Genomic DNA, 72,089 nt, shown 5'->3' on the forward strand with positions numbered 1-72,089 from the left:
GCGCGTGCGTGAAAATGAAAATGGTACAAAACAGGTTATAACTTCCATGAAGACACCTCAACCCAGTTTTCTGTGTATCCAAGTCAAATGTGTAAAATATAGAACTAGAACTCCAAAGACCAGTTTATATTTCTAGTAAAAATTTGGCGGCATGCCCCTTGTGTTTTCCTATTTTCCAGCCATTCATGGCTTCAATATTTTCATCAAACAGTCCCAAAGTCACATACCAAATAATCTCATTTCAATAGCCGTTCAATAGGATCAAAGTCATACAAATACAAAATCAAGCTAATGACATGTGCGGAAATGAAGTTTAGCAAAAGACATATTTGACGTTGGTTTGTGTAACGGACACAACCGAGGTTACGTTTATCGGATTGGGGTACAAGTTATACCGTTTCGAAGCTAAGGCAGAGAGCTACAACTTTGATGAAGATCACCTAGTCCAGTTCGTAGTGTAGCTAGGTCAAAATTTCATTGTACAAAATCAGAATCTCACAAACGGGTTAGCTAACCGCACTATGGTTAAATGACAATAACTCAGGCTACCAAAGTCCAAACGAGGTGATTCTAGGGGCGTTGGAAAACTAAGATATAGCACTACAACTTTCGTGTTTTGGCTAAATGCTAATTCAGTACACCTCAGGGTGAACAGACACTATTGGTGTTATGAAATATCAAAACTGTCCATTGGACTAAACCTATGAGAGTTAGGGGTATTTTTATCTTTTCACAAGCTACATTGCTCCGATTAATCTGAAATTTTACAGGAAACGATAAACCATCATTCTCTACAACTTTCATATTTTATGCTAAATCTAATTCTGCCTCTAACATAATGAACTGGAACCGGGAAGAACTGAAACTACAATTTCCAGAAATCTGGAATTTTGTTATATTCAAGCTATAATTCACATTTTTACCTTAAAACTACCACTACTTTCTCCTTTACAAGATTATATACCATATATATACATCATATAACACCTAACCCACAAGAAATATAAGTGAATAAATCAAAACCCTAACTCAATATTCCTCCCTCCAATCATCAAAACCATTTGAAACAAGCATCACAAGCACAACTCTAACATTAATACCCAACTTAAGCATGATTAATGGAGAAAGAAAGAGTAATCAGCTATTATACCTCAAGACAAGACCTTGCAAGAGTGATCCTCCACTACTCCTTGAAATTTTTGGTTCCTTAAGCTTCCAAACTAATGATTAATCGATTTAGTTTTTCTTGTTTGCACTCAAAAGGTTGGATTCAAGGTTAAAAATTGAAAAACTCTCCTCACTCTCTTCCCTCTCCTTGCTCTCGGCAAAACCAGAAAAAAAATGAGGGAAAATGAAGCAAAATGGATGATAAGAAGGTAGGACTTTAGCTTGGTCAAGGAACCATAGGTGGCCAACACTTGTCACCACCAAAACCAACTAAAATTTTGTTTTCTTTTCCTTGCATTTTGGGTCAAATATTTCAGCTATAAGGGCTGAGGATGAGGGAGATATTTTGCAACAATATCAAGGATATGTGGTGGTAGGGAAGTGGTAGTCAAGTGGTGTGTTCAATCGGTAGTGATCGATACCCGTCGGTTTAACCTGTTTTTCCTTAAATTGCGTATACTAGGGTTTTAACTTATAATTCACTAACTTATTATTACCACTTCTAGTCACATACTTAATATCATCTAAAACTCACTTTTAATCACCAAATTTGATCCACACTTCGTACCGGATAGTCGCACTACGGATAGGCGTAAAACTCTAATTCGCGCTAACTTTAAAACGAAAAGGAAAAATCCTTACTTCTATATTCATTTGCACTTATTGTGGGGTGATTGGGTAGTAAGGCTATTATCAAATCATAAGTTCCAAATAAAAGGGGATGTTTAAGAAAAATGTAAGGGATTTTACAATTCCATAAATTGAATTTATGGTTTCGATTGAAATATGAGAAATTTGAGAAAGCGGTCAGTCACAATTGAAACTAGGGTTTTGATTAGACTTTAGGGTTTCTAGAATTTATGGTGTCTAGTCTGTAAAACAAAACAATAAAATAAAGAAACCGTAATAGTATCCTAAAAGTCGAGGTATCACACATTAAACGTTGGTAGAGACATTGGTTCTAAGCACAGGACTTCCCAAGAATTCATCGAAGCCAAATCATGTCATGAATTTATATGCAAACACACATGATATGCAATCGAGTAAACAATGCAAGAAACAGTTCATAAGTAGATTTGGAAATAGTTTGGAGTCACTCACCAACCACGGCTCAAGAACCATCAATCATATATCATTGCCTTGCTCAAATCCAAACCCTAGATCACAACTCAAAGCAATCAAACGCTCTCAAAGATCGGACAGCATTTCCCCTTACTTTCTTTATTTTTCACCCTACAATAAAACACCAAATTGCATCTTACCTACCACAATTACACATACAGTTCATAAGCAATAAAACACATCCAATTAGGGCCACAAGACCCTTCAATCAAAGTCAATTAAAAGCTTAAAAGCCCACCATTAGAAAACTCCCAAATTAAACCCTAGAAACCGGAATTTTCGTACAAATCAGAAATTTTTCGCAAACAATCGTATCCAACGTATACAAGCTCCATTTTATACCACAACAAGCTATCATTCCAAGACCAATGAACCATAATCATATAAAATCAGAAAAATTTCCAATAAATCAGAAATTGGCCCAACTCTTCTTAAAATCATAAAATCATCCACAATACAACATATCTAACCTCCATAAACCACCAATTAACCAAGATTAGAACCAAAAGAGAATTTCTTAACAACTCACCTTATGAGCTCAAGAAAGGTAGAAACTTAAGGCTTTCCTTCCAAAAACAACTCCACTATCACCTTTAATCCCCTTTAGCTAGCACTTATACGGAGTAGTTTAAAAATCCAACGGTGAAATCTCAAGATTTGAGTGAAAATTGAAGTTAGAAAATGAAGAGCTTTCTTGGTTTTTCTCTCAAGATGCACGGCTGAACAAGGGAAGGAAATGAAGATATTTTGGGCCAAAAGTAGGATAAGAAGGAAGAAAAACAGTTGGTCAAAACTGATGACCGACTGTGACACGTCACAATCCGGCCGGTTTCTGGCCGGATTCCTGACCTGATACAAGGCAGTAGCGAAACCAATTTTTTTTTTCAAAACCCTCAAACAATCCGGCCAACAATCAAGCCAAGAACTGGCTGGATTTCCGGCCGGATTTGGTACAAAACATTTTCAGGAAAAATTTTTCGTTTCTTTTCCTTTCAGACGTCACATCAGTGAAGTTCCAAAATATCATGCAGATCCAAATAGCAATTGGACCATGATTTAAAAACATAAGTGTCAAAATAGCGAGCATATGAAGTCAAGAAAATGAGCAAGCCAATTACTGGATATTTAACATATCAAGGAAAAAGATACAATCGCTATTGCAAAATAGTTCCACCATAGTTTGATCAAGGAGTAGTTGACACTCCATCAACTTTCAACTAAAGTAATCAGTCCAGTAGTGCTCTACTTACTTCCAATCTCTGTCCACCATTCAACTCCCTTACCGGCCCCGAACGCCAAGATAAACATGTGTGGTAATACTTGAACATACTGATTAGTCGAGAAGATAACACTCTACTCGACAAAACAAGAGATTCAGGGTTTGTTGCCTAATCGACCAGGCCCTTGCCGGCTAAACTCGAGTAACTAGCCACAGAGTTTCTGGAATTTCAGAGAGTGCTCACATCATACACAAGTATATCAAATCAATTGCAACAAATGAACAAGTATATATCACATTAGGGTAAGTGCGATAAAGTATACCATTGCCCGACCAAACCAAGCAAATATTATCCGATCACGTTGGTAAAGAGTTTAAATCAAGTATCAAGTTCAATCATGCACTTGGAAGCACTCACCAAAGACTTAGTACTTGTCAAAATCACGCTCAGGTACAACTCCTTGGTTGGAGTCCAAATCTGCGATAAAATATTATTTAAAAGTTTAAAATCCACTAGGGTTTGAAACAGAGGGGTTTCGCTTCAAGCAAATCAAATAAATGAAACTTGTTTAAATAGCAGTCATATGGCTTATCACACTAGCAAATTCATGCTCGCTTTTTTAGTTTCGATAAAGAAGCGATTAAAACTTTTCAATTCACTCTTGATATTAAAGATCGAGAAAATCGTATTTTTAAGGGTCGCTACTTTAACTTTTTAAAGGGTACCAGTTTCGGCAAAATTTCAACTTATGTACCTCTTACTAAAGAAAACTCGAATACCGTAGACAATCCAAGTTCACTTCTGTGATGCTCCCACTTCTCCCTAAGGTAAACCAAAGGGTATCAGCGAGACGCCTGCTTAACTCTCGCCAGGACTCGGTACAATTCAAATCCAAACTTAAAGATAATACTCGATAATACAAGTCCAAGTAGAGAAAGGTCACTTCCTTAAATAAACTTTCAAGTCTTACATCATAAGTTCTCAAGAGTACATCAACATTCCCAAAATATACAGTCATTATCATTCGATTAACCAATTACATCCCATGATTCTAACAAAAAGCGATCAAGTCGGCTTTTCTCCCCAACTTGCAATCCGACCTTGTTAAGGAAAATAAAACTAATGGGGTGAGCGGATGCTCGTGAGGCCAAGAAAATATGCAAAACACATAGTTCAGATAGTGATAGCATTTAAGCAAGAATTAAAGCTGTAACATTCAAGCAATTCAAAATTTTCAATTAAACACATTCAATGAGGGTACAGGAGCTCTCAAGAGCTAATTTTCACTTGTTTTGTCAAAATTCAATTCAATATCTCCTCGTGATGACACTCCGTCACCCGGGTAGGTAATTAAGTCCGTAGAACTTCACTTACTCCATTTATGATTTTGAGTAGACATAAGAGGTACCTCCCACCTGAATCGGTGTGGTACATGCTATCGCTCAGGGAATCGATTATACGTTTATGGTTCTGAGTAGATATGAGAGGTACCTCTCACCCGAATCAGTATGGTACATACTATCGCTCAGTGGTCGATGAGATATCCCTCCAATCGACTTATACTTTGTTTATGGTTCTGAGTTGACATGAGAGGTATCTCCCACCCGAATCAATGTACTACAATTAGAGTTCTAAACAAAGTTTCAAACACAATAAACGGAACTAAATTCGGAGTTTTGAGTGCCAAAATATAGCAGCTTAAAGTTGGCCCAAAAATGAAGACTGTTGGTCAATTTTCCAGATTTGAAGAACAACTTTGGAATATCATTTGTATATCGAAATAGTTTTAGAATGACACCAAAATTGATACAATTCAACTTCCATATGAGGGCTAATCTTCTATCAAATTTCATTCGAAAACTCGTACGGGAAGGTAGTTAACAAAACTACCAAAGTTCCAGAAATTTTCCAAAGCAAATCTGCCTTCTTGTTTTCTTTTCTCTTTTAAACGCTTTGTACCACGAAATCAGTCCCATTTTGGTCCATTTGTGAAACCAAGGTCCAAGAAACATTTCATAAGCAATTGATAGTTGGTTGACATCAAAATTTTAAAATAAAACCTCCCACAAGCAACTAACTCAGTCGGCCAACCAAAAAGAGGGTTTTTCAGTTTTGTCGCAGTTTGGAAATTGGACCATATCTCACTCCATACAACTTGGAATTGAGAGAAGTCAGTAGTGTTGGAAACTAGAATCAAAAGGCTACATTTCATCAGAACAAATCATTTTGAAATTCAGTTTGCAAATGAGAGAAAACTGAGCCACAAATTGCAGCTTTTACCTTTCTCTCGGATAGGCTAACAGAACAAGGCAGCCGACTTTGATCAATCACTACAGATGACTCAATTCGAATTAGAAGGTACATTATACACCATTAGAATACTACAGATGTTCAGTTTTGAATGCCACTGACGGCACTCAATTCCGATGTTTGGACAGAGAGATATGTTCGTTGAAAGAACACTGCCAGTGGACCATTGTTACACGAATTTCCAGATTTATTCTTGTCAAAATTCAATTTTTATCCAACCAATTCAAATAATTTTTGGTAGAAACTTTCAACACACCATACACAACATATATACATCAGTTTCAAGGTCATTTGAGCATCAAAATTCTAGCTAAAGCCATGGCAAGAACAGGACAAATTTCGGTCAGCTTTCCTACGAAATTTTCCTTCAACTTTCCTTCGATTCTATAACCGTAATCATCTTAACTAACACTTAAACAACTCAAATCAAGCATCATCTCATCATATCAGCCCATACAACCAAGGTGAAAATTCATAGAGCCCACATCAACCATTCCAATCTAATTAACAACAACCATAAGGAAGCTACAACCTTCAAGGCCAAGATCGAACTTTTTAAAGCTAAGAATGAAATATTGGGTAGTATAAATGGTTACCTCCTTAGCTTTGAATGAAACCTGAAATTTTTTATAACTAAAACCCCAAGAAAACTGCCAAGATGAAGTCTTTCTTCTAGTTTAAGTGAATTCCCAAGTGATTTTGAGGTTGGATGGTGATTTGTGAAGGATTTTGTGCAAGAATAGAGGTGAAATGTTGAAGAGCTTTCCTTCTTCTTCTTCCTTGGAGGTTCAGCCAGCCTTGGGTGAGAGGAGAGAGAGAAAGAGCTGATGAGTGAGGCTTCTTGGAGAAACTTGAAGATTTCTGGCCAAAATTTCTCCAAAAGTCAACTAGGAATAGTGCACGCACGAGCGCATTTCGTATCCATTTTCTCTCGAGTTTGTTTCACTTGTGCACTAAATCTCTAATGTACTTCCTTTAACATTATAATTATTCACTCTTAGTAGTCTAGTATTAGTTTCTTAAATCTCCACTTAGCCGTTCCGCCTCGATATACGCGAATAATATAAGTAACTAATACTAGGGTAATTAATCATAAAATTAACTATTTTAAGACTAACGCATGAGTCCTCAAATCTCCCAGGTCACTGCACTCTTAGATCAAACACTACCTCAAAAAACGTATTTTCGCTATTTCTCACTAAACGAGTTTCCGAAAATTAAATTTGCTAACGGAACGTTTTAAAAATATATGTAAGGCATAGTTCCATGTAAATGGTTTTAAAAGGGTTGAAATAAATTATTCGCAAAAAAAAGGTGAATAAATATTTAAATAAGCCAGTAATATGATATTAAAATAATTAAATTTTTGGGTCCTCATATCCTTCCTCCCTTAAAAGAATTTCGTTCTTGAAATTCATATCATGATCTATGAATAACCCTGAATACTTCTTTCGGTCTCCTCTTCAACTTCTCAAATTGCTTCCTCGATTCCATAATCTCTCCATAAAATCTTCATTAGAGGGATTTGCTTGCGTTTTAACTCCTTCACTTTTCGATTAAGATCTTTACCAGCCCTTTCCTCATGTGACCAATTTTCATCACTCCTACTTCTCCCATTTAAAACTCACACTTATTGAATTTAACTATTCTCAAGTGCTATTCATGATTTTATCACAGGTCTAGAGGTGTGGAGCAATAGATTAAATATACATATTAACCATAAAATCAATTAAATGCAAAGTAAATTTTCTTATGTCATAAAAGATCATAATAGTTAGACTAAATTATAATAAGTTCATCAAATCATTTCAAAAGAAAAGGAGAACAACGAGACAAAATGGGCTAAGTCGCAATATATAACAAAAGGATGTCATCTCCTATACAAAAGATTACAACCTTTAAAAGTGTCAGTCTATGTTAGGGTAAAACTACAATCCCTATTTGTCGAGTGGAGTCAAATTCACCCTTACTCGCAGAGTTTCTTCTACTAGGATTTCTCTTACAATCATTAACATTAATCACTCCTTCTGACATTCGACTGATTTGCAGTGGATTTAGCAAGTTGTTAAGAATTTCCTTCTCCCTTAGAAGCTCTAGGGCAATTCAAAAACTTATGTTCGGCACTACCGCACCTTAGACATTTTCCTTACTTTCTCCAGCACTCGGCCTCAGTATGGTTAATCTTGCCACAGTATCCACAAGTTATGTGAGGAGTCACGACTTGACCAATTTGAGATTTTCCCTTTTGTTGACCTCGCCTACTCTGATTTTCTTTTGGCGGAGCTTCGCTTGATGGAGTTTCTCCGAATTTTTCAGATATTTTCACTTCTCCAGTCCCTTTTCCCATTTTAAGGGGTTGGATAGACCTCTCGGACTGTTTAGGAGTATCACTTGGGTTACCCCTCTTTCTAGCATGAAAAGTTTTAGATTGAGATTTAGCATTCTCTACCCTCTGTACCTTATCCAAGACATCTGTAAAAGTGGTAATCTAGGCAGCTGCTAAGGATTCTTGAATTTCTACATTTAACCCCGAATAAACCTCCTTGTCCTTTTCCGTTCGGTGACCACCAGCTCAGGGGCAAATTTGAAAAGTTTGGTGAACCGCTCCTCATACTCGGCCACACTTAGTAACCCTTGTTTCAACTTAATAAAGTCGTCCTCTCTTTTTCTTGTATAATTGGTCGGAGGAACTTGACATTAAATTCCCTCTCAAAGTTTACTCAAGTTCAAGGGGTTTGTTCTCTTTCCCACTTTGTACTAACAACATTTCACCACAAGCGTGCTGCACCCTCAAATTGAAAAATGAAAAAATTCACTTGCCTTTTTTCGGTATAATCTAAAGTAGCAAAAATATCAACCATCCTTTCAAATCAATTTTTCGCTACCTCAAGATCAAACCCTCTATGAAACTTAGGTGGAGCGAACTTCAAGAATCGCTCTAGGGCTCTATTCTCAGACCCTCGAGATCAGACCCTCTCTTCGTTCCTAGGTTGGTTGACTAGTTCAGGTCCTTGGCGCTCAGCTAAGCGCTCGAGAATATCGGTCATGCGGTTAATGGCCGTAGCCACTTGGTCACCCTCTTCGTTTCTAGAATTTTGGTTTGGTCTAGTCGCAGATCCCTCACCTCTCTCGGGAGTGCGGGGTTGTCGAAACCCACGCCCACGCCTCGGTCCAAGTCTTCGTCGATCCATTTTATAAGGTTCTAAACACATAATAAAAGTGGAAAGTATAAACGCATGAATTGAAAAACATGCACACATTGCAAGAACACTTTAAATCACGGTATAGATATTTGCATAAGCCAGAGGTCATGTCACATGTCAATGTGCATACAACTAATTAATAGTATTATCAAATACAGGTCATAGGCAACTAAGTGCGAAAAATATAGGAGTACATGCAGGCAAAATACAAAATGCCTCACGGCGAGCACCACCCCTACTATCCTAGGCAGAATAAAAAAAATCATAAGCCTAGTTAGGGACAGAACTAGAAGAATCCACGATACCAAATCATATCATTTGAATGATGCTAAATTTCAAAATTTCATTCAAAAGCCTAAACTACTTTCTAAATTCTTAGCCTAAAACTTCCAATGAATACAAGTTTTCTCACTAAACTCAAGGTAAAAGTGCTTATACAGGTTAGGGTAATAAGTCAAACCAAAAGAAGTGCAAAAGATGTCTCATTTTTAAGTTCAAAGTGAGTCAAAATTGTTCAAATGATTCAACTTTTCTTCCGAAATTTCGGCAAGCAAAATAATGGGGAAAGCAAGGTTTCTAACCCTTAAACTCACCAGATGGCCATTTAGATTTTCCAATTTTGACTCACCTCCAACCTAACTTGAAGATTGAAGTCTTATAGTATTTTGTGAGCAAAAATGGTGCTACAACCTCAAGCACCAAGATCATGTTGCACTTAATACAAAATCAAATCCCACAGTCCGGCATCCTAAACTTTTATGCCTAAGATACACTACAAAGATCTGAAACCTAAACTTTGATACCAACTGTGACGCCCCCACTTCTCCCTAAGACGAACCAAAGGGTATTAGCGGGACGCTTGTCTATTTCTCGCCAGGACTCGGTACAATTTAAATCCAAACTTAAAGATAATACCCAATAATACAAGTCCAAGTAGAGCAAGGTCACTTCCTTAGATAAACTTTCAAGTCTTACATCACAAGTTCTCAAGAGTACATCAACATTTCCAAAATATACTGTCATTATCATTCGACTAGCCAATTACATCCCATGATTCTAACCCAAAGCAATCAAGTCGGCTTTTCTCCCCAACTTGCAATCCGACCTAGTTAAGGAAAACAAACTTAATGGGGTAAGTGGATGCTCGTGAGGTCAAGAAAATATGCAAAACACATAGTTTAGATAGTGATAGCATTTAAGCAAGAATTAAAGCTGTAACATTCAAGCAATTCAAAATTTTCAATTAAACACATTCAATGAGGGTACAGGAGCTCTCAAGAGCTAATTTTCACTTGTTTTGCCAAAGTTCAATCCAATATCTCCTCGTGATAACACTCCGTCACCCGGGTAAATAATTAAGTCCGTAGAATTTCACTTACTCCATTTATGGTTTTGAGTAGACATGAGAGGTACCTCCCACCCGAATCGATGTAGTACATGCTATCGCTCAAGGAATCAATTATACGTTTATGGTTCTGAGTAGATATGAGAGGTACCTCCCACCCGAATCGGTGTGGTACATACTATCGCTCAATAGTCGATGAGATATCGCTCCAATCGACTTATACTTTGTTTAAGGTTCTGAGTCGACATGAGAGGTATCTCCCACCCGAATCAGTGTAATACGTACTATCACTTAGGGAACCGATTACAATTGTTTATGGTGCTCAGTCGACATGAGAGGTACCTCCCACTCGAATCGGTGTGGTATATACTATCGCTCAGAGAACTGATTATTTGTTTAGGATTTTGAGTCGACATGAGAGGTACCTCCTACCCAAATTGGTGTGGTACATGCTATCACTCAGGGAATCGATTATAACACTGAGACGGTATGAAAGGCACCTCCCATCCAAATTGGTGTGGTACATGCATCCGCTTAGGGCTTATGAGTTAGACATGTTTATGAACAATTACCGATCATATGTATTCCAGTAACAAGTATCGTATAATTAAAAGAAAGAGAGAACGAGGGCATCCCCACGAGTATACACATTAGTCGAGGAGGTTCACGCCACTCGACATCACAACACAAATATGATTTACGATAGCAACACTTCATTTAATTCACATAGCAATTCACTTCACACAATTCGAATATCAATTCACATAGCACAATTCAATTGTAGCATCACTTAAGGGAGAGTGAGTACGGTAAAGTACACACTCGTCTCAACAATTCCATAATACTCAATTAACAATTAAAGCATTTATCAACAATTTATGTACTTGACACTCACTAATCAAAATAAGGAGTAAGTGCTCAAATAACTCTTAGGCGTCCGCTTCGAGATCCTCTTGAAGGTCCCCTTGAGCGCCTGAGTAAATAATACTTGACTATCACATACTATCACTTATAACCCCTTATTAACAAGAAAGATTGTACACTTGTATAATATTAAGAAAATATCATGAAAAAGAGTCTTAATTACTCGTAAATCGAGGCTCAAAAGTGGGGTTTAATAATACAAGAAAAAACTGATTTCCTTCATGAAATCAAGTTTAAAATGGTCAATCAATCTCAAAGGATAGGGAAGAGTTTCCAAAAACTCATTTTCCATCGGATCGAAAAATTTCAATTTTGCACACCTCACCTAGAAAAATCAGAACTTGCACTTAATAGGTCCAAAATTGGAAAACTTTATATCGTGAGAATCTTGGTTCAAAGTACTAAAAGTTTCCAGAAGACACCTTTCCAAGATTCTAAACGGAAGACATTCAAATTTCAGCTCAAATTGGCTGATATAAGCACACAATACAGTTTCAATCATATTTTTCGGTAAAATTTGGAAATTCGTTAAAATTCATAGAAAGTGAACTAACCTCTGAAATTCATACTACAATAAGAGTTCTAAACAAAGTTTCAAATACAACAAACGGAACTAAATTCGGAGTTTTGAGTGCCAAAATATAGCAGCTCAAAGTTGGCCCAAAAATGAAGACTGTTGGTCAATTTTCTAGATTTGAAGAACAACTTTGGCATATCATTTGTATATCAAAACAATCTTAGAATGACACCAAATTGGTATAATTCAACTTCCATATGAGGGCTAATCTTCTACCAAATTTCATTTGAAAACTCGTACGGGAAGGTAGTTAACAAAACTACCAAAGTTCAAGAAATTTTCCAAAGTAAATCTGCCTTCTTGTTTTCTTTTCTTTTTAAACACTTTGTACCATGAAATTAGTCCCATTTTGGTCCATTTGTGAAAACAAGGTCCAAAAAACATTTCATAAGCAATTGTTAGTTGGTTGACATCAAAATTTCAAAATAAAACCTCCCATAAGCAACCAACTCAGTCGGCCAGCCAAAAAGAGGGTTTTCCAGTTTTGTTGCAGTTTAGAAATTGGACCATATCTCACTCCATACAACTTGGAATTGAGAACAGTCAGTGGCGTTGAAAACTAAACTCATAGGGCTACATTGCATCAGAACAAATCATTCTGAAATTTGGTTTGTAAATTTGACAAAACAGAGCCACAAATTGCAGCTTCTACCTTTCTCTTGGATAGGCTAACAGAACAGGGCAGCCGACTTTGATCAATCACTAAAGATGACTCAGTTCGAATTAGAAGGTACATTATACACGTTAGAAAACTACGGATATTTACTTTTAAATACTGCTGACGTACTCAATTTCGACGTTCGGACAGAGAGATATGTTCGTTCAAAGAACACTGCCAGTGGACAACTGTTACACGAATTTCCAGATTTGTTCTTGCCAAAATTCAATTTTTATCCAACCAATTCAAATAATTTTTGGTAGAAACTTTCAACACACCATACACAACATATATACATCAGTTTCAAGGTCATTTGAGCATCAAAATTCTAGCTAAAGCCATGGCAAGAACATGACAGATTTCGGTCAGCTTTCCTATGAAATTTTCCTTCAACTTTCCTTCGATTCTATAACCGTAATCATCTTAACTAACACTTAAACAACTCAAATCAAGTATCATCTTATCATATCAGCCCATACAACCAAGGTAAAAATTCATAGAGCCCACATCAACCATTCCAATCTAACTAACAACAACCATAAGGAAGCTACAAGCTTCAAGGCCAAGATCGAACTTTTTAAAGCTAAGAATGAAAGATTGGGTAGTATAAATGGTTACCTCCTTAGCTTTGAATGAAACCAGAAATTTTTGATCACTAAAGCCCCAAGAAAGCTGCCAAGATGAAGTCCTTCTTCTAATTTAAGTGAATTCCCAAGTGATTTTGAGGTTGGATGGTGATTTGTGAAGGATTTTGTGCAAGAATGGAGGTGAAATGGTGAAGAGCTTTCCTTCTTCTTCTTCCTTGGAGGTTCGGCCAGCCTTGGGTGAGAGGAGAGAGAGAAAGAGCTAATGAGTGAGGCTTCTTGGAGAAACTTGAGGGTTTGTGGCCAAAATTTCTCCAAAAGTCAACTAGGAATAGTGCGCGCACACGCACGTTTCGTGTCCGTTTTCTCTCGGATTTGTTTCACTTGTGCACTAAACCTATGTACTTCCTTTAACATTATAATTATTCACTCTTAGTAGTCTAATATTAGTTTTTTGAATCTCTACTTAGCCGTTCCGGCTCGATATACGCGAACTTCTAATTTGTGCGCGATAAAGCGAAATTTAAAAGAAATTCTTGTAACGATAATATAAGTAACTAATATTATGGTAATTAATCATAAAAATAACTATTTTAAGACTAATGCATGAGTCCTCAAATCTCAGGGTCATTGCACTCATAGATCAAATACTATCTTGAAAAATGTATTTTCGCTATGTCTCACTAAACGAGCTTCCGAAAATTAAATTTGCTAACGGAACATTTCAAAAATATATGTAAGGCATAGTTCCATGTAAATGGCTTTAAAAGGGTTGAAATAAATTATTCGAAAAAAAGGGGTGAATAAATATTTAAATAAGCCAGTAATATGAGATTAAAATAATTAAATTTTTGGGTCCTCACAACTTCGACCTCAAATCGTCGCTCAAGTTTCAAGTTCACTCGTTTATCCTTCGAGCGAAAATTTGGGCAGCATTTCCCCTATTTCTTACTTTTTTCATCCAAGTACAACTTGAATTCATAAGCCAACAAACTTCCAATCCAACCACAAGTGATAACCAACAACAAACATCTATTCAAGGCGTCAAAACCAACCAAACAAACCAAATAATAAACTTATCGCCATGGATATCAAAGCTGGAAATCAGTTTAAAGAAGAAATTATAAGTGGCAGATTTGTCATCTTTTGGTGTTTTCGTCATAACTGTAGCTAGGTATATCGGATCGAGGTAAAGTTTATGGCGTTTCGAAACTAAGACATAGCCCTACATTTCCTATGAAGACATCAACACCTAGTTCTCACATTTTCAGGGTAAAAAATGGATGGTCAGAAGCACATGAAAAACAAGTTAGGAAAATTAGAGTGTTTGCGCAGTTAGGAGTGATCTGGCCAAATCATAAGCTAAAATGATCCAATTGATCTGAAGTTTTGCAAGTAGAAATTTAACTCAAATCCCTATAACTTTCATGTTTTGTCCAAAAGCTGATTCAGTCTAAAGCATGGAGAAATTCACAACCCAAGTTGATTCCAAAAATAGGGCAGAACTGAAATTTACCACCAAATGCTGGAAATTCAACTTTTAAGGCTAAAAACACTAATCATCTCACAAATTTTATATCCAAGCTCAATAGAAACATTTGAAAGTTAAACAACATAATCAAAGCTAAAAATTATCAAACCCTAGCTGAAATTTCATGAATCGCCATCAAACTAGAGTATCATCCAATTTTTTCCAAGATTCAAAGCTTCTATAGCATATTTAGCTAGAATAAGAAAGAGAGAGGAAGTTGTAGACTTTTACCTTACAAAACCTTCTTGAAAGTGAGGAACCAAGCTATTTCTTCCAAAACTTTCACCACACCTAACTTCCTAAGCACCAAGACACAAGTTTAATCGGTTTAGATTTGTGGTTTCAACTCAAACAAGGCAAGATTCAAGGTTGTAGTTGGAGGTTTTCTTCCCCTCTTTTCTCTTCTAAACTCATGGCCAACCAAGAATAAATGGAGAAGAAAATGAGCCAAATAGAATATAAGAAGGAAAGAAATTAACTTAGTCAAAGTTCTCTAGATTTCCAACAAGTGTCACCACAAGATTCAATCTTTTTTTTTTCTTTTCTCTCTTTCTTGGGTCAAAATTTTCAGCTGCCTTGTGGGATATTTTAGGGTTGATTTTACTGAAATAAAACCAAGAAGATTAAGAGAATAAAGTAGTGTTCAAGTGGTGCACTCAATCGGTAGCAAACGGTGCACGTCGGTTCAAGCCTATTTTCCTTAACTCTTGCGTAATTGTGTTTTAACTTATGATTCACTAACTTAGTAATCGCACTTCTAATCACACACTTCCTCTTATCTAAAACTCACTCTTAACCACCAAATTTAGTAGACATACCTCACCAATTAATCACACTACCAAAATACGTAAAAATCCTATTTTACCGTAACTATAAAACTAAGGGTAAAACTCTTAATTCTATTATTTATTACAACTATTGAGGGAGTAAATGAGTAATAAAGATATTATAAAGTAATTTATTCAAAATAAACGGGCATTATAAGAAAAATATAGGTAAATTTTCAACTCGTCACAATGGCTGCAAATAGTTTGGTGGTGTAACGTTAATTAATGGATTCTATAAGAAATAAAAGAGCGGATTCTATAGATGTAACTCTTGGCTCTATTGTTACATAAATGGAAATATGGAAACTTGTAGTAATATAACTCTTGGCTCTTTTATTACATACGGTAGTATAACTCTTGGTTCTTTTATTACATAGATGGAAATATGGAAACTACCAAACTCTTGACTCTTTTATCGGTCATTTGCAATTAATTAGTGGATTCCATAAGAAATAGGTTCTGATTGATAAGGATGCAATCTTCATTGCAGTTTTTTATTTTGTTTCGCTTTGTTGAAGGAATAGAATTTGGACTACAAAAAAATGATATGAATTATACTAGTTGCTATGGTCTTGTGGATAGTTTGCATTGTAGGTTTGATCTTTTTTATTTGTTTCAAATAGTTCTCATTTTCTTCTTTAGTTTCTGCTTGTAACTGGACTCCATTTTACATCTTTAAGAGTAGAGATGGACATACCTAAATTTTTATTTATTTGAAATTCCAATATTTAAGAAGTTATCACATTCTATTAAGAGTATTAACATTTGCTGCATCCCTACTCTTATTTTGAATTTTACTATTGCCTAAAATTTTTTGCATATGGTGTTTGAAACAATGTAAAATCAGTATTCTAAATTATATGAATCTGATTGTTGTGGATGCTTCATTTGCAATAGTTGGCTATATCGGATTAAGCTATCCGTGACACACGAACCATTTAAACCTAGAGTTCCGACTCATGGAAAGCTTGTAAGTGAATTTAACCAGTCAAATAGCTTGGCTACACCAACTCAATTACGGTGGAAACTGGTGGAGATTTCTGAAGCACCAACCGATTTCATTGATAGTCTGTTCACTATATGTGGGGCTGGCAGTTCATATCTCCGACATGGTTATACTATTAACATGTAATTGACTCCCCTAACTTGATATGCTTTGTTAATTGGTCCAATTGGGCTCCAATAATTAGAATATCTCTTTGGATTGGTGTGGCACATAAAAGTGGAACTATTGAATTTTGTCAAATTACTTATACTAGGTAGATGATGTTATGTGCAATTCACTCTCCAATAATTTCTTTGGTATTCCTGTATTATAGGTATATTGCTAATAAATCTATGGAAAATTGTGCATTCTGTAATGCTGACGGTGGCTTCTTGATTGTTCCTCAAAAAGGAAGGAAGTGACAATTTAATTCTCTCTCATGCATATTTCAATGTTCAATAGGTGTGCTATCTTGTAAGAAATTGCTTATATAATTGTCGGTGATTTATGATCATTTCATTTGCAATACATGAGTGTTAGTTTTACATGAATGCCAGTTGAAGGGTACCGCAAAATGCATCATCTGCCATTAACTTAGTTATAGACTTGTCTATTAACTAGAATAACAAGTAAGAGTAATTATATTTCTCTACCAATTGTCTGATAGATGATGATGTTTCTAAGTGCATAATAGCCTTCTATATTTTGCATCAGTGAAGCTCTTCTTTTATCAAGGGAACATTTGTTTTTGGCTTATAATATTCTGGTTAGATATAATTGCTGCTTGATGGATTGATTCTTAACATTTTTTTTCATTCATACTGCATGTTTTTATAAAAATAAAATTTTCACACATGCTAAAGGTTGGGATAACTTGTGACGCCCCCACTTCTTCCAAGGGCGAACCCAAGGGTATCCGCGGAACCCCTGCCAACTCTCGCTGGGACTCATTACAATCCATAATTCAAAATTAGAAATACTTCAAATAATTTCAATATATATATATAAGGTACTCCAAAACATTTCATACTTACAATTAGTTAACCTTCAAGCTTAAATACAACACAACGGAATATGTACTATAGTCATCTACTATAATACAATTTAAAGTCTCCAAAAGGAAACAACTGAGTACTATTCACGAGCACTCTCGGTCTTGAACCCTGTTAAGGAAAACAAAAATGTGGAATGAGCTAAACAGTCCAGTGAGGTTCCAAGACACTCTAATAGTTCTAATAAATCAAGTAATTTGAGCATAACACATATATGGTTCAAGGTTGTACATTGGCACATTAACATGAAACAGTTATCATTCTACAGAAATAAATACATATTGAAGGATACGGTGTTTTAGTGGAACCATTTCGGTCAACTTCTCCTTATAACTTCATATCCCCTCGGTCTGTCTGGCCATCACCTTATCTCTCCAGTGGTAATACTCGAGTATACCGAAACGGTGGCCTAGGGTTCCAACCTACCTGACCGAGCCCAGTCCTGGCTCGAGCAGGTTAGTAACCAAGGGTAGGATCCAGTTCAGCTTAGAGTTTACAACATGCGCAAGTAATCAAGTAAATTGGTAAACGGTAAGTAATCAAATAGATCGGTAAACGGTAAGTAATCAAATAGATCGGTAAATGGTAAGTAATCAAATAGATCGGTAAATGGTAAGTAATCAAATAATTCGGTAAACGGTAAGTAGTTCAAATAAATCGGTAAACAGTAAGTAGTTCACGGTTAACGGTAAAAATTTGTCATTTTAGTAGGTCGAGTGAGATAAAGTACATACTCGCCTTAAAACGGTGGAAAAGTTCATAGGAGCAATTATGGTAGCACTTAACAATTAAATACACAATGACCATGGAGTAAACATGTCGTAAAACTATTCAAATCACGTACTCCTATATGGAACACTCACCAATTCAAAATAGAGTGTAAGTGCTCAAACAAACTTTTAGGCGTCCGCTTCAAGATCCTCTTGAAGGTCCCCTTGAGCGCCTGAACAAATAATAATTGGCTATAACATACTATTGTTTATAAACCCCTGGTTAACAAGGAATGTTGTACACTTGTATAATATTAAGAAAATATCATGAAAGAGAGCCTTAATTACTCGTAAATCGAGACCCAAAAGTGAGGTTTAATAACACAAGGGAAACTGATTTCCTTCATGAAATCAAGTTTAAAACAGTCATTCAACATCGAAGGGTAGTGAAGAGTTTCTAAAAACTCATTTCCCATCAAGTTTTAAAATTTCAGTTTTAAGGAGCGATCTTTGAAAAATCGGATCTTACACTTAATGGGTCCAAAATTGGAAAACTTGGTACCATTGGAAACTAGTTCCAAAGTAATAAAAGTTCCTAGAAGATACTTTTCCAAGATTCTAAATGGAAAGCATTTAATTTTCAGCTCAAAGTAGCTAATCTAAGTCAGTAAGGCAGATTCAGTTTTGTTTTTCGGCAAACTTTGGAAATTTGGAAAAATTCACAGATAGTGAACTAGCCTTTGAAATTTGTAACACAATATGAATTCCAATCAAGGTTTCAGACACAACAAACGGAATGAAATTCAGAGTTTTGAGCATTAGGATATAGTAGCTCAAAGTCGGCTGAAAATTATTTACTGACCAAGAGTTTCCAGATCTGAAAAACTATCTTTGAAGTATCATTTGGCCATCGAAATGGCATTGAAAATACACCAAATTTGATACACTAAAACTTCCATATGAGTACTATTCTCCTATCGAATTTCATTTAAAAACTCGTACGGAAAGACAGTTAACAAGACCACCAAATTTTGGAAAATATTTCCTAGTAAATCTGTCTTCTTGCTTTTAGTTCATTTCCGAACATTTTGCATAATGAAATCAGTCCCATTTCAGTTCATTTGTGAAACCAATGTCCAAGAAACACTTAACAAGTAATTGGTAGTTAATTGACATCAAAATTTTCAAAGCAAAGCGTCCCTCAATTAGCCTAACCATTCGGCCAACACAAGAAAGGGTTTTCCAGCTCTGCTGTAGTTTACAAATTGTACCATATCTCACTCAATACAACTTGGAATTGAGGATGATCAGTGGCGTTGGAAACTAGATTCAAAAATCTACATTTTATCAGAAGAAATATTTTTTAAAATCAGTTCATAGATAGCTCGAATTCAAGAGTCAAGCCTCAGCTTATTACGGCTACTCCAACAGAGCAGCAGAACAGAACAGGGAACTTTGACGAACTACTACGGTTTACTCAGTTCGAATTAGGAGATGTATTTTAAACCGTTAGAAAACTACGGATGTCTAGTTTCGAATGCCACTGACGGCACTCAATTCCGACCTCCGTACAGAGAGATATGTTCGTTCAAAGGTGCTTTGTCCAGATCATCTGAACACACTTTTCCAGATTTCCAAAATTTTGAAATTTCCACTTTTACTCAATCAAATCAAATGATTCTTGGTAGAAAATTTCCACATATCATATACAACATATCTACATCAATTTCAAAGTCATTTGAGCAACAAAAATTCGAGTTAAAGCCACAGCAAAACAGAACAGATTTTCGGTCAGCTTTCCTAGGAAATTTCCTTCAATCTTTCTTTCATTTTCTATCCATAATCTCTTCAAATAACATGTAAACAACATCAAACAATCATTATATCATCATCTCAGTCCATATTTCCAATGTGGGAATTCATAGAGCCCACTCCAACCATTTAAATCCAAATAACAACAACCATAATGAGGCTACAAGCTTCATAGCAACAATTAAACCCACTAAAGCCAAGATTAAATGGTTGGATGATTACCTCCTACTCCTTGAGATAAACCAGAAATTTTCGTACCTCTAAAGTCCAAGAAAACCGTGAGATGATGCTTTTCCCTTAGCTTAAGTTGCTCTCCAAGTAAAGTGGAAGTTGGTTGCAAAGTTGGAGGTGATTTGGAGCAAGAATGGAGTAGATGATGAAGAGCTTTCTTTCCTTTCTTTTCTCTAGTTCCAGCCGGCACTAAGGAGAGAGATGAGAGAGGTTTGTGTACTGAAACTTGGAGTGGAAGAATGAAATAGTAGGTATAGGTGTTGGGCCAAAAAGTCAACTCTTAATAGTTGTCACGCGCGCGGGTTTCGTATCCGATTTCTCTTGGATTTGTTTCACTGGTGCACTACCTCAATTGTAATTCCTTTTATACTATAATTATTCACTCTTAGTAGTCTAATATAAGTTTCTTAAATCTCCATTTAACCATTCCGGCTCGATATACGTGAACTTCCGATTCGCACGCTATAAGAGCTTAATTAGAACTCATTCACCTCTACTTTCTCAATTAACTTTTCTGAGTCTACTATTAATCATTCTTAATTCTCCAAAATTATTAATACACTCTCGATTCATTTATTGCCTCGAAAAACGTGAACTCGTTATTCCTTACTAAACTAGTCTCCAAAAAATTAAATTTGCTAACAGAACGTTTTAAAAACATAATTGGGTCATTATTCCATGAAAATAAGTTTAAAATGGTTAAAATAAATTATTCGGAGAAAACGGGTGAGTAAATAATTAATTAAACCAATAAAATAAAATAAAAAAATTACGAGTCCTCACATAACTTCCTGAAAAGCAATGTATAGCTAAAAAAGGTTGTATTCCTTGTTAAAAAGTTACAAGAAAATCAGCTGAATTGAGCTTCCAAATTTCTCTTGCAGTCTACGGATAGTTCTTCTGCAATAAGCATGAGGCCTCACAATAAATGTAGTGTTTTGCAAACACGAACCATGGGGCCTCTCTTGATGCATGAAAATTCTATTACATATCTATTTCCTGATAAATATGCATAGATGCTAAAGCAGTTTCATTACCTAGGTAATTACCCAACCCACTCTTGCTTAACCGTTATTTGTGTGCAATAATCAACTAGGAAGGTGGTCCAAATAGACAGATTGTAATGGTTTCAGCAATTTTATCAAGTTGCATAGTTGAATCATGAAACCTCAATCATCCCCATTAATTCTGCCTCTTATATGCCCTTTAATGGGATTATCATCATTTTCATTTTCATATTTCCAGCTGATAAGCTTTTTTGTTGTAGATGCTATTCATTCATTTATATTGTACATGTTGTTTATGTAGAGTTATGGATCACAACTGAATGTTGAAGATTGCAAGTAGTTCTTGGTGAGATAGTCATTATACCTCAAGGGTTTCACTTTGTTGTTAACCTACTAGATGGGTCTTCACATGGTTATGTTGCCGAGATTTTTGGAACTCATTTTCAATTTCTTGATCTTGGGCCAATAGGTGTGGCAAAAAGTTTGAAAGTGATTATTTCTTGTGCAATCATTTGGTATTTGATTGATTACGGTCAATTGTTATTATGTGTAGGTGCCTATGGTCTTGCTGTTCGAAGGGATTTTCTTGCTCTAGTGGCCTGATATTGATACAGAATCTTCTATTCTTAATACATCATGAGTTCTAGTTGGAAAAATGTTTCCAAAGCACTATAAGTTTGATGTTTAGCAAGTTGTTGCAATTGTTTAGTGAGTCAAGCTTTCATAATAGATATCTAGCTACAAAATCGATGTTAAGCTATTGACTGCACTTATCCGGTTTTGATAGTGAATGTTTGAAGTGTTTCTTTGGTAACTTTGATGTTCTCTTTTTCTTTTTTAACTAATAACTAGTCATTGCAATTTTTTTTGCAAATGGTTTCCATATGCAAAACAAATTACTGAACTTAAGGATCCATCCTTTTTGAATTTTACTAATAATCGGCATACTTTTTTTTTGCATAAATTACTATTTTTATTACTTCATATATTTTGCCTTTTGCACCATACAAAATTGGGCAGGGCATTTCACATTTTCATCACGCGAAGTGAGTTTATGCCTCCTAGTAAGGGATTCAATCCCATGTGACCACTCTACCAATCAAACAATGATACTAACCAATCTATTAATGCCACATGGCAACATAAATAAATAGCCCAAGACTTGGTTTATATTTTTGTATTGCCTCTTTTAAACCAAGTTACTCTAATTTTGACATGCCCAACATTTTCTTCAATTTGACAAAAATCTCAGTCTTCAATGCCTTGATAAAAATGTCGACAACTTGCTCTTCAATTCTGCAATAATTAACTTCAATCTCTCTCTCGAACCAACTTACGTATGAAGTGGTATTTGATGTCAATATGTTTGCTACGCCCATGGAGTATTGGATTCTTGAACAACTTAATTGCTGACTTACTATCACAAAAAATCTTCATAGGATCAACCTGCTTATGTTGTAGAACACCAAACATGCGACGTAACCACAAAGGTTGAGTAGCACTATTAGCCGCTGCAATATACTTCACCTCCGCTATAGACAATGCAATCACCTGCTGTTTCTTCGAATTCCAAGAAATTACTCCTGAGCTAATGAAAAATGAATAACCTGATGTACTCTTACTCTCAATTGTATCACTTGCCCAATCACTAGTTGTGTAGCCAAACAATTGAACAGGATCATTTCTTGAATAAAAAATGCCATCACTATGAGTACCTCCAATATACCTCAAAATCTGCTTAGCCATCTATAAATTGGACTGACATGGATTTTTCATGAACCTACTAATCAAGCCAACAGCAAAATAGATATCTAGCCTCATAGATGTCAAATATCTCGAACTCTTTACCAAACTTTTAAAGTAGGTGGGATTCATATATCCACCAGCACCCCCCTTAGTCAATCTCAAATTTTCTTCAACTGGTATCATAATCGATTTCGGTGTATCCATTTAGAACTTCTTTAAAATATTACTTGTATATTTCTTTTGAGATATAAAATTTCACTATCAGACTAAAAGACTTCAATTTCCAAGAAATATGACACGAGTTTCTTATCTGTCATCTCAAATTGCTTAATCATAACCTCCCTAAACTCTGCAATCATCTTTGGATTATTTTTTATAAAGATTAAATCATTTAGAAGATTTAATATATAAAGTGTGCTTATACGGATACCTCGTAAATTCACGAGTCAGAAAATTGGAATCAATTCTGATATGCCATGTTTTAGTGCCTGTTTCATTCCATATAAGGCTCTCTTCAATTTGTATACCTTATTTTCCTGACATCTTCTAACAAATCTTGCAAGCTACTCCATATATATTTCTTCATTAAGAGCTACATTTAAGAAAGTCGACTGGACATTCATTTGATAAATTTTTAGTTATTTTGGATAGCTAGAGAAATTATCATATGAACTATATTAAGCATGACAACGGATGCAAACACTTCAAAATAGTCAATTTCGGATTTCTGTTTGTATCCCTTCACTACTAATCTTACTTTCTATCTATCAACTTCTCCATTGGGTTTAAATTTTGTCTCGTAAACCCACTTCACTCCAATAACTTTTTTACCAATTGGAAGAAAAGTAAGTTTTCAGGTGTCATTCTTCTCTATTGCGTGAATTTCTTCCTCCATTACTTTCACCCAACAATCATCATTAGCTGCCTCCTTATACACGACTGAGTCACAATTTGCAAACAAAGCAAAATTAACAATAGCTTCTTCAGAACAAACATCATCAGGTGCAATAACATAATTTTGCAGACAAATTGGCATCTGTTACTTACACTGTGGACGTCCAATTAATTCAGTCCGTGGACCCTAAATAACTGGTGATGGCTGAACATCATCATTAGCTTCATCTTACCGATAATTTAGAGTCACCTCTACTATCTTAAGATTTTCAGTAGACCAGTTCCAAACACCTCTTTCATTAAAAGTCACATCTCTACTCATTATAACTTTTTTTGTCACAAGATTATACAACCTGTAAGCTTGAAAAACTTCACTATAACCGATAAATACACACTCTCCCCTTTATCATCAAGTTTTTTTCTTAATTGATCAGAAACATGGGAATAGATAATGCACCCAAAAACTCTGAGATGCCTACAAATAGCCTTCTACCACTCCAAATTTCTTCAGGAGCTTTTTCAAGAACACTTCTAGTAGGACGCTTGTTCAACAAATAAATTGCACAGGAAATAGCCTCAGTCCAAAATGATTTTGACATATTTTTCAATTTCAACATACGCTTTACCATATTCATAACTATCTTATTCTTTCTCTCTGTCACTGCATTTTGTTATGGAATATACCTGGTAGCCAACTGATACTGTATCCCATTTTTATAAAAAAATTATCACAAACCAAATATTCCTGACCCCTATCTATTTTCAAAATTTTAATCTGACGGCCACTTTGTCTCTCAACAAAATTCTTAAATTTATGAAAGTGTCACAGACATCGAATTTTTGTTTCAAAAAAATACACCCAAACTTTTCTACTAAAGTCATCGATAAAGGTAATAAAATATCTGCAACTACCACTAGAAAGAATCTCTACAGTGCATAAGTTTGAATGAATAATTATCAATGCTCTTCTGGTCCTCCATGATTTGCCAATTTGAAAAGCATCCTTGTGTTGTTTTCTTAAAACATACGTATCACAGACTCTACTAGAATTTCTAATACTAAATAACCCATCAACTATTCTTTTACTAATAAAAATTTTCAAATTGTCAAAATTCAAATGGCCAAATCACATATGTCACAATCAATTATTGTCATTTATCACCGTATTCAAATAAAAAAAATTGGTAGTATTCAAATTCAGTGAAAATAAACGATTTGAAGTCATTGATACACTGGCAATTATTCCAATATTTTTATCAAAAATGATACAAGTACCATTTCTAATATGAATATCATATTTTTTTCAAACAACTGGTCCATACTTAACAAATTATGATGCAACCCAAGAACATAGAAAACATCAGAAATAAAATCAGAAGACCTATTTTTTAGACTTTTTTTTGGCAAACCTCGTATACGAGGGGGGATGCCATCCCTAATTTATTGCATAGTCATAATATTACAAATGAATCCTCATACATACAACTCTAATGAGTTCTTATGCGAAGACTAGGGTACCCTAGTCTATCAAGTCTAACATCACCATGCACCATCCCAGGAAGCATCGCAGAAGTATAAAAAATATAGGTCTCTTGTCGCTCAACCCCTATATTGGCAAGTCTGCCCGCTGGCGTATTGGCCTCTCTGTAGTAATGTGATATAACTCAAACAAGATGCTTTAGCTTCAGCAATTCCTCCAACTCGCCTTGCAGCTCCATTGGACATGCACAAATTCCCTAAATCATGTTAGCTAAAATCTGCGAGTCAGTTTCCACGTGCAAGTCGTGATAGCCCCGCAGCACACACTGCCGCACACTAAAGAACATAGCCTTAAGCTCCGCATGTAAACTTGTTAAAGGGCCAAGAGAACAGGAATACCCAAAGATGAAGTGACCTTGTCCATCCTGTACCAAACTGCCCCTTCCAGTTGGACTTGGGTTACCTCTAGAGTACCCATCCGTATTTAATTTATAACCCACCATAGGAGCCAACCATTTAATCGGAAATACTGAAAGCCTTCATGGTTGACCAACTAGGAAAGAGTGAAACTCCATCCAAGAGGAGAAATAAAATTTCAATTCTGGGTAACGCGTGCGAAATATTTCACACAACTGCTGAAGAACCTGACCTATGACCTCCTGATATCCCAATCTCTTTGCCTCAAAAATCATGAAATTTCTTGCCTTCCACAACTCCTAACAAATTAATAAGGGGAGGATTCGATACACAAATGTCAAATATACGTTTCTTGCTGGACGCAACCACCACATTGCTATCATGTGCCGTAGAGTCCCAACTAAAGAAAATTCACCTGCTTGTACCACGAATGACCTCCAAACCTACCTCGCAATCTCATCGATACTGAAAACATGGTCCAAATCCTCCTCTTGAGGGGCATCATTATAGCAAACACACCTGGAAGGACCCTGTACCCTGAACCTTCTTAACTGCTGCATGACAGGAATTCTAAAACACAACAGTCTTAGTATGAAGAAAGATACGTGAAACGGAATATCCCGATTCCAGATACATGAAAAGACCCTGGAAGCAGGGGACACCCTCTGCACAAGCTTGTAGGCTGATGCAACAAAAAATTCACCAGAACTAGTACATCTCCACACCATTTTATCCGAGCCTTGTAGGGACGGGGGCAATGTGTTCAGAACCTGCTGAACTACCGCCAGATCCAAGAAATGCTGAAGTTCCCAAATGTTCCAGCTCCCTTCCAAAACAAAATCCACCACCTGATGTTCATGCAATATCTCCACCTGGCGACATAATGCACCACTGCCCAACCAGTTATCATGCCAAAAATCCATCGGTCCTTGTCGGACAATCCGGCCAATATTCTTCTCCCCTAAACTTTGCACTGATTGTAACCTATGCCACATATAAGATTGGCCACGACCTTCGTCTGCAATACAAGGATGCGCACCCCCACAGTATTTTGTAGACATAAACTCTGCTCAAAGAGACTTTTTCTGCCTGAAGTTCCACCATAGTTTGATAGAAAATGCGTGAAAGACATCTCTCAAACTCCGTAAACCTAGTCCCTCTTCATTGTAGGGCTGACATAGATCCTCTCTTTTCATCTAATGAAATTTGGCTCCAAACTCAGATGACCCCCATAAGAACTGCGCAAAGATTTTCTCCAAATCCTTAAGGATTTCTTGTGAAGGGGACGCCATAGCCAACACATGAAGTGACATTGAAGCTAAAACACATTTCAAAAGAACTATCCTACCTCCAGCTGATAATACCCATTGCTTCCAGGATAACACCCTACTAACCACGGAGCTACATATATCCGCAAAGTACTCCTTCTTTCTTCACCCAATATACAGTGGGCATCCAAGGTACCTAATTGGGAAATCCTTTCTTTAAAATCCAGTTGCTTGGCATATCTTCACCTGATGCTAAGAGGATAATGTAGGATGAACCAAAAAATAGCTCTTTTGGTGGTTCACCTTTTGTCTCGAAGCCACACAGTACTCGTTCAATACACCCATGATTAATTGCACAGATGATTTCGATCCACTAGTAAAAATCACAACGTCATCAACATAAGACAAGTGAGTAATCAATGGGCATCCCACTGGTACTTTAAATGGATTAAACTTTCTCTGCAGCGCTAACTCATTCAAAAATCTAGATAAAACTTCTACCCCAATCATAAATAGCGTCGGGGAAATAAGATCACCCTGTCTCAAACCGCGCGTAGACTTGAAAAAATCTTGAGGTAGTCCATTGATTATCACCAAAAATCATACATTAGATATCAATCTCCAAATCATGTCAATCCAAGTCTCATTAAACCCAAACCTACGCAGGGCCTGCAAAAGGAAACACAGGAAACCCTATCATACGCTTTCATCATATCCAACTTGATCATCACGTTGCCACCACGATTCCGCTTATGGATACCAAATAGCATCTCCTGCGCTGGCAGGAAATTATTAGAGATTTGTCTTCCCTTAACGAACCCACTTTGTTGTGTAGAGATTATGCAAGGAAGGATCATAGCTAATCTATCTGATAAGATTTTTTATATCATCTTATTTATAAAATTGCATAAACTTAGTGGTCGGTACTGGGTGAAATCCTGCGGGCATTGGACCTTCGGAATAAGAACAATGGAAGTGGCAGAAATGATTCTTGGTAGCTCAGCCCACAAAAAACTAACTATCGTTCTATGAACATCTTCAGCAATCACATCTCATGCAAACGTGAGGCATCTCAGATGGTGTATCTTGCAATAAATCCAACCATAAACTCTCACGTTCCTGGACTGTACACTTAGCATGGATAAAAGAGAAGCACACAGTTGTTGGGAAGAGAAATGACTGCATATGCACTGTTAAGTGTTGAACCGACTCACCAAACACTTGACATCTTAAAGGAGACTGATAAAAATCCAAACCAACCCCCATTGATTCACCACACACCAATCCATCCCCAACCTTAGTTTAAAGCTATTGATTTTTCCCAAATCAGCCTTTGGCTCGCAAATCGCCACTAACTAAACAGAGTATAGTTTAATTAGTTTTCGAAGCCTCTTTAAATTTGGTGCCCTAGAGACACCTCTTATATTCCAAAACAGCATCTTAATCATTTAGAAAAACAGAGAAAGAATTATTTGAAACTGTAGTCCTGGAGCTTAAAGTTTGGTCCGAAGGAAATTTTACGCGAATGCTGCGCTGTTTAGACTAAGCAACCTCTTGAAAACTTTCTTCAACTGTTCCAAGTTTCCCCATCAGTGACACCTCAATAATTGAATCAAGATGCAGCGTTTCAATCACCCAACTGCACTCTTATCACGTCGCAACGCTAAATCTCCATGGGGAGAGAGATTACCCACCCTTTCCTGAATCGCATATAACTCATCAGGTAACGTTCCAGCACCTCTCTTATCCGAAGCTGTATCAACCTCTGCAGCAGCAGATGTGCACATCTCTCCACCAACAGCAATTGCAGATGCTTCCACACCTTGGAACTTGTCCGTCTGCAATGTACCAGTAGGTAGAGACTATCTCCCCTGCACCAGAGTAGATACAAAATTCTAAGCCAGCAACTCTGGAGCCTCCACCAACCTAAATAACAGTCTGATCATGCTGCACTTGCTGCGCTACTTCAGGAACCAGCACTGGAGTCTCCATCACGTTTTTGCCACCCATACTCAATTCAAATACACCCAAATGGTACTTTTGCTGCCCATTAATAAAATGGGAGCCCTGTGTCGAAAGAATAACCTTGTCTGCAACTTGTCTACCTTTTACCGCTCCAATATCATCACCAAACCAGGAGTTTCTGGCAACTTCTGCAACTCTGTAGCCTCCTTGAGTATCCTCGATGTCCCAACCTTTTCGCCCTTCCTACTCTCCTTCGGCTTGAAGTCCCTGCACTTAACTTGAGCAACCTGGTGTTGTTTTTCCCCCTGAGGTACCCGGAGTTTTGGATGTAAAACATGACAATCAGATTCGTCATGCCCCTGTTTAAAGCAATGCCCGCAGTATTTAGGCAGATTTTCTAGTATGAAGTTTTGCCAAAACCCATCATGATTTCCATTCCCAATCCAAACTCGTGAGAGTCTCGGCTTAAGTAAATCGATTTCGACACAAACCCTAGCCACACTTGGACGCACAGCAGTCAACGTTGCCGAATCAACCAATAACAGTGCACCCAAAACCGATGCTAATTGGAAAAGCACTTCCTTATGAAAATAGTGTAAAGGCTGCTTAGGCAATTGAAACTATACTGGCACCACAGACGGCTCTCTGTCAACATGGAAAGCTGGGGACCATTTAAAAACTCTCATTGGAAGACCAAAGACATACCAAATGTTCCGTGACCAAATTCGATGAAAGTCTACCTCATTGCTCAGGTTTATAAGAACATGTCTCGAATCTAGGAAACCTGTCGAAGCTACCCCCTTTAAGTCCAACGAAAGGAAAAACTTCCTCAAGTCCTCCATCTTTAGCCTACCCCTAGAGAATTTACCAACCAAAGCAAACATGTAGGGAGCTGACAAGGTGTCCAAGGCATCCTGCGAGAAGATGAAAACTGGCTCCCTCTTATGAGTTGAAGCCGTAGCCTTAATGGACAATGCAGGCTGCAAAGACTAAGAAGAGAAAAGCACAGAGAAAACTTTCGTTGAAAGATTGGGGAGGAGGGGCCTTGCCCCCCAGCTGGTGGCTGGAGGGCGGCCATTAGCGACCTGTAGCTTGAATACCCGAAATTATAGCTAACCCTAACTCGGAAGAGAGAAAACGAGTGTTACTTAATCGATTGACCCTTCTTTGCTCTATCAATTGGACATTATCTAAACTCTATTGTGAGGTTTCTATGAAAAGTCAACCCATTTTTTAGACTAATAGAAATTTTTTCTTGCCAAACACTGGTAAAACAGTGTTATTCTCAAATTTAATTTCACCACAGATAGATTCATCAAATTTAACAAATAATTCTTTCTTACTAGACATATAGTTGCTACAATCCATATCCAAATATTACTTATTTTTATCAACCACAACAACAGTATTATAAATTAATAATAAATTCTTAAAATTTTTATTATTATCCTGCACCTGATTGTTAGCAACATTAGTTTGAAAATTCCTATTTATATTTTCTCCAAATCTACATTCGAATTGTCTATGGCCTAATTTTTCACAATTATAATATTGAATTCTCTGTCCAAAATTATTTTAAAAATTATCCTAATTAAAATTATTTTCTTTGCCAAAATTATCACATCTGCCTCTATTAGGACTACCTCTCAACTTAAAATTATTACCTCTACCGCATCATAGATTTGAATTATGTCCTCTACCTCTATTATTATTGTCACGACCATCTCTGTTATTATAACCACCTCTATTTCTTTGACTGGATTCACCTTGCTCCCCTAACATTATTATTACCTCTCAAATTTAACTGTGTCTGCAGTGCCTTCTGTATTGTATCTTTCTTTGGCGTATCCTTCAACTTCCCATTAATTCTTTTTTCATGCAAAATTAAAGACCCATACAAATCTTCAATACTCAAATCCTTCAAATCTTTCGTTTCCTAAATCACCACTACTACATGATCAATTTCATGAGTAGAGTATTGAGAACTTTTTCAATAAATGTTCTGTCAGGAAAATCATACTGATTGACTTTCATCTCATTTTTAATATCTGACAAATGAAAACAATATGATTCACTAGATTCAAAATTTTCCTTCGTCACAAGTTCAAATTTTCTCTTCAACATCATCAAATTATTTTATTGGGCCCTGTCGATCCCTTTGTATGTTTTCTCCAATATATCCTAAGCATCTTTTGCCATATCAGCCGTAACAATTTTTCCAAAAACTGACATGTCAATTGCCTGATAAATTCGTGATAAAGTCAAGCTATCTTTCGCCTTATCATCCTCTCTAGCGTCCTGAGTAAGTGCAGATTCAATATATCGATATAATTTACATGCCTTGAGATGGGTTATCATTTGTTTCTACCAAAAATTGAAATTAGCCTTTATTTGAAATTTTTGGATAGAACAAACAATATCTGGGTTAGGGTTTGCCATATTTCAATCTACCATAACTCTGGTACCACTTTGATGGACCCAAACAAATAAATACATATAGATCCATAAGAACAGTCAAGGAAAATGATATAGAGGCAAAGAAATTTCTTCAACTATTGATCAAACGAGACCATGGCCTTTTTGTTTATATACAAATGAAAAAAATAGCGTAGAAACTACTGACTCTTTTATATCCCAAAAGGTCCGAGACTAGTACTTACTCCTATTACTACTACTACTAGTCATAAGGGATTCAATCCCTTGTGACCACTCTACCAACCAAATAATAATACTAATCAATCCACTAATGCCACATGGCAACATGAATAAATAGTCCAAAATTTGGTTTACATTTCTACAGCTGAGCACACTTGATCTCGATGAACACATTGATATAAAACAAAAACATTAATATGCATAAGAGGTAATAAAAACTACTTTACTGAACTTACTTAGCATACTTTAATCAGCAATAATATGCTGGAAAACATTAAAAAAAAACACAAAAACCAAGTTTAAGACTACAAAATCTAGATGAAAAAATGTATAAAGAAGCCAATTATTGACCAAAAAAAGAAAAAATAGTCGCCATAAACCCAAGAAGAAACTAACATTAGTACCACATGCAATAATATATTTGAAAAAACCACAAAAATATACATTCTTAAAACCCCAAATTCAAGTGCCTTTTAATTTTAATTCTAATGGGCCACTTGGGTTCATCTATTTTTCAGAAGTTTCGCTTTCAAAACTCTAGGATCTTTAATTGTTCCATTTATTTTAAGTGTTCGTTGTTATTCTATGTGATCTCATGTTTGACAAAGCTCTTGCTCATTTCCATTGAAGACCATATCGTTCGTTTCATGATTTGTGACTTACAATTTGTTGTTATCTTCGTGTTTATGTGGTAATATTTTCTATCGGTAATCTTCTATCTTCTCTATATATATTGGATTCATCACCAATTTTAATATCTTACAGTTCCTCGACTTTCTGCAAGTCAAAGCTAGAAAACTTAAGAAGACAGGTCACCCCGATCAAATGATAACTCTAATGCTTGTTGGAATACCTAATGTAGGCAAGTCGCCCTTGCCAATGTATTGCATCAAATTGGAAGGTTAAGCGCTAATACTCTTCTTGGTATAGTAATCGTAGCTAGCTTCAATGAATATTTCGTTTATCTCTTTCCTTTTTTTTAATTTTCTACAGATAATATTCATTTTTTTTGTTGCTTCTAACTTGATGCTATGTTGTTGATTTAAGAGAAAAGGAAGTTAAAACATGCCATTGTGAGTCCACAACCAGAAGAGACAAAATATATAAGCAACCTAAAGGTGCAAAAACATCTCTTTAATATGAGCTTCATTTCAACTTGGGAAGCTAGCAAAGTTGCACAGCTTTATGCATTATTAGTCATCGTACTTGCATGCACAAGTTGAAAGCAGAGTTTTCAAATTGGACCAGTAAGGGCTTAGTCGAGGTGACTAATGAATCACTGGACTTGTAACTTGTTATTGGCCTTGGAATACTCGAGTGTTACTGTGACAGCCCCACCTCACCCTAAGGCGAACCAAAGGACTCAGCGGACCGCCTGCCCAACTCTCGCCAGGACTAACGGTTCAGCTTAGAGCGATCTAATACGTCCGGAACATACAAACGCGTGAACGAAAATGGAGTCGGCCATGAATCGTAACCGACACGTCAAAATCCAACCAAGCATCAATCAAATATATATACATCTTGAAATTAAGCATATACAATCCAAAGTGGCATACAAAAGTATTCAAAAGTTGATACATATACGGTTTGCCAAATCAAAAGAGAAATGGACCCAAAAGTACATTTAGGCTTTCAATCAATGAGCTATACAAAAGATATGTCCATCTAGCTCAATTCGGCAACCAACTATCAAATCCAGTCCAAAAGGATTTATTTTCCTGTAAGGAAAACAAATGGAACAGAAAGGGGTGAGCTTGCGCTCAATGAGGTACCAGACAGATAGCAGTAAAATCATAGCATTTCACATTTAACAAATCAGGTACAGATGCCAGATGTAAAGTAAAGGAACCAATGATTCAAATAGGGAGGATACGGGTGGCACTCAGGAGCTAAATTCCCATTTGCGTCACCGAAACTTGATCGAAATAACAGTTGACACTCCGTCAACGTTACAGAAGTAACCAGTACCGTAGACTCCACTTTCTTCGATTCCTTCCACCTCACATACCTCCACCGGGCCCGAAATCCAATCAGATCAGAAATGGTAATACTCGAGTATACCGGAATTAAGGGTCTCAATACCCAAAGATCCCAAAACAGACTACCGTGGTTCGTTATCTAATCGACCAGGCCCTTGCCGGCCCGACTCGAGTAACTGGCCACAGGTGTTGAGCTCAGAGGTCACAGAAAGGTCGTTGGATACAAGCTTCCAAACGACATCAGAACAGATACAGATACAGATACAGATAACAGATTCAGATTCGCACCAAAATCGGCATATGAACAGACAAGAGAACGAGTGTGATAAAGTACACCCTCGTCTCAAACAGAATAAATAGATAGTTCAGTCATTCAAATCACAGATTGCAAGTGCATAAATCAAGTTAAGTAACAAATAAGGGGAGTGGTACACTCACCGGTGTCAGTACAGATACCTCAAAAGTTTTTGCCCAAAAGAGAGCTTTAATCACCAAGAAACCCTAAAATAATCAAAGTAAAACAATTGAAGGTTCCACTTTCAAAAATCGAGTATACAGAATGCACATGTGAGGCTCGGCTACCAGTCGTATGCCTCGCCAAATAATTATTAACGCAAGGGTGCAAAACATGATTTTTGGGAACGAAAAGATAACATGAAGACCTAGGCTCAAACAACCTAAAAGCCCTTCATTTCTACCAAAAGGCAATTCAAACTTAAAGGAATCAAACGGCCTAGAAAATTGGACAGCATTTCCCCTAAATTTGCTTGCTTTTCCAGCCGTCATGGCTTCATTATTTCCTCAAATCAGTCCCAACATCTCGTACAAAAAAAATCTCATTTCCAAAAGCCGTTCACTGGGCTTCAAGTCAAGTACAAAATTTAGCTAGGAAAATGACCGGAAAGGAAAGTCAAGCCCTAAAATATTCAAATAAGCACGATAAGACTCGATTACAAGTCATAAACCAATTCCAAATACCACCAAAATAGGGCTCCATAAGCATACATAAGCATTAGAGGAAACCAAAAAAATCCCGAAATGGAGTTAAGCGTTAACCCGAAAAAAAATAGTTTTTGACATCATTTTGCGGTTTTGGTACCAATGGCACTACGATTATCGGATGAAGGTACAAGACCCACCTTTTCGAAGCTAAGAGATAGGGATACAATGTTGTAGAAGGTCACTCAGCCAGTTTTGAGTGTAACCAGGTCAAAAATGTCAGATACTACACCAGAACCGGAAAAACAGATTCACAGAACACATTCTGGTTCAAACATCATAAGTCAGCCTACCTAAGTCCAAATCCAGAAATCCAAAAGCCATATGAAAGCTACGATACAAGGCTACATTTTATCAGAAGACCTCAATAACCAATTCGGAAGCATTCCCAACCAAATTAACCAATTACAGACGAAACTATCAAATTCGGGTAAAACCAGGGCAGCAAGGGTAATTCCGTCTTTTCTCAGGATACGCTACTCCGATTGGCCTGAAATTTTTCAGGAATCTCTAAAATATCATTCCCTACAACTTTCATGTTTTAACCCAAGGCCAATTCGGCCTCTAACTATGAGCTACTGTGCCGGGCAGAATGTACAATCATAAAACCCTAACTTTCCAAAAATCTTCCAAAACAGAAATTGATTGCAATTAACCACTTTTTCCACCTTCTAGCTTCCTTAAATATCATTTCCAATCATAATACATGACCACATAATCATATTCATATGAAAACAGAAAAATCCCCAATAATTACAAAACTTCACCAATTCAACCAAAAATCAAGATATAATCCATAACAGTGCATCTTATACTACCACCAATCATGAATTAAGCATCATTAGAGGGAGGAGAGGGGTCCTTCACAACTTACCTTAGCAACACAAGAGAGAGAGCAACTAGTCACTTTAGCCTTCCAAACAACTCCACAAAACACCTCACTATCACTCCCTTAAGGGTTTCTATGGAACAAAAACAAAATTCAATGGTTGATTTGGTAGATTGGAGCAAGATTGAAGCAAAACTTGGAGAGTTTTCTTTCTTTCTTTCTTGGAGAGGTGGTCGGCCACAAGCTTGGAGATTTTGGAAGATTTTTGGTCAATTTTTGGGTTTAGTTAGTAAATGGTAAAAGGATGAATAGTAAGTCAAAACAAGATTTAATCATATGGTGACACATGTCACTTTCATTAATTGCTTGCCTAACTTTTTGTCTCTCTTATACCAATCCATTTGGCAACCTCTAAATATCTCATAGCACCCGGTAATTTAAACCCAATATCCGAAACTTAACCTAATTGGCCGAATTTTTCCAAACTTTCCGCACTAATGGGTCCCACGTCCGATATACATTCTTATTTTCTAAAAATCTAATCGATACTAGAAAAATCATCTAAAAACTATATTTACTCATAAAAATTATTTTCACAATTTTTGAATAAATAAAAATGTGGAAAAGTGTGTAATTAAAAGAAAATAAAACTTAGCAATTAAGAAAAGTACGGGTTCTCACAGTTACCCTACTTGTACTTGATTGGCGTGTGGGCCGGGGTAAGGGGGACGATTGGTGGTCGAAGATGGCGTGAAGTGTGATCTATTAGACTTGATAGTGTAATCTGTGGTTGACGGAGTGTTAACGGTTAAAAGTTAAGCGGTCAATGTGAGGAAAAATGTATCCTTTTATTTGAATGTGCCACTTGTTCTTGATTACCTGTTATTGATTTACTTGGTGACCGCCTTCTTACTTGCTTTGAGATTAATTCTTTGTTTGCATGAATTGTTTTGGAACCTCACTGAACTATGGCTCATCCCATTAGTTTGTTTTCCTTACAGGGTGCAAGTATGGGCGAGTAACTGTGCTCGGATGAATTTTTTCCAGATCTTTTGGCCTTGTAATTGTAATAGTACTAGTGCTCGTCTAGAGTTTGGATTTCTACTAGAGATTAAATCTTTTGCTGTATTTTGAGTATGTATGGACGTTTGAGATGATCGAGTGTGTATATATTTTAAGTTTGGAAACTGCTGCTACTCTTACTCTTGAAGTTATAATTCGTCTTTTAAATTAGGGTTAAATACCAAAAATTCCCCTGTGGTTTGACTAATGTCCACTTTACCTCCCTATGGTTTGGAAACCTACAATTTGACTCCCCGTTATTTCAACTAAAATAAAAGTCTAACGGAAAACATCTAAACTAACGTCTGAAAGAAAAATGTCAAAACTGCCCCTCTATAAGTCAAACCCTTGGAAGAATGTTTCGTGCATTTGAGAATGGGTAAAATATAAAAAACTCCCCTGTGGTTTGTCAAATGTGCACTTTACCTCCCTATGATTTGAAAACTTATAATTTAACTCCCTGTCATTTCACCTAAAGTGAAAGTCTAATAGAAATACCGTTATTGTAGATGTTTTCTATTAGACTTTCACTTTAGTTGAAACGACAGGAAGTTAAATTGTAGGTTTCCAAATTATAGGGAGGTAAAGTGAACATTAGTCAAACCACAGGGAGTTTTTGGTATTTAACCCTTTAAATTATGTGAATGAGTCCCGACAAGAGTTAGGCAAGTTGTCCGCTAAATTTGGGGGTACACCCTTGGGGAGGTGAGGTCGTCACAGGTGATATCAGAGCCTAGGTTTGAATTGGGTTGGGCGGATTAAGTGTTTGAAAGTAGTGACGAGTTACGTATGAATGTTTAACTGTGAAACCCTAGGGCACTACGTGGCTAACCCTATTTGATTAGTCTAAGTTGTTTATTCTCTTGATGCTGCTTGTACTCTAGGCAATGGAAGGAGACGGTGGGAATGGAAGTTCCTAATGACCTCGTCGAGTGCTTAGCTATTAGGAACGTCCAGGAGGGCCTGTATTCTGGTAGGCTTCGGGGCATAGGTTAGGCATTGTGATTGCTGGCGGATCTACTCATATTCCGATAGGGTGGTCCTCGCCATAGCGAACGAGAGGAGAATATTGGCTATTGCCAATAGTGGGGCCCAGACGGAGATCGAGCATCTGAGAGTAGTGCTAAGGATGCAAAGGGATAGAATTCGAGAGCTTGAAACTTCTATTATTGAGGAACAGGAGCAAACTAATGCTTTTCGAGAGCAAGTACATGAGGTTAATGGTCGTCTTGTTCAGATAGTGAGAGAAGGGACCAAACGAAGAACATCTTAACTGAGTGTGGGGTGCTCGTAGAGGAAATGGTACAAGTGAACTTAGTTGAGAAAGGTCAAGGGAACGTGGTCCCTAATGAGTCTGACCTTGAACCTGAGGAAGGTCAAACTGAACCTGAAGGGGAGGTGGAATCGGTTGGGTCGGTGATGAACTGAGCGAGAGATCTAGGTTTAATGGGTTATGCAAGGTAGCTAGGATGTGGTATAGGATAGTTGGGATGACACGTCACCTTTCTTGTTTTGCTTTTGATATCGACGTGTTAAGGCTGATATATATAGCGTTTTCTTTTGTTTTGTGTCCTTTGATTTTGATATATGTACTTAATTTTATTAGGTTGATATGTAAAGTATTTTGTGACTTGGTATTTGAGTTGTTATTATATGTATATAAATCGAGTGTTTTATTTTAAGTGTGTTCTATTATTCTCACTTTATGACTTGAAAATGCTTTTATTAAGTTTTATACTTTATTTTGTTTATGCTTATGAAAGATAGACGAAATCAAGGACGTTGGGCTAGTCGAGGACGTGTGGTTGGACAAGTACAGGAACCAAAAGAAGAAGGAGGCGCAGTGGCTGAACAACAACGTGAACCAAGGGCCGAAGTAGGAGATTGGATAGCAACGACAATCCAACAAATGACTGATATTTTAGCACGGTTGGTAGAACAATAGGGTCAAGCCCTTATTAACCAGTCTAGGACCCTGAAATAGGAGAAGATATGGCCCTAGAGCGCTTTCAAAAATTCTATCCACCCAAGTTTCTTGGAGGGCCAGACCCAGAAATAGTTGGAGACAATGATAAATATTTTTGCTGCCTTAAATTACATAGAGGAAAGGCAGGTGAACTTTGTCGTATTCTAATTTGAAAGATCAGTCCGGGTTTGGTGAAATGTGATTGGCCTAAATGGGAGAGAGAGCGGATAGTGTGGACTTGGTTAAACTTTATACAAGAGTTTAACGAGAAATACCTTTCACCCATAGTCTAGGAGAAAAGGGACGACGATTTTATTAGGCTACATCAGGGAGTTTTAAGTGTGTTTGAGTATGAGACTTTGTTCACTAAGTTATCCAAATTTGCTCCGGAATTGGTAGCTACGGAGCAAAGAAGAGTACGGTGGTTTATACAAGGGTTAAATGTGAAAATTCAAGAAACCTTGGCGGCAGCATAAATTAATACATTCATGGAAGTTCTTGAGAAAGCCTAGAGAATTAAGATTGCGATGGTACATGTGAAGGTTTTTCATGCAAGAAAGAGAGGTGCGCCTAGTGAAGGTCAATGGCAAGGACAAGGCGAGCGCAGCATGCCACCCCCTAAAGTGAGACGAGGAGCTGGTGGTGTGAGAATTTTGGAGACACTTAAGGGAGTTACTCCGAAAGGAGCACCAGGTGGGAGAGGACGACAAGTAGGTGCCTCACAAGGAGACCAAGCATCAGTTTCACGTATAACCTATAGTTACTGTGAGAAGCCAAACCACTCTGAGGCCGAGTGCTGGCAAAAAAAGCAGAAATGTCTACATTGTAGGAGTACTGATCATCAAATTATTAACTATCCACTCATGGATAGAGGCGATGCTTCACGGTCTGACAGGTCGAACCCTACCCAAACAAATGTAGGAGGGAATAGGCTGAGAGTGCCAGTCAGAGTGTATGCCTTGGACCAACAACAAGAGCTTAACCCATCTGAAGTGATAGAATGCACGATTCCTGTCTTTCATCATCTGGCTAAGATTTTGATAGATTTTGGTGTCATTCATTCTTTTATAAATTCTAATTTTATGTGTACCATTGATGTGAAAATCGAGAGACTACCATATGATTTAGAAGTGAGAACACCTGCAGGTGGTCAATATTTGCTTGCTAATGAGGTGTATAGAAAATGTGATATCTGAGTTGGTAAGCGAAAATTGATAGTAGACCTTATAAGTTTGGCCATTAAGGGGTTTGATGTTATTATAGGAATGGATTGGTTAGCTCGTTATCATACTCGGTTGGATTGCAGAACGAAAGTGGTTGAGTTTTGCATACCAAGTGAAGTAACTTTAAAACTAGATGTAAGGGGTATTTTAGTTTCATCTGCCCTTATTTCAAAAATTCGGGTTAGAAAATTGTTGAGTAAGAGGGCATAGGGGTATCTAACCTTTCTAGTCAATACCCCAGGAGATAAAGTTAAATTAGAGGATATGCCGGTGATAAACGAATATCCAGATGTTTTTTCTGAAAAATTGGTGTCATTGCCTCCCGAGAGAAAGATAGAGTTTAAGATTGATCTGGAACATGGAATCACACCTATCTCAAAAACTCCTTATCAGATGGTGCCCGCTGAGTTTAAGGAATTGAAACTGCAATTGCAGGATTTGTTGGCGCGAGGATTTATACAAAAAAATGAGTCACCTTGGAGTGCTCCAGTACTTTTGTTAAGAAGAAGGACGGGAGTTTGCGGTTTTGTATTGACTATCGGGGTTTAAATGCACTGACCGTTAGGAACAAATATTTTTTGTCCCACATTGATGAGTTATTTGATCAATTACAAGGGGTTGTGGTGTTCTCTAAATTGAATCTTAGACAAAGATATTATCAATTAAGAATTAAGAAGCAGGATGTGCCAAAAATTACTTTTAACACTCGATATGGGTATTATGAGTTTGCGGTAATGCCTTTTAGATTAATTAATACCCTAACAGCATTCATGGATTTAATGCATCGGGTGTTTAAACCTTACTTGGGCCAATTCGTAGTGGTGTTTATTGATGATATTTTGGTGTATTCAAAAATCAAGGAGGAGCATGAACAACATTTGAGGATGGTATTGCTAACTTTAAGAGAACATCAGTTGTTCACCATTTACTAAGTGCGAGTTCTGGTTAGAAAAAGTTTCATTCCTAGTCCACATAATTTCAAAAGATGAACTCACTGTGGATCAGACTAAAGTTGAAACTGTTGTCAAGTGGAAACAGTTGGAGAATCCTATTGACGTTCGTAGTTTCTTGGGTCTAGCGGGATATTATCATCGATTTATAAAATATTTTTCAAGAATTATAGGGCTTCTAACAGATTTGACTAAGAAGCAGTGTAAATTCATTTGGGACACTAAGTGTGAAACTAGTTTTCAAAAACTTAAGAAGCGATTAACCATGGCACCGGTGTTAACCCTGCCAAATGGAAAGGATAGTTATACGGTATATACAGATGTTTCGAGAGAAGGTTTAGGGTGTATTTTAATGCAAAATAGGAACGTAATTGCCTATACTTCTCGGAAGTTAAAAGCTCATGAGCGAAATTATCCGACCCATAATTTAGAACTCGCAGTTGTTGTGTTTGTTTTGAAAAAATGGCGATATTATTTGTATGGGATGACTTTTGAGGTCTACATGAACCATAAAAGTCTTAAATATCTGTTCTCCCAGAAGGAGTTGAATCTGAGGCAGCGTCGGTGGATGGAGTTTTTCGAAGATTATGACTATACTATTAATTATCATTTAGGAAAAACCAATTTAGTGACAAATGTTTTAAATCAGAAGACTCAGCTAGCAGGTTCAATGATAAGACAATAGAACCTATTAGAGGATGTTAGTAAATCGAATCCTCACCTTGAGCCACAGAAAGTTATTTTTTGGGAATATTGTGGTGAAGTCAATATTGTTGGATCGAATTAAAAAGAGCCAAAAAAAAGAACCAACGGTGCAAAAGTGGTTGGAGAGGATACAAAAGGGAGAGTTGTCTAACATCAATTTAGATCTCGATGAAATTCTAAGGTTTCGAAATCACATTGTTATACCAAAAGATGAAAAGTTGAAGAAAAATATTTTAGAAGAAACCCACCGTTCAAGATATATGTGCATCCAGGTAGTGGTAAAATGTACCAAAATCTCAAAGGTCTATATTGGTGGGATAACATGAAATTGGAGATTGCTCAATTTGTTCAAAGATGCCTTATGTGTCAGCAAGTGAAGGCCGAGCATAAAAAATCGTCGGGATTGCTACAGTTTCTAAAAATATCTGAATAGAAGTGGGAGCACATGATGATGAATTTTGTGTCAGGGTTACCACGAACTCAAAAAGGTCATGATGCATTTGGGTGATAGTGGATCGATTGACTAAGTCAGCACATTTCTTACCAATTAATATGAATTATTCTTTGAAAAAACTTGCCAAACTTTATATGAATGAGATTGTAAGATTACACGGGGTACCAGTGAGTATAGTATCCGATAGAGATCCTAGATTTGTATCTCGATTTTAGCAAAAGTTACAAGAGACTTTAGGGACTAAACTAAATTGTAACACAATCTATCATCCTTAAACTGATGGACAGTCGAAAAGAACCATTCAAACTCTCGAAAATATGTTAAGATCATGTATTGTAGATTTTGAGGGAAGTTGGAGCCAACATATGACATTAGTTGAGTTTGCTTATAACAACAGTTATCACACCTCTATTCAAATGGCACCATATGAAATGCTTTATGGATGAAAATGCTAATCACCAATTCACTGGAATGAAATAAGAGAGAAAATTTATGGATCCGACAACAATAGCATGGGTTGAGGAAGCGTATGAAAAGGTAAAAGTAATTCGTCAGAGGCTTCAAATGGCCCAGAGTCGACAAAAGAGTTATACTGGCCATCGAAGAAAGAATTTGAAATTTGAAATTGGAGACAAAGTATTTCTTAAGATTATTCCATTAAAAGGGAAGATTAAGGCAGGCAAAGGAAAGAAGTTACAACCCAAATACATAAGTCCCTTCAACATATTCCAACGGATAGGAAAAGTGGCATATCGATTGAAATTGCTAGCAAATTTATCCCAAATCCATGATATTTTTCATGCCTCTTTGTTTAAGAAATATCACCCGGACCCGACTCATATACTGCCGTCAGAGGATATTGAGTTTGATGAGTCTCTAACCTATGAGGAACGACCTATTCGACTACTAGACCGAAAGGTGAAAGACTTGAGAAATAAGCAAATTCTACTGATTAAGGTTTTGTGGAAATACCATGAGATAGAAGAAGCAACCTGGGAGCTAGAGGTAGACATGCAAGAGAAATACCTTGAACTATTTATGAGTAAAGATATGAATTTCAAAGTCGAAATTCTTTTAAGGAAGAGAGAGTGTGAGGACTTGAAAATTTATTTGTATTTTCTTATAATTTTCTTTTATTTTGAATAAGTTAATTTATAATTTCCTTAATACTAATTTACTTGCCTTAATAGTTGCAACAAATAATAGAGTCGAGAGTTTTACTTTTACTTCATAGTTTGGTGCATACTAGGTATTATGGTGCATTGTGATAGTGTGATCAATTGGAGAGGTGTGTGCACTAAGTTTGGTGGATAAGAGCGGATGTTAAGTAATTAAAAGTGCTAAAAGTAAATTAGTGAATCATAAATTAAAAAAATACAAGAGAGACAAAGAAATAGATTTGAATCGACTCGCGCCACTTGTTATCGGTCAAAGACGCCACTTGACCAAGACTTTCTTTCCCTAATCTTCTTATTTTTCTTTTATTTTCCTTCCCTATATTTTTAGCATGCTGGCCAAAATTTTGACAAAAAAGAGAGGAAAAGAAGAAAAAAAAAAAGAAAAATTACTGAGTGCCAAGTATTGGCAATCAAGGTCATCTTTGACCAAAACCTTTCTTCCATCTATATTTTTCTTATCACCAAAATTTTCTCCATTTATCTTCCTTGTTGGCCGAACCTAGAGAGGAAAAAAAGAGAAAAGAGAGTTTCAAAACTTACCTTGATCTTACCTTGATCTAGTGAGTAATTAACAAGAACCATTAATCTAAACCGGAAAAAGTTGCAACAAGGAGACAAGAAGGCTTGTAGTGGAGTGATTTGGAAAAGAAAGCTTTGGTTTCATTTTTCTTCTGGGGTTTGAAGGTATTAAGTTGAAAAACTCTCCTTATCTTTCTTATTTTGCATTTTATTGGATATATGCCTTGAATATGGAGGTTTTGTGAACGATTTCATGGATTTGTGAAGATTGGTGAACTTTTCAGTTTTGATTTATATTTTCCAGCCATGAGATGATGATATTTAGCTTTGCTATGGACTTGAGAGTTTTAATATGAAGATTTCTATCTTTACTATGAATTTTTAGCTTCAAAATAGGAATTTTCAACTTAGTTTACAAAATTCTAGCATAGGATTTAATTTTTCAGCTTGAGTATATGATGAATATATGCTATATATATGCCTAAATTAGTTAGTTTGGTGGCCTAGTATAAGAACGCCTTTTACCTTATAGCTTTTGGAGTTGATTTGGACTGTTTTGCCATGAAATTTAGCTTGGAAAATTGAAGAAAAATTGAAGGAAAAATAGGAGAGGTGCTGCCCATTTCTTTTCTTGTAGTATAAGCAAGTAAAAGTGAGAGTAGAAGGATGAGTTGTGGTTGATTCGGACTTAGTTTGCTTATGGATACTTGCTTCTACTTTGGTTATGAGTTATAAGTTGAAATTTTGCTAAAAACTATATATTTTGCAAGGAGAAAGTAATAGCCATTTTAAACATGATTTCTAATTGCATAAGTCAAGTTTTAAACTTAAAGGTTTTAATCGTTTTCTATCTAAAAACAAAGAGGAGCGTGCATGTATCTTGCATATGGTTTGCTAAGCCTTAAAGGTTCATTTACATGATCTTCCTTTGATATTAACAAACGAAAATTGTATATTTTGAAACCCTATTTGATTGCATTTTGCTATACGACATTTGATCGCAGATCTTGAATTCGGCCAGGGAGCTAGGTCTGAACCTGATTTTGATAAACAATAATCATTGGTGAGTGTTTCACTTGCATGACTTGGACTATGTGGCTTGTTTCTAGATATCTTAACTTGCTATTAAAAAGGTGAGTGTGTATTTTATCGCATTCGACCTAACTTGTTTGAATTTATGACGACTTGTTTATTTGTGAACCGACATATTTGTGCATGACTTGAAAGCCTTGGGGTTGTTATCTCACCATCTATACTTGCTTTAGGATCTCATCCCCATTGGCTAGTTGGTCAAATCGGGTCAGCAAGGGCTTGGTCGAGGTGACTAATGAACCATGGAACTTGTAACTTGTTATTGGCCTTGGAATACTCGAGTATTACCCTACTTATAACTAATCCATACCTATTCTCATGGTTATGAAATTAGCTACAAGTTCATTTCTTCAATGAAATTACATGAAATGAATCACTAAAAACCACATAGGTGCACCTCTACTTTCGTGAGTGTACTCCCTATGTTTAGCACTTCTTGAACTAGTGTTAAATCTCAATTTTCATTGCAGAAATAACACCTTAGATAATCACAATTAATGGTACCAGATTAATCATGATTTCAAGAGCTAAAGTGCTAAATAACTTGCTCAAATCATAGCAGTCAAATAACCAAATAATAAACACTAACAATTATAGAAAGTTCAACCAAACCCAAGGTATAAACTTTAGAAACACATAATGAACATAAAATCCAGAACTTGCATATTAACTAAATTTGGAATCAAGTACAAAAGATAAAGAGTTGAAAAGGAATGTAACCCATGTCACTTGAGCTCATCACCTTGCCTTCTTCATCTCCATCTTAATCCTAGTCTAGCAATATACAAGAGTGGATGAATTACACTAGCTAAACTATCCTACACTAAGGAAATGGAAGAACTACATTTCTGCACTCTTCAAGCTTCTCCCGTATGTTCCTCTCTATTTTCTGCTATGGACTCCCATCTCTCCAATCTCCTTTTTGCAATGAATTTGGCTATTTAATGATGAAAGGTGGTCAAGAAATGAGGATTACATCTTCCTTTTACAGCTGGGAATGTTTCTCACATGTCTAGCATCCAATGTGAGTTGGTGGGGGGTGAAATTGAGTTTTACGCGTACAGAGCAGCCTTTCCTGACCAGTGATCCGAGCTGCTACAGTACCTCGGATCCGTATGGATCCGAGCTCGGATCCACTAACCCAGAAACAACCGAGGGTTCGGATGAATAGTGGATCCGAATGTGGATCACTTGCTCTGTTTTTGGCCCAACTTCAACCAATCTTTTCTTGATGTTAGAGGCTGAACCAGCTCATGTCTAAAACACGAAAGTTGTAGCCTTTTGAGTTATCTTTCTAATGCATCAAGAATCACCTCATTTGGATCTGTGTAGGCTGAGATATGACTGAAATACCCTTGCCTGCTCATTGCCCTGTTCCAGTTTCGACCAGTAGAAATTTGCTATTGTAATTCGGCATTTTGACCTGGAAAACCTTCAAACTGGATTTAGATGTCTTCACCAAAGTTGTAGATCTATCTCTTATCTTCAAATGGGTTCAAGAATCATCCCAATCCAATCATTGTAACTCAAGTTATAGCCGAAATACGAAAATGTGTCAAAACTGTCAAAATACACAAAATCCAAGTAAAAAGTGATAAAAACCTCATTTAATCACTTAAAAGCATTTTTCACCAATTATAGCCAAAATGATTCATATTCTTCCAATAATATAACCAAAGTGACTAAAAATAATATAAAATGTCATACAATTATTACGTAAATTAGTCACTTATCAAACTCCCCCACACTTAAATCATTGCTTGTCCTCAAGCAATTCACACATAATCAAATGCAATGATTCAAGAGGTGAAACAATATATGCACTTTGTCCAATTTAATTCCTCAAGACTTGGAAAATAATTATTATATAATTATTCAATTTACACTAAATACTCATAATATCAAGTAAAGGAAAGATAATTATACCCTAAATTCAACAAGTTAAACTTAATCTCTTACCCTAACCTAATTTCACAAATAAGCAACCCACATAGTCGATTTATAGCCTTCCTCCTCCTATAATCATCCTTTTCTCAAAATTTTACATCTAAGAGGGATTTATTCATACTAATTTTACTTAAATAGTGAAAATGCCTTTTTACGCGAAAATCGACACTTTTAGGTGAAGATCCCCGGTTACTCAACATTTCACTTATTCAAGTTGCTATGCATACTCTTAATTCAAATACCTTTTTACGCGAAAATCGACATTTTTAGATGCCAACCCCCGGTTACTGGGTACGAGAATCATTGGAGTAGAACAATTTTTATTTACTTTCTTTTCTTTTCTTTTTTATTTATTTATTTATTTATTTATTTATTTATTTTTCCCTCATAGAAAAATATATAAAAATAATCAAAGGAGGAGTATAACCTTTATCGACTATATCAATCACTTACTTGCAAAATTAAATAAAGAGAAGAAATCTCATTAAACATGTAAAATTATAGGCATAATTTTCCTCACTTTACCAAATATACTTTCTAAAATGTAAAAATTCTAATTGCATAATAACTATTTCCAAGTTAAATGAGGACTAAACCTTCCAAAATACACATAAAGTTTCAACAATTGGAAGAATAAAACACTTAAGGTTGGAATACTTTGCCCTTTTTGAATGAAAATGCAAAAATTTGAAGAACTTTTGGGCCATAGTGAAATATTGGAAAAGGTTTTAGAAAATTTTTTACAGAGTTTCTCCTTATAAATGGATGAAAACTCCCTGCCAACAAACCCAATTTCAAGCAAATTATCCACATGCAAATAATTCAAACACAATTCCAATATTTCTAAGCATTTAAATCCACAAAATATCATCACATAGCATTAGAATGCAAGTTCACATATTTCCTCCCCCACACTTAAACTTCACATTGTCCTCAATGTGAGAAAAGGAAAATAAAGAAAGAGTAAAAGAAAATACTCCCCTTATGACTTGCGCAATCCGAATCCATGTCCAAGTGATGAATTTCCAACCGTATTTGAGAAAGAATGGAAGTTCACTTATTGCACCCTTTGCAATTGAGATCATTTGCATGAACTCTTGCCGTTGCCACCTACAAAACACACAAAAACATTAATCGAACAACTAAAACTTACTAAAAACAAGCCAACATGAAGAAAAGTGGAGTTGAAAAGTGATCCAAGCCTTCGTTTTTAAAAGGATCCGAGGTCGTTTTTGAAAGGATCCGAGGTCGGATCATGATAAGTGAGCTCGGATCAAGAAGCTCGAATTTTTTCTGATTGCAGAAGTGGATCCGAGGCCTTGGATCCATACGGATCCGAGCTCGGATCAAGAAGCTCGAAGTTTTTCTCTGATTGCAGAAGTGGATCCGAGGCCTTGGATCCATATGGATTCGAGGCCTTGGATCCATTGAATCTGCACTTATTGCAGAATTTTTGCAATTTTCAGTTTGACCTCAATTCTTCAAAATACACCCTAGATCATTTCTATGTCAAAATAAACTATTCACACACATGTAAAATGATCTAAACATGCATTCTAAACCTCTTTAATGCATCAAAAATCATAATTACTGAATTTGAGGTATTGAGATCTTTGATCAAACTTCGCCTTTTTCACCTCATTTGGTCACTTTTGCATCTTTTTCCAAAACCTACAAATGAAAAATAACAAAATAACTCAAACTTATACTTTAAACATAAAATCACTCCAAAGTAACACCAACTTAAACAAGCATTGGGTTGCCTCCCAATAAGCGCTTCTTTAAAGTCAATAGCTTGACTATATCACCTCATTTTCAAGGAGGCTTAGTTAACGAATAATCCACCATTTTAGGCCTTGGTGGATCATTGTAAGGTACTTAATAGAAAAAGCCACATGAACTAATGATGTGAGAAATGGAAGTGACTTACCTATTCCAAGTGTTTCATAGATATTACCTTGAATATGCACCACTTGAGAATTTACCAAAGGAAATGTCATGAGAGTATCTTGGGCAGCAATACCCTTAGAACCTATACTTTCAATGCACTCCTCAAGAGGGGTGAAAAATGAGTCATTAAAACTCACCTCTTGAGGCTCAAAGTTAGTTTCAAAGGTATTATCATGTGAAATGGATATTTGCTCATTGAAATATAATTGAGATTCATCATTTTCATCCAAATGCAATCCATTTTCACATACAACATTTCCACGATTCATGCTAGGATCATTTTGCAAATTATTAGAAGAAATAACTTCACACAATACATTCAATTGCTCATGTATTCTACCATAGTGAGAAGCTAATTCATCTATTCTTTCCTCAATCCTATCAAAACGGTCGGAAGTTGCATTTGCTAGCTTTTCTAAAGCTTAACTCCCAAGATGGCTTAGAATCATTAGCTACTCTTTCTATTGCCAACTCCCAAGATGGTTTTGATTCATATTGGACACTTTCAGGTTGGTGATCATAAAAATATGAATTATCACTATAAGTACATTGATTATTCCAACCATAAGCAGGAGAATTGCTCCAATTAGCACTATATTGATCAAACAAGGATTGTAATGCTCTAATTCATCATAATAATCCACATTTTGTGCTTGCATACATGTATTAATAGCATGATAACCTCCACACAAGTCACAAATCACATGATAAGAATTGAAAGCATTAACATTCCTCCCTTGCTCAATTTCATGCATCATGGTGTCCATTTGAACTTGTAACTTAATTACATCAAATTTTGCCTTTAAGCACCTTAAACCATCTTCAAAAGATATACATTCAGTAAATTCTTGGTTACCTCTGTTGAAGGAGCTTTGCACTTGGTAACCATCCATTTCCAATCTTCCACTTCTCAAGCATTGTCCTCCAAATTGACCTACCCTTCTCATTACCTAAAATTGCTTTTAAACAACCTCAAAAGCAAAATTAGTAAGAAAAATAGGTAATGAAACATACACACATAAAATACAAAAATAACAGAAAATAACATTCACATTATAACTAATATTATGTCTAAACTAATAAAGTTGCTCTTCACACCGATATTGCCAAATCTTCCCCGGCAACGGCGCCAAAAACTTGACGTGCGCGGAGTATACATATACAATTAAGCTCATCCTAATCAAGTTTTACATTTATAAACTCCTAAATACCCCACACGCGATTTATCGCAAGTATACGAATCGTGAGCTAGTATAGGGTATTAAGGGTCGATCCCACAAGGAAGATTGCAATTACCGGTACTACTTAAGCTTCTCTATTATTTAGACTATCAATGAATTATAACAAATTAAAACCTACTGAAATTATGCAAGAAAATAACAAATAAAAGCTCCTTGGGTTGTGGTATCCCTAACTACTCATGCAAGTGCTATATTTGGATCATTAATTACTACATCTAGGCTAGTTATGGTGTAATTTCCTTATGCATTTGAATCCTACTTTCGTAGTGAATCAATTATACTTATAACTAATCCATACCTATTCTCATGGTTATGAAATTAGCTACAAGTTCATTTCTTCAATGAAATTACATGAAATGAATCACTAAACCACATAGGTGCACCTCTACTTTCGTGAGTGTACTCCCTATGTTTAGCACTTCTGAACTAGTGTTAAATCTCAATTTTCATTGCAGAAACAACACCTTAGATAATCACAATTAATGGTACCAGATTAATCATGATTTCAAGAGCTAAAGTGCTAAATAACTTGCTCAAATCATAGCAGTCAAATAACCAAATAATAAACACTAACAATTATAGAAAGTTCAACCAAACCCAAGGTATAAACTTTAGAAACACATAATGAACATAAAATCCAGAACTTGCATATTAACTAAATTTGGAATCAAGTACAAAAGATAAAGAGTTGAAAAGGAATGTAACCCATGTCACTTGAGCTCATCACCTTGCCTTCTTCATCTCCATCTTAATCCCAGTCTAGCAATATACAAGAGTGGATGAATTACACTAGCTAAACTATCCTACACTAAGGAAATGGAAGAACTACATTTCTGCACTCTTCAAGCTTCTCCCGTATGTTCCTCTCTATTTTCTGCTATGGACTCCCATCTCTCCAATCTCCTTTTTGCAATGAATTTGGCTATTTAATGATGAAAGGTGGTCAAGAAATGAGGATTACATCTTCCTTTTACAGCTGGGAATGTTTCTCACATGTCTAGCATCCAATGTGAGTTGGTGGGGGGGTGAAATTGAGTTTTACGCGTACAGAGCAGCCTTTTCTGACCAGTGATCCGAGCTGCTACAGTACCTCGGATCCGTATGGATCCGAGCTCGGATCCACTAACCCAGAAACAACCGAGGGTTCGGATGAATAGTGGATCCGAATGTGGATCACTTGCTCTGTTTTTGGCCCAACTTCAACCAATCTTTTCTTGATGTTAGAGGCTGAACCAGCTCATGTCTAAAACACGAAAGTTGTAGCCTTTTGAGTTATCTTTCTAATGCATCAAGAATCACCTCATTTGGATCTGTGTAGGCTGAGATATGACTGAAATACCCTTGCCTGCTCATTGCCCTGTTCCAGTTTCGACCAGTAGAAATTTGCTATTGTAATTCGGCATTTTGACCTGGAAAACCTTCAAACTGGATTTAGATGTCTTCACCAAAGTTGTAGATCTATCTCTTATCTTCAAATGGGTTCAAGAATCATCCCAATCCGATCATTGTAACTCAAGTTATAGCCGAAATACGAAAATGTGTCAAAACTGTCAAAATACACAAAATCCAAGTAAAAAGTGATAAAAACCTCATTTAATCACTTAAAAGCATTTTTCACCAATTATAGCCAAAATGATTCATATTCTTCCAATAATATAACCAAAGTGACTAAAAATAATATAAAATGTCATACAATTATTACGTAAATTAGTCACTTATCACTATCTACAAGTCGAAGATAGTAGTTGTAATGCTCATTGAGGAAGGCACACTTTAAACGAACCCGTGGTACACAATCAGCCCTATTGTCTATAAAAATGAGACAATAAAGATTAGTAGACAGCTCACGAAAATGAGAGAAATGTGTAAAAGAAACATAGATAGGACAAGAAGAAAGAAATGAAGGCAATAAGATAAAAATTTCTAGAACTGTGTTGTTGACATCTTCACGAAAAGGAATGGCAGCAAGGTTGGTTGAAAGTGGATAGCAATCATACAATTCCATGTCCGTTTAATTAACCTGCAAAAAAAAAAAGGAAAACCAGTAGCAAATAGGTTAGTAAAGTTACGATAAGGAATCTCATCACACTCAACTCGTACTAACAAGCTATGTTTCTTATCCACTTTCACTCCTATGGTCGAACACACAAGTGTTTTTACCTTCTCTCCATTCTCGGCCACTCTTTTTTTTTTTCCCCAACTCACATTCTAACTCATATTCCTCATGTAGCCTCACTTGATCCTCTCGAAACCTGTCTAGGTGTAAGGGGAACAAGAGTAATCTTCCTATTACAATGCATAAAGGAATATTTGTTGGTGTGATCATCAAATTGGACAGCTTTGTCGTATGGCCAAAAACAACCTAAGATCAAGTGACTCACTTGCATTGGTACCACATCACACATCACTTCATCTTCATACTTACCAATGTGGAATGGTACCTTCACTTGCTTGCGTTCACCACCATCATTATTTAGCCATTGAGGTCGATATGGGTTATGGTGTTTGGTAGTTGGAAGAGCTAATTTCTCAACCATGAACAAGTTTACCACATTTGTGCAACTTCCACCATCAATTATTAGACTACACAACTTGTCCTTAATGTGATAATAAGTGTAGAATAAGTTCTCTCTTTGCACCTCTTCCTCCTCTTTAGCATGGGCAGCAAGCAGTTTTCGAACAACTAAAAATTCAACTTTACTGTCAACAGACAATTCTTTCTCTGAATTATCACTTTCTTCCATTGAAGGTGGCATAGCTTCACAATCGTCCTCATTATCCGACACAACCTCTCCATTAGGTAAGACGAGCATGGTTCTTTGGTTTGGCCATTGAAATGCTATGTGTCAAAAGTCTTGACACTTGAAGCACTTAGTCTCCCCACTTCGCGGTTTTAGAGTTCGTGTACCAATTTCAACTTCGGACTTAGTTGCTGATTTTACCTTATGTAGTTTCAGTTTTGGTGGTTAAAAAGGGACCGAGCTCTTATCTTCACCTCTTGAAGGAGAACTTCTGTGAGAACCCAAAAATTTTCTTATTTTTATCTTATTTTACTAGTTTATTTAATTATTTATTCAATCATTTTCTCTGAATAATTTATTTCAACCATTTTAAATCCATTTATATGGAACAATGCCTTACTTATATTTTTAAAACGTCCCGTTAGCAAATTAATTTTTCTGCGACTCGTTCAGTAAGGAATAGAGAATACATATTTTTCGAGGCAATATTCGATCCGAGAGTGCAATAATCTTGGAGAATTAAGAATGATTAATTGTAGATTAAGAAAAGTTAATTGAGGGATTAGACGTGAGTAAGTGAAATTAAGCTTTTACCGCGCGCGCGTCGAAAGTTTCTCGAAGGTCGCACCGCACTATTAATTGGAATTGGAGGACTTAATACTAGACTAGTAAGTGTGAATAATTACTATGTTAGAGGAATTACCTTAGAGTTTTAGTGTATAAGTGTACCAAACAAGAGAGAAAGTGGTAGTACGAAACCCTATTTGAGACACTATTAAGGGTTGACTATCTTGCAAAACTTAATGGCTACTTTATCTCCAATCTTTCCTCACAAGCTTCACACTTAACTCACTCATCTCTCTCACCTCTCTCAGCCAAACCTCCAAGGAAGAAAGGGGGAAGAAAACTCCATCTTTTTTAGCTTCAAACTTGCTCACTTTCATCTCCCAATTTCCTACTCACTTGGAATTTCATTCCAACTAGAAGAAAGGTGAAGGCTTGTGGAGTTCTTGGAGAAACTTTGGTGGAAATATCTGGTCTTCATCTAGGTTTAAAGGTAACCATTTCATCTCCTTTCATCTTTCAAATTTTTCCAAGATTGGAGCTTGATTTTCATGGGTTTGAAACCCTAATCGCATTTATAGGCTACCGGACTTGAGAAACTTTATTTCTCGCTTTAAATCATAGGCTAGCTGTCTTGATGAGGCCTCTAGGTAGCTAACTTGAGGATTGATTGTTTGATTATGGTTGTTTATGTGATGAATGAGATGATTATGGTTAGAAAGTTGAGAGAAATCGAAGGAAAGTTGCGAAAGGAAGCTGGCCGAAATTCTGGTCATGTTCTTTTGTTTTAGTTTCAAAATTTTGATGTTTGGTTGATTGTTAAATTGATGGATATATGTTGTATATTGTGTGTACAAAGTGCCTTTCAAAAATCGTGTCGAATGGTTGCACAAAACTTGAGTTTTGGAAAAAGTTTCAAATCTGGAAATTGCTAGCAGGATAACCGGATAGTGGTTGTTTGCTTGAACATAGCTCTCTATACAAAAGTCAAAATTGAGTGCCATTTGCGGCATTCAAAACTAGACATTCATAGCTTTCCAACGGTATAAAAATTTCTTGCTAGTTCGTTTTGAGTCATCCATAGCGAATCGGAAAAGTCGGCTGTTCTATTTTAACTGTCTATCCGAATGAAACTGGGAAGCTGCATATTGTGGCTCGATTTTGTCCCACTTGTGAAAAGATTTTCAAAATGATGCCTTCTGATGAATTGTAGCATTTTGAACCTAGTTTCCAACACCATAAACCATTCTCAATTTGGAGATGTATAGAGCTAGATATGGTTTGATTTCGAAAATATGACAAAGCTGGAAACCGGAAACTGGAAACTTTTCCCTTCCTTGTTGACCGAATGGTTAAATGTTTCTGGAATCTTGGTTTAAAAAATGAAGTGGATTGGGGCTGATTTCGTTGGACAAAAATTTTGAAAAAGAAAGAGAAATAGGATGGCAGATTTGCTTTGAAAGATTTCACAAACTTTGATCGTTTTGTTAACTGCCTTCCCGTGCGAGTTTTATCTAAAATTTGATAGAGAGGTAGTCTATATATTTAAGTATACCAGGTTTGGTGTAATTTCAATACCATTTCGATACCCAAATAATGCCCCAAAAATTGCTCTTCAAATCTGGAAATCCACTGGTCAGGTTGCAAAATCGACTGACTTCAAACTGTTATATCTTGTTGCTCAAAACTCCGAATTTAGTTCCGCTTTTGTGTTTAAAACTTAGTTTGGAACTCTTATTATGTTATAAATTTCAGAGACTGGTTCACTTTCTGTGAATTTTACCGAATTTCCAAACATTGCTGAAAAACCAAGACTGGTTCCGTCTTGCCTTCTTGAAACTGAAATTTTGAGCCGAAATTTGAATGCCTTCTAGTTGAAATCTTGAGAAAGTGTTTTTTGGGAAGTTTTAGTACTTTTAATTTAGTTTCCAATGGTATAAAGTTTTCCATTTTTGGACGTACCAAACTCAAGATCTAATTTTTCAAGTTTTGTCGCGTAAAGCAGAAAATTTCCGATTTCGTAAGAAATGAGTTTTAAGAACTTTTCATTTCCTTTTGATATTGATAGTTCATTTTAAACCCGATTTCATGGAGGATACGAGTTTTCCCTTGTGACTTTAAATCCTCACTTTTGAATCTTGAATTTCAATAGAGTGATGCTCTTTTGAGGCATTGTTCTAAGTTTAAGCAAATACATTTCCTTCCTTGTATGTTAAGTGATTGTGAGTATATGTGAGTGATAATTGATCACTATTTCTTCAGGCACTCAAGAGGATATTGAAGGAAACCTTGGAGCGGAACACTAAAGGACTTTTTACTCACTTATTTTGAATTGGTGAGTGTCAAGTGCATAAATTGTTGCTATATATTTGAATGGTTCTTTGTTTATGAAGTATTTTGGAATTGTTGAGACGAGCGTGTACTTTATCACATTCGTTCTCTTTTAAGTGAATTTATAATTGAATTGTGTGAAGTGAAAATTATATTTGTGTTGAAGCGATGTCGATTGGAATGAATCTCATCGACTTATAATTATATTTGTGTTGAAGCGATGTCGATTGGAGTGAATCTCATCGACTTATATTTATAATAGTGGGGGACGCCCAAACTCATTGGCCGACCTTCCGATTTGAGCCGGCATGGGCTTGGTCATGAAGTTTGGTGAGCCATGAGAAATTTCATAAGTTTGATTATTTGAGAGATCTCGCTTGGCATACTCGAGTAGTATCGCCTTTTATAACAGAAGTGCGAGCCCGGAACAACGGGTGTAACAGTGAACGGGAGTGTGAAGTAAGTGGAGCTCTATGGACTTAATACCTACCCGGTTGACGGAGTGTCATCACGTGGAGGTATTGGATCGAATCTCGGCAAAGTAAGTGGAATCTAGCTCTTGAGAGCTCCCGTATCCTTATTCAGTGTGTTTAATGTTAATTGTGAATTACTTGAATTTTATAGCTTTATTCTTGTATAAGTGTTATTGTTACTTGAGCTATGTGTTTGCATTTTTTTTTCTTGGCCTCACTGAGCGTTCGCTCATCTCATTAGTTTGTTTTCCTTAACAGGAGTTCGGGATGGAAAGATTTTTGGAAGCCGACTTGATTACCTTTTGATTAGAATTTTGGATGTAATTGATTAGTCGACTTTTGGTGGTTGTAATTTTTGGGAATGTTGATGTACCTTTTGGAAACTCATGATATAAGATTTGAATGTTCCATTAAGGAAGCGACTCTTCTTTACTTCGACCTTTATTATTTGGTTGTTTATCCTTAAGTTTGAATTAGACTTGTATCGAGTCCTGGCAAGAGCTAGGCAGGCGTTTCGCAGATACCCTTGGGTTCGTCCTAGGGAGAAGTGGGGGCGTCACAACTTCTCCAATTTCCAGCTTGAAAGTTAGCATTGGTGCGAGTGTTACCCCTCCTCTTGAGATGCCTTTCCACCATCACCGCCTTGCCCAACAACTTATGCATATCTAAATAGTGTTGGAGCTTAACTATCTTAGAAATTTCAGGTCTTAAACCATTTAAAAATCTGGAAATTGTCGCTTCTAAATCTTCTTGAACGTCGGCCCTCATCATCACCATTTCTATCTCCTTGTAATAATCTTCTATGGACATGCTACCTTGAGTAAGAGTTTGTAATCTATGCTGCAAGTCCCGATGATAGTAGTTAGGTACAAATTTCATTCACATCAATCCTTGCAACTCCTCCAAAGTCTCCACAGTCTGCTCACGATTCTTTCTACGACTAAGGCGTAGTTGATCCTGCCATACCGATGCATAGTCAGTGAACTCCACGGCTGCAAGTTTTACTTTCTGCTCATCTTTGTAGTTATAACATTGAAATATCATCTCGATCTTCCTCTCCCATTCCAAATAAGTCTCGGGGTCAGACCTTCCTTGGAAAGAAGGAATTTTCAGCTTAATGCCCTTAATAGAATCATCACTTTGACGGTCGTTACGCCGCTCCGTCTGTGGATGCCTCGCGTACTCCTCCTCATTATTAGAGCTTGCGGATTTCTCCACATGTATCTTCCTCTAGCCAGATTTGGACTGTTTCGGAGTGGATCGCAATTTGTAGAGCTTTGCATAAATTGGCTCCAATGTTTGACTCAATATCTTGCTAAACTTGTCCTCCAACATTTCGGTAAGAAGTTTAACGTCAAGAGAATTGGAAGCCCCTTCAACACTGCTGTTGGATTTACTTCCAGCTCCATTAGTCATTGTTACTAAACCTGCAAAAGGGTTAGTAATAATTGAAGAAAAGTTCCTCACGCACTCCCTGAGTGTTTACCCTCTTTGCTCCTGTTTGTACTCAATCACCCCCCCAATGACCTCACACTTAGGCTCTAATGGATGTTATTTGCTAGCCTTGAATAACTTAGAGCGATCCTTAAGGTGAACGATACTTATCAAGTAGTAATTACAAGAGTATGCACGGTCAGAATTTTTTTAAGAGCAAAACAAGAATTAGATGCGGACAAGGGTGTTGCAAAATTGTAGAATTTAGACCTCACAAATGCTAGAAAAAATGACACACAACAAAGTTGGAAATTTGCAGATTTTACTTGAGTAAAATGAACTCTAATGAGACCAGGAAACCTTAAGGCGATGTAGTCTAAATTTCGGATAGATTTGGTGTTAGATTGTTGCAGATTTGGACCAGAAATTGACACACCATACATGAAATATATTGCTGGAAAAATTACTCTATAAACCTATTTAGATTTGGACAAGAGTGACGCACAAAATCTGGAAACTATTGGACTTGAACAAGGAAACTAGAATTAGGAAACTATGACTCTTTGTAGTTCAAAACTATTTTAGACTTGTTTTTGGACCACCAAACTCGATCAAAACTGGAAACTAAAAACTCAAAATAGATTATTTATGACTGCACAAACCAAATTTACTTGGCTAGAATAAGAAACGAATTGGCAGAAATTTTTGGAACCTAGAAAAGATTCTACCCGAGAGTGATGGCTAGGACTTTGGGCGCTAATTCAAATGATTCTTGGCTTTAAATATAGGAAACGAGATGCTGTTTAGGTATGTTTCCTAGGTGTGTCTCATGTTTTGTAGCTGGACTAGTAAGCCAATTTCAACAAGGAGTCTAACGTCTAGAATTTGGCAACAAAGTCCAACTTACTTTCAGTTGTCAATTCTTTGGCTTCTTGCTTCTAAACTCAATGCTAATGATCCAATTGTGTTTCTTCTTCTTTTTTTGATCAGATTCTTTTTTTTTTTTTCTTTTCACTTCAATTTGGATCACTATCTTCAAGAAACAAGATCAAACAAGAACAACCCAAAGCAAGGTTCAAGAAACGAATTCGGGTTTTCAATAACTTCAAGATTTTGGAACTTTGGTTCAAGATTTCCAAGAAACTCTATTATGCAACCCAAGAACTTCAAGATTTTCAAGAAAAGGTTCAAGAAAGTTCAAGAAATTCCAAAGTTTTGTCCAGAGGTTCAAGAACTTCAAATGCTTTCAAGGATTATGAAGAAACCAGCCACGAATCCCAATCAAAATTTATGATCAGCCACGGATTCTTGAAGACAAGAGGTATGACTAGAAAATATTTTATTTATCTATTTTTTTGACTCTAGACAACACAAGACTTCAAGACACATGACAACAAGATGCAAAACAAGACAAAACACGATTTGAACATAGAATCATGACACGGACAGCAAAGGAACACATTAATAGCCAAGGAGACAACGTGGACAACAAGAAACAATGCAAACCCTAGCGACTCAACACACAGGGTAACTTCGGACTGATTTTGACAAATAAACAAGACAAGATTCACGAAGGAAAACAGCAAGACAAGTCACGAATTGGACTGCAGAAATTCAGACAGCAAGGTGAAACGAGCAAAACCCTAGAAACTAAACAAAAACAAAAAGGGATATAACGATGATACCTTCACCCTAGTACCAACTGATACGATTTTTGATATGCCAAAATGAATCAAGAACGTGAACCACAATCCCTAGACCTAGATTAGGATCCACATTTGGAGATGGATGTTTATGATCGATCTTGGACCCCTCAAGAAAGACCAAAACGGTAGAACAACGCCACAATCAAGGTGAATACTTGATTGATAAGTTGGCGAATCACCTTAGGCCAACTCCAAGATGTTCAATGATGGCTTTCTCAAGCTGAAAGACGCTCTTCCTCACTAGAAAGAATTCTAGAAATTTCTCAAATATTATTCTACGTATGCAAAGCGTAAAAACTAAGGCCTTTATAGCCTTTACAAGACTCACTGCTCCTAACCATACTAGAACTCACTTAACTAAATCCTTAACTACTTATAATTGACTCAAACTCGGCTAGACTAACTCAACACACAGCTTACTATGATCAACATGACCTTAACTTTTATTCTTCTAAAAGTAACGACTCAACTATCATGGAGCCAACATTAAACCAAGCGGCTAACACTACTTGAACCAACCTAAACAATTTGGCCGGAACATTGAACAAAACTAACAACTAATAAGCAAAGAAAACTGTCACAGCCTTGATAATCTTCAAAGCCCACTAAATTCCGCATCACCTATTCCCCTTTAAGCCAACTATCATCTATCTGAGCGAATTAATCGTGTTGGACCTCCAAAAGTTAAGCTTGTCTAATCATTATGTTTTTCTATCATTAGTTTGCTTACTTTATCACTTCTCATTTTTGAAGCATTTGCTGAAATTTCATTGCTAGCCATCATCTGTGTTTTAGAGTCTCGTTGCATGCTAATGATCATACGCCTCCAATACATCTGTGTTTCCTTTTAATCCCCTTCCTATTTTCAGTTTTCATGCTTTTTGCTTCTTGTTATTATTTGTGAGGTTTTTTGCATTAAGATTGCCAATCACTTGAATGTCTAAGTCTTGGATACCCCTGGTATTTTTCTCCAGAGGTTTTTGATGACAAACCATGCTCTAAACTAGCTTTAATAGGTAGAAATGCCAACTATACAGTTTTTATTCATTCTTGTTCAATGAACTTTTGTTTAGCCTTGGTTTACATGTAAAAAACTCTCTTTAGCTATTGCAGGTACGTACCTTTAACTATTTAGTCGTGGCTATTGAGAATGAAAGTAAAATTTCCAGTAATTTATACTGACATGTGTTTCCCAATGCATAGGAGCCATCAGGGACTGCATTGTTGGGGAAAATGATTCAGCTCATTACTTTCTTGCTGTTTTTAATTTGAGCCAATAATACAAGAAATGGTCAAAGTTTTCTGCCATTTAGAATGATACATCATCAATTTATCATGAAAGGGAGCTTTCTAAGAACTCTCACATGGACAAGAGGCAATATGCAATTGATCACACACAAATATTTTGTAAATGGTTACTTCACTGTTCCTTGGTATTGGCTCTGGGCCTTTCCAAGTATTCTTTTAAACAAAATCAGCTCTTTGAGATTGTGTGCTTGTTTCAATCAAGACAAATTGATGAATTAATTTTTGTTGGAAGTTTGATAAGATAGTAAATCTTTTCATATAAATGTGCCTCACACAAAAAAAAGAGAGGAGTAGTTTTTAATGAAGTTTGTTTAAGAGTGAGCTTTACTATTAAAGAACTTACAGAAGTAGATATTAGTACCAAAAGATGCAATAGCTATTAAAATAGTATGAAAATAAAATAGAAAAAAAAGGAGCAAATTATCAGAAGGCTGCCTAGAACTCACATAAGTTAGTACCAAAAGATGCAAGAGCTATTAAAACAGTACCAAAAGAAAACAAAAAAGAAAAAATAGGAGCAAATCATCAGGAGACTGCCTAGAGTTACTCACATAAGTTAGTTCTATTAGTCCAAAATCCTAGGTAGTCATGTCTAATCTTGTGGTTCCTCTCTCTTCTAATTCTATCATCTTTTTTAATAAATTCGTATATCTTCTTTATATTAATATGGATTAACTTTATTTAGTTTGATTTGAATAGTTACACCAGTAGATTTATTAATATTACTAGAATTTAAATATTTGTTCGAGAAAATGAATTGTTCGATCTTTTGTATTTAACTAAGTACGAGAAGATGTAATTGTAGGTTTATGGTTATTATGTGACGGCCCAGTCCCACCTAGGGCATACCTTAGAAGTTAGCGGACCGCCTGCCTGGCTCTCGTCAGGACTCATTCACTAACATTAACTTCAAAGATACATTACCACTGAACAACTAAACATTCACTCTTAAGTACAACTCCAATCAGTTTAAAACATAAATTTGTCCGATAAAAGAAACAAAATACATGTTCTAAACATCTATTCTTAATATTACACCAACTCAAAACAAAAGATTCAACCGTCTCAAAATACAAAGGGAACCATGACTGCAATATATACCCACAATGATGGATCTTCCCAAAATAACTTTCTAATTCAATTCAATCACTCTTCAACCTCCAACTCCTGTAAGGAAAACAAAGCTAAAGGGCTGAGCTAAAACTCAATGAGGTTTGTCGAGCAAGTAACATTTAATAAACACTTAAATCAGTACAACTAAGCAAGTAGTGCACATTTCACTGTACAATCACTTTCATTAAGCAATTGAGAAAACACTTCACTGAACAATCACTTTTAAAAGGATACAGTGCTCGCATTAGAGCCACTTCAATGTCATTGAGCATTCATTTAGTGTCAAAAGACACTCATTTCACTGTCATTGTACATTCATTTCAATATCATTGCATTCACTCGACCAATTCACCTTCTTATATCCTCAAAAACAATAAATAATCCCCTACATTCAATAATCAGTTCAATAATCTCCCAACCTCACGATAATACTCGAGTATACCGAAACATTTATCCAAAGCTACCGTCCTACCCGACCAAACCCTTTGTTGGCTCGAATAGTCCGTTGAACAGAGGGTTTTGGGACCCAGTTCAGCCGATGCGGCGAGGCACACATACAGCTTACATTCATGCACACTTATAGTAACATTCAGTCAATTATCGACCTTCAAGCTCAACTAAGTCGAGTGCGATAAAGTACACCATCGACTTTAGAAGGCGAGGGACAATTGAGATACACTTTGAAATGAATCACTTAGCAATATTTCATAATAAGTGCATTTGTCACATAATTTCACTTAATTACACATAAATTCGGAAACACTCACTCCAGTCAAAAGTTACACTTCGGTCTCGGGATTGCTTTCTTGCACCCCATTGTCTCCTGAGACTAGGTTATAACTCTAAAGTGAATATACAATTCGTATATGGTCACTTATTATTTGTTACCTCATGATTTAAACTATTAAAGTCAAGTTTTGGCTTTAAAATACAAGATATAACATCTATCTTACATTTTATCTCTGCTTATCAACTTTATCTTTTTAATCTAAAGAAATATACATATATTCCAAGTTTAAAGTCTTGTAAGAGGTTTAAAACGATTCTCTATTCAATATTCAAGAATTAAAGCAAGTGAACTTTTCATTTGTTCCATTTAAGCTAAACCAGATTCTAAGTTGTTTGTAGTTTAGGGTTTCTTCAAATTTTCTAGCCTTTCAAGTTTTAGGTTCATTAAAATGTTCATAAAAGCATATTCAAGATGTTATAAGGTGCTCCATATAGAATCTCAACCAATTGACCTAAGTTTTTCGAAAATCTTTTAAGAATTTCACTTCCTCTAACACTCGGTCAGCAAGGCAAGAATTCCAGCTCAACATTTCAAAATATTTAACAAAATTCTACCTTTTTCTTGCTTAAAACAATAATTACTGAGTATACATTCTGTCCAGCATAAATCAAGGCAAATACCACAGAGTTTCAACAAGTTATTCGATCGAAAGTCACACACAAAATCTGTCATCAGCAATTGCATTAGTCATTAACTCTTTTCTAGCAATATAGCAGCTTGGTTTACAGCTTTTTCCTCCCTAATTTCTTCGGTTTCAACTCCAGTTCATCATGCAAGAGGTAGTTTTCAAGTTACCGAGTAGCCTTAACCAGCACACATAAAAGTTCACAGTTAAGATTTCGAAGGAAGGCTGATCAGAAACTTATTTCTCTCTTTCGACCATGATGGACAAATCTTTGGGCAGCAGATTGAGCTCATTCTTTCTTCCATGTTCACTTTAGTTTCAATTCATTTCTGTCTTACTTGTTGAAGTTAAGAGACTTAAGACATGTTACAGCTTACTCCACTAGTTTAGGAGCTACGGTTTGCAAGGAACATCCAGGATTTCTTATCTTTTCTTTCTCGGTCGAAGCCAACAGGTTCCAGCAGGTTTATTTGACATTTCCAGGCAAGATTACCAATGTTTTTACTAGCTTTGCAAATAAATATCCTATAAGATCAGAGATAAACATATTCCATGCAATCCTAGCATAATTCTCCATAGAAAATTCAGATAACCAGCTGTAACTCAAGCAAACAACTCTCGGTTATCACAGTTTTCCCTTCCCTTCAACTTTTAACCATTTTAAATTTCAGTTCCAGCCACAAGTCACACACCCACAGGCTCCTAACACACAAATAAGTATAAAACCAGCATTTTCCAGCAAACTATATACCAAAATATCCACTCAACTCCAAGAAATTCCATCGGTTAAGCTGGAAAATGTTATAACAGTCATGCGATATCCTACTCCAAACTCCAGCCATTAAAATTAGATTTTTCACCATGAATTTCACATGCAACTCCAGATAATGAATATACTAATATATTTCATGAGTTCAAGTATATTTACTCTTGATCAAGCACGAAAATTGAAAGGAAACTGCCTTTACATTACATCGGTCCAAGCTGGTAAATTTCTAGCAAGAAAACAAGTTCTACTACCTGGTTTTACTTCAATCCAACCTCAAATATTACATGCATCAGAATTCCTCTAAAATATATATATATATGGTGATGGTTTCTAGCTATATTACCTGGTTTTTCTACCCAAACTCAAGCTGGAAATCAGTTCACCCTTCTACCTTCTCCTCGGCTGGAAATGGAACAAGAATTTCTGGTTCCTTTTGGCTGCAAATGGAGTGGGAACTCTGGTTTTCTCTCTTGGCTGAAGTAGAAACAAGAGCTTTGTTTTCTCTCTTTCTCAAGTCTTTCTCTCGGTTGGAAGATGAAGCAAGGCAGGAAGAGAAATTTTCTCAACTCCCTCAGCTCTCTCTTGTGTTTTGAAGGGAAGGAAGTCAAATGCTAAGTCTCTCTTCTCCTCTCGGATGAAGCTGGAAAAATTCCAGCAAGTTTCTTCCAACGGTTCCAACCTAAATCTCTATCTTTTCACAAGTTTCTACAGCTAAAGCTCTTATAAAACTTAAGGTAAATGTATAACATGCATTTCCTATCATTATTCTCCAAAGAAACATTGATAACAAACTGTAATTTCCAGTTTTCATTCCCCATTTCAGCAGTTTTCTTTCCAGCTGCAATTCGGTTCTATTGCCGACTGCTCTAGCTTCAGCTTCGGTTCCTCAAGGTTTGCACGAAACTCTCTCTTTCTTTCTTCCCTGCTTCACTCTCACACTCGGTTGAGGCTGATAAGGAAGAATGGAACCAGAGATGCTCTCACTCTCACTTTTTTCTCGACTTTTTGGTATGAAAAGGAAGAAAGCATCGGTTCCTTATCAATCACTCTGTTTTCCTTTTCTTTTGGTTTCCTCTCGGTTTTATTGATTAAGAATGACCAGACTATTTCTTTTCGGTGGCTAGTGGCAGACAAGAACAAATAAGGTGAGCTTCTCTCGGTTCCTCCGCCTAAACCAACTCCAATTCACATCCTCATTCCACCGTTTATGCCTAGCAGCTTTGGTGTCTGTTTTCTCTAATTCTTCCTTCAATCACCGCCCAGCTTTTTACCAAATAATACACCTTACTTAGTTCCTTGGTTGCATGGTAGTTAGTCTGAAATTCCAAGGTTGTTTTAGTCTTTTTATTTTAGTTCATTTGGTTGCCATGAGTCCGAAATTTTTGTCTCACACATTGTCTCAAATTTTGTTTGTTCTAATTTGTATGTAACTTGAAAAATTTTGCTTATATCGATCTAGTAGATTTTCACACATTTGGCTTTAAAGAAAATTAATTAGTCATGTAACTTATTCAACTATATATTATATTCAAATGGCTCAAATTACAATATGCATATCATATGTTTATTTAATTCATATAATTTTTTTTTACACCATTCTAGGATATTTCTAAATTTTCAATTTTTATATAAATTCAATTAGACATTTAATTTAACCATTTATTCGTTATAATATTTCTAATATCAAAGTAGTTAAAATAAAAGAAATTCATAGCATACATATAATTTTTCTTGAGTTCTCACATATTATCAAATTTTAATTATCTGAAAGAGTATCTATTAGTTTGTTGGTATGCGCTGTAGCACTTGATGAATATTATGATATTATAGTAAGTTTTTTAAAAAATTGCACACCCGTTATTCGTGTTAGAGTTGCTCGTAATTAAAGGCTTTGTAATTTTGCAAAAAAAAAAAAAAGTTTTTAAAAAATTGAAAATTGGTATAGTAGTCAAATATTTAGAATATACCAATTTTCTTAAATTAATATTACTGCATGTGTTCGATTATAGAGGTGTTTATTAGTCAATAATTAATATTTCGTAAAATTTTTTATTTTTTTGGGTTTTTTCCTATAAGGCCAATGTCCAATTACTGTCCAAACTTTTATTTAGTAATTTTGGTATTAGTACTTAGATTTTGGCCGAAAAATTGGTATTTCAATAGTATCCAAAATTTTATGATTAGGTTTTCTAATGTAGATTAGTTAAGTATATTTAATGTATAATAACATTATAAAGGTCATTAATACATTAATTTATATGATTTGCTTAGGAGCATAAATTATAACAATATTTACTAATAGACTAATATATAAGTAATATATTGGTAAGGTAAATGGTATTAGTACTTTAAATATCCCCATCCACTATGGATGGAGTAGCTCATGTGGAAGGGAAAAAAGATATTAGCACTCTAAAAAAACGCTCCATGTACTCCATCTTGACTCTCAATTGTTAAAAAAATATATTATGATTTATTTGAATTCTATGCCTAATAGTTAAGGGTAGAAAGGGAGTGGGGAAGGGTGAGAGGTTCAAAAAATTTGTAAAAATCGATCTAAGAAATAGTGAACATGGTCAAAAGTAATAGAAAATTCAAAACTATAAAATCTAGCACTTTATTCAAGCACTACTAAACAATTCATACTCATATGGTATTTTTAAAATCACTTCTATTATTAGTTGCACAATAATTTAAGACTAATTTTAGAGTAATGGAAATGAATTAAATTGAAGAGACAAATTAGAAAAAGTTATAACAAATAGAGGGACAATTTTGTCTTGTAGAATATTTTAGAGGTTTTTTGTGTCATTTTATTATGTTAAAAAGAAGAGTGGATTGAATCTTTTATTGAAGTGCCAATATCATTTGCCTATTAATAGGTATGCAATATAAAATATATATTATTAAAATATAAAATTCCATTATTGGGTAATCATATTTCAATATCCATCCTTTAAAAACTTTGAAGATTGGATATAAATCAAATTTCTCAAATCTTGATTTACTAAATTAGATTAGTCCGTTATTCAATTTTTCCTTTTCTCGATGCAGGCCCCCAAATTTGAAGGGTCTTTTTGTCTGGAAAACAGTAAAAAGTCGAACGAAAATCTCTTATTATCTACGTGAGAAAGCTCTATCTTTATATCACCATCAACCTAGAGTTGCAGAGGTGGAGAATGAAGAGCTAAAGAAAGCTATTGTAGTTGAAGGCAATGATGCATAGATTTCATAACCCTTTCCTTCCCATATGTCCATGTGGCAAAGTTACAAAGATGATGACCTTATTGACTGATTGAAATCTAGGGAAGAGGTACGTTATTTGCTTGGTAAAAGTCAATGGCTATTGGTATTGGGATTGGATCGATGAGAAGTTGTGTCGTCATTCTATGGAGTAAATATTCAGTCTTCTAAGGAGGATCAATGCAACGGAAAGACAAAAAATGAATCTGAAGATGCGGCAAGAAGGTCTAAGACAAAAGCTACTAAACTTGGGGAAAAATTGAAAGAAATGGATCAACATTGCGGGGGCAAAAGTGGTGAGACAAGTTCCTTATTAGGTTGCTTGTGGTGAGCTAGCTCACTACTTTGTTAATGTTTATTAATTGACCATAAAACAAAGGAGCTATTTGAATACCGCAACTTGGATGCATAGTTACTACGGTGATGCAAACTAATGATGGCTCATGCAGGTTTAGAGACAAAGTTTTGTATTATCAATATGGAGGAAAATTGAAAGTTAGGGCATGGTTGCTTAAATTTAATGGAGTTTAGTATAATCTTTTATTATAGTATAATAGTGGTTACATACTAGATGTAATGAAAAAAACTTTAAATGTATTTATGTGAATACTTTTGCCATCTATAATATTAGTGTATTATTAGTTTGTTTCAATGAAGACTTATTTTCAATTTAAAACTTGTTGGATTTTTTAATTAGAATATTCAATTACCAATATTGAAATACCAAACAAAACTGTGGACCAAATAACATATCATAATTGCCATAATTGTAATAAATAGAAGATAAGAAGCATTGTCTATAAATATATAAGTTTCATCTATGCAAACTATCCTTTAGAGAATCTTTCGCGGTCTAGAAAACAAAAAATAAAAAAGGACTGCTCGGTCAATAATAGTAGGCCACATCCATTCAAAAAATATAGTAGCATATATATATCTAAAGTCAACCAACATCATCAATTCAACCAAATAAGAGACAAGATAGTGCAGATTATCTTGTTCATTAACTAGGTGACTTCTACCCTATTTCAGATCTAGATTTTTTCTTTTCCTCTCCCTTTACTTTTCCAATTACCAATAGTAAAGGATGGCTCTTTATCCAAATAAGGTAGTTTAGATTGATAAACCCTTTGTCTGCAATAGTCAATAGTCTTTTAGCAATGTTTTTCTTTGTTATGAACTGGTTGCTTTCTAGGAAGTTGTTGGTCTTGGTTTTGTTGCCGCTGGATTGGACGTTGCTACTCTAGGTATGCTACTACAAAAGTGTAGGCCTGTTGCTTGTCTGTGAATAAGTACTGTGTTAGTAATTTGTAGAATGAAGAATAAATGTAGTTGCTAGACTAACAGAAAAATTACTAATGTAAATAACATGAAGATTTACAACATATCTTTTTGTTGGAACTTTGTTTGCCGACTAACTTCTTGTCTCTCACTTATTTATTAAGTTTGTTGAGTAGCTAGTTGTCCCACACCTACTAGTTTAGAGGGATGTTCATAAGTACCAGGATTGTGTCCAACATCCCCTTATTTCCGTCAATGAATAACAACCCACCTCTTTAGCCTCTTTCCATAATTTTTGCCTTCAGTCACATCCCTTCTCCTAGTTTTTCTAGATCTTCCTAATTGAATCACCCAAAACTAGATCTACCCTATAACAATGTATTATGGCATTGATTTCACCAGTGATTGGTTGTAATACATTGTGATACATTGAAATGAAAAGTTTCCTGTAGTAACATGAGTCCAACATCTTATGTGCGCCCTTGTTATCTCTGCCACTTGTTACTTTAAATTTTTCCTCCATAATTTGTCTAATTAATGTGCCATTAGGGCCCTTGCATTTTTGTATTGCTACCCTCCTTTTTATGTTATCTCCATAATGTATTCTCAAACGGTGACTGACATAAATATGATTGATTGGTTCCTAACTTCTAGAATATGACCATCAAATGATTCACACAAGCTATTAACTACATATCACACTTGGTGTGTTTGGAGCAAAAGGCTTTTCATTGTGTCTTGGATATGGTGCCTTTTACAACTATCCATGTATTTCTTTATCACACTTCTCAAATTTATCCATGACTTTGTTGAAAAATTCAGCTGTGGAGCAAATTTCAATATTTCAAAACCTTTCTTTCAAACCCAATCCTGGACGCTTCTTTATGAAGTCCTTATACATGTGTATCTATACTTAGAGTACAGCATAATAATGACCAATCATCTAAAAACATTTTTTCTGGCTAATACTTTTGCTGATATGCAATAAATATGCAGTGACAATTGATTTTCAATCTGCAGGTTAGTACTCAAGAGGTTGAAAAACTATTTCCATTGCTTAGTGATTTCCCTCTCCACAGCAACCCATGCAACTAACCGATATCCATTATTTGGATCTAGAACAATGTAGTCAATAGTGGTGTAAGAAAGTTACCTTTAATATGGCAACCATCCAATTCCAAAATTGGTCTACAAGCATCTTTAAAACCTTTCTTAAGTGGTCCTAAATAGCAGTAAAATCTCATGAACCTTTGGAATAGGTCTAGATTCTCTAAATGAAGTAAACATTACTTCCATTGTACTTCCAAGATGTGTCTTCTTTATCTTTTCACAGTATTTTTAATTTTTTTTGTATTGTGTTTCAACTGACCCTTAATCAATTCACAACCAACTTCCTTTCTATATATGCGACATACTTTGAAATCTCTATCTTGTAATGTTCATGCTTAGTCTACTTAAGTTCTCTGGATAGCAACTTTGTGTTTGATCATATTATCTATATATACTTATTGGACACCCATTTGATAATTGGATAGCATTGGTTCAAATTTAAGAATCAGAATTGTAATTGGAATCATGTATACAAATTCAGTATGGGTTTTGGTTAGAGATATCATTACAACAACTAGTGTTTGGTAAATATTGGTAAGGAATTGGATTCAAATAAAATATTCAACATAATTTTATCTCCATCATTCTTCCAAGTCCTAACATTCTTCCAAATAAATTATAATCTCAATTTCACCATAACCACAAACATCCCTATTTATCAACACTATCTCGAATCAAAGGCTGAAGGTGCTATTGTAAAGGGTCAATATCAGCCATAAGAGGAAAACTACTTCACTTTCACTATGAAAAGAAACAAAAGATTGTAGAAGCTAATTTTGGAACATATGAAAGATTAGTATGTTTAATTTGGATAGTTCTTTAAGCTGGCCAATAGGCATGACAAGAAAAGTGTAGACCAAGATTCTAAAGACAAAAGTTCAATTATAATAGTATGATATTAAGTCAAATGCTTGTTGCTTTCTTGTAACTCTTTAATTTTGCTATCATATGAATAAATTATTTTTTTCTAGAAATAAAAGAAAAATTGTGGCTTTGACTCTTGTGAGATTGGATGGAAAGGAAAGATAGGAAAGAGTGTGGTTGAGGAATGGGGCAACAAACATGATGACTTCGGTAGTTGGTTGGAGGAAAGGACGGTAGAAGCAATAGAATTAAGAATAGGAGTGGCGGCAGCGAGAGGGATGAAGGGGTTGGAAGAGATGATAGAAAAACTGTCTTGGGTAGTAGATTGGGGACTTGAAAGGAGAGAATGTTGCAGCAGGTAGCCATAGGGCAAGAAAGATGAGAGCAAAATTTTTATTTAACTTTTTTGCTTTGCAATCACCATTGGGAAATATCAAAACCTTCTAATGACTTGGGTTTTGAGATTTGCCAACTTTCAAAAATAATTTCAAGATATGAATTCTCATACCAATTAGCCAAACATGAAGTATGGGAGTTATTCCATTCCTTGATTTCAATAATCTCAAACCAAATGCCATCTTATATTCCTTTTTTTTCATGCATGAATTGCAATTTTCATGGACATCATTCATGGTCTTCATGACCAGATCTCTTAGTATTATCTATTAAAACAAACACAAACCATTGACATATCTTCCTGCACTTGGCTATAATCTTAGTGGGTTTATTCCTACAAGTCCAAACCAATTTTTCCTTTCTATTTTCATACTCGCCTATATTTGATTTGAATTGGACTCTTGACTCAAATTTCATCCCTGTTTCAAATTTCAAATCTATAAGGAACTTCTCAAGTATAAAGTCTTTATATCTACCATTGAAGTCCGCTGTTCCTGATGTGGATCTATTTTAACTTCAACACCTCCATTATTTTACATCTTTTGAGGGACATTTTGTAGAAGATTTGTAGCTGTAAAGATGAGATTCTATCAATAATTCTTGACCTTATTTCTTCTATAATGATGTGATTTAGTTTGGAAGCCAAAAATGTTGACTTATGGGCTATATTCACATTAAAGATGCAAGTGAAGGGGTTTGAAAATTTTTGTATAAATAGAACTTGTATCTTTCATTTTAATAGAGTTTGGAGAGGGCCAAGAAAACACCACAAAAATGTAGTTTCTTAATTCTTTATTTTAGGGTAGTGTACAAATTGTTTAACTTAGTTATTTCATCATAGATGAAAATGAAGTTGGAGGATGAAGAAGGCAAGAATGGAGCTCATGTAACAAGGGTTACTCTATCTTCCCAACTCTTTATCTTTTGTAATTGATTCTAAGTTTAGCTAATATACAAGTTTGAATTTTATCTTCAATATGTGTTTCTAAAGTTTCATGCCTTCGTTTTTGGTTGAATTTGACGTGCGCGGAGTATACATATACAATTAAACTCATCCTAATCAAGTTTTACATTTATAAACTCCTAAATACCCCACACGCGATTTATCGCAAGTATACGAATCGTGAGCGAGTATAGGGTATTAAGGGTCGATCCCACAAGGAAGATTGCAATTACCGGTACTACTAAAGCTTCTCTATTATTTAGACTATCAATGAATTATAACAAATTAAAACCTACTGAAATTATGCAAGAAAATAGCAAATAAAAGCTCCTTAGGTTGTGGTATCCCTAACTACTCATGCAAGTGTTATATTTGGATCATTGAATACTACATCTAGGCTAATTATGGTGTAATTTCCTTATGCATTTGAATCCTACTTTCGTAGTGAATCAATTATACTTATAACTAATCCATACCTATTCTCATGGTTATGAAATTAGCTACAAGTTCATTTCTTCAGTGAAATTACATGAAATGAATCACTAAAAACCACATAGGTGCACCTCTACTTTCGTGAGTGTACTCTCTATGTTTAGCACTTCTTGAACTAGT

The 72,089-nt window shown here is 35.8% G+C and overlaps 1 pseudogene; it reads left to right on the forward strand.

The window, feature by feature from the left end:
- Window positions 1-32,448: 32,448 nt before the first annotated feature.
- LOC113750610 lies at window positions 32,449-60,348 on the forward strand (annotated as a pseudogene).
- The last annotated feature ends 11,741 nt before the right edge of the window (window positions 60,349-72,089 follow it).

Source organism: Coffea eugenioides, chromosome 10, assembly GCF_003713205.1.
Source record: "Coffea eugenioides isolate CCC68of chromosome 10, Ceug_1.0, whole genome shotgun sequence".
Taxonomy (NCBI): Eukaryota; Viridiplantae; Streptophyta; class Magnoliopsida; order Gentianales; family Rubiaceae; genus Coffea; species Coffea eugenioides.